At 43.8% G+C, this 54,373-nt stretch overlaps 2 protein-coding genes across 2 annotated transcripts; both read left to right on the top strand.

The window, feature by feature from the left end:
• Window positions 1-3,921: 3,921 nt before the first annotated feature.
• Window positions 3,922-30,690, top strand: ALDH4A1 (aldehyde dehydrogenase 4 family member A1). The gene is made up of 15 exons (XM_070759399.1): window positions 3,922-4,236; window positions 10,053-10,146; window positions 11,721-11,813; window positions 13,178-13,225; window positions 18,187-18,342; window positions 18,948-19,097; window positions 20,451-20,525; window positions 20,758-20,945; window positions 23,057-23,130; window positions 24,188-24,384; window positions 26,311-26,358; window positions 27,875-28,027; window positions 28,383-28,504; window positions 29,331-29,449; window positions 29,879-30,690. Exons 1-15 carry the CDS (start codon window positions 4,184-4,186, stop codon window positions 29,989-29,991), a joined length of 1,683 nt encoding a protein of 560 aa, XP_070615500.1. The 5' UTR covers window positions 3,922-4,183; the 3' UTR covers window positions 29,992-30,690.
• A 4,295-nt stretch (window positions 30,691-34,985) lies between these two features.
• Window positions 34,986-42,609, top strand: TAS1R2 (taste 1 receptor member 2). Its single transcript, XM_070759726.1, is given in 11 exon segments — window positions 34,986-35,404; window positions 36,823-37,031; window positions 37,034-37,133; window positions 38,040-38,051; window positions 38,053-38,208; window positions 38,210-38,471; window positions 38,524-38,784; window positions 39,452-39,502; window positions 39,504-39,576; window positions 41,089-41,299; window positions 41,301-42,609. Coding segments are annotated over 11 exon segments (1,983 nt in total). The 5' UTR covers window positions 34,986-35,123; the 3' UTR covers window positions 41,668-42,609.
• Window positions 42,610-54,373: the final 11,764 nt, after the last annotated feature.

Here is a 54,373-nt window from a genome sequence, read left to right as displayed (position 1 = left end):
AAATTACCAAAAACCTGGTCAGAAACTTTAATAACCTTAATACATAAGGCGGATACCAAGAAAAAAAAAATTGAAAATTATAGACCTATCTCATTGTTGAACGTAGACTATAAAATTTTTATATCAATATTTGCCAATAGACTTAAAAGTATTATAAACAACATGATACATAGTGACCAAAATGGATTTTTACCAGGAAGACAAATTAAAAATAATTTAAGAATAATTGTTAATACTTTGGAATACTACGAACAGCACCCTGAAAAGCAAATGGCACTTGTATTTCTAGATGCTCAAAAAGCATTTGACAACGTGGACTGGAATTTTATGAAAATACAATTAAATAAGATGGAAGTAGGAACAAAGTTTTTTAACATAATAGACGCTATATATTCTGAACAAACTGCTAAAATTATAATAAATAGTGAACAAACAGAAAAAGTAGTTATACAAAGAGGAGTAAGACAAGGTTGCCCAATATCACCATTGTTGTCTATTTTGACTTTAGAAGTATTGCTGATAAAAATAAGAGCAGATCAGAAAATAAAAGGATTGAAAATCAGAAAAGAAGTTTATAAAACACAAGCATTCGCAGATGACGTAGTCTTTATTTTAGATGACCCAACAGAATCTATCCTAAATGTGATTGAAGAATATGGGAAAGTTGCAGGATTGAAAATAAATAAGGAAAAGACACAGATACTAACAAAAAACATGACTGAAATACAGAGAAAACACTTAGGAGACTTATCAAACATGAAGATCACGAAAAAAGTGAAATACTTAGGGATATGGATGACCTCCAAAGCCCTATCTTTAAAAAACGACAATTATTTAAAATTATTAAGTCAGATTAAAAAAGATTTAGAAATATGGAGTAATTTACAATTATCATTCGTAGGAAGAATCTCCACAGTTAAAATGAATATCCTTCCAAAAATATTATTCCTTTTTCAAGTGATTCCAATAAATCCAGGAGCAAAATTCTTTGCCGAATTGAATAAGATAATAAGAAAATTTATTTGGCAAGGTAAAAAATCAAGAATAAAACAAAATTCATTAGAAGACCGTAAGGAGAGAGGGGGCCTGGGGCTCCCAAATTGGAAACTATACTATCATGCCACGGCTCTGACATGGATAAAAGAATGGCTTACACTAGAAAATCAAAGATTGCTTAACCTAGAAGGCCACGACTTGATGGTTGGGTGGCATGCATTTGTATGGTATGATAAGTTAAGAACCCACTCATATTTTAAAAATAATGTTATTAGAAAGGCATTGATAGAAGTGTGGAATGAAATAAAGAAAAATCATTTTTTAGTAATGCCAGAATGGGTTTCACCCCTCGAAGCCATAGTACACCCAAATCTTAAAGGAAAAGGTAAGATTTGGAAATATAGTGATCTGTTAAATAATCAATTAAAATTAAGAACAAAACAAGAGTTATACGAGCTAGGTATAGATTTAGATTGGTGGCATTATATGCAGATTAGTTCTAGATATCAAAAAGACGTAAAGACTTACATTTTAAAAAAAGAAAATGTATTGGGCAAATTATTATTCCAAAATCAAACAAAGACAATTGGAAATGTTTATAAATATTTACTAAATCATAGAACGATAGGTTGGATATTGAAAGATAATATGATCAGTTGGTGCAAAAATTTTGGCAAAGAGATTGATTTAGATACTTGGGAAAAGATATGGACCTATAATTGGAAAATAACAAAATCAATCTCTTTCAAAGAAAATCAAATTAAGATGTTTTATAGATGGCACCTTCCACCATATAGAATTTCTAAAATGTTTCCTTCGGTATCGCCCATTTGTTGGAAATGCAAAAAAGAAGTTGGTACATATTACCATGCATGGTGGACCTGTCCGGAGACAAAAATATTTTGGAATAAAGTAGAGAATTGGATAAATGAAATAACAAAGGAGAAGATTAAAAAATCTCCTGAATTTTTTCTATTGGGTATTTCAAATATAAAGTATAAAAAAGAAATTTACTATTTAATAATACATATATTGACCGCGGCACGAATAACATTCGCGCAGAAATGGAAAGAAAAGACGATACCGAAAGACTCTGAGGTGTTTAAAAAAATCATAAGAGTGTGCAGAACTAGATATGATGACTAAAAGGTTGAACAATCAAACTGAAACAGAATTTTATAAAATTTGGGATAAAGTATATGATTGGTGGAATGTTAAAAATAGTATTAAAAATTAAACATATAAGAATAAATGATTACTTAAAAATTATAACATAGAATTATATAGTTTATATAGTTCATATTATAACTAACCCAGAAGTGTTTATATTATTTCCTTTTTGTATTACTAATAATTTGTTTATTGCTTTTTGATATATATATACATATAAGTACCGTATATTATTATTATTATTTGTTCAAATATATATATATATATAAAGAAACTCAATCAATAATCTTAATTTTAAAAAAAATCTATAATTAAATTTAATGATAATGTAATCTTCAAGTGTGGCTTTTCTGCTTAGATCTTGTAACAGTTAGAGCTTTTTATATTTTGTATTAGTTAGACTTCTATGATAAGCGGAGCAACAGTAGCTCCTTAAATGTTCAATGTTGTATGTCTTTGTTCGTTTTACTTTGAAAATAATAAAAAATATTTAAAAAAAAAAGAGAATATTCATTCAGATCTAGGATGTGTTCTTTGAGTGCTCCCTTTATTTTTTTTTGAGCAAGTATATATAGAATGATCAAGGAAATGGAGCCCCTCCCTTATGAATCCAGGTTGCAACGCCTTGGTCTCTTCAGCCTTGAGAGACGGCGTTTGAGAGGTGACTTGATCAAAGTGTATAAAATCATGCATGGGAGAGAAAAGGTGGATAGAGAAAAATTCTTTTCTCCATCACACAATACTAGGGCACGCCCCAAAGCTCATAGGTAAGAAAGGACAAATCAAGGGAAATATTTCTTCACCCAGAGGGTCGTTGGTTTATGGAATTCCCTTCCAGAAGAGGTGACAGCTGTCAGCCTGGATAGATTCAAGGCAGGATTAGACAGATTCATGGATTCCAAGAGTATCGGTGGTTATTGAAACATGTCCAAGTGTCACCTCTATGCTGGTTGAGGCAGGCAGGATTCTCTTGGGTGCCATTTGTTGGGTGCCAAGGGAAAGGGAGGGTTTTGCCTTCTCTTTCTGCTCAAGATTCCCATGTACAATTGGGCCACTGTATGACACAGAATGCTGTTATGTTCTTACATAAGTCTAAATGCTAAGAGTTGTCTTCACATTTCCCTCCCCCATTGCAAATCAGCGCACAACTTCCTTGTAGGGTAGGACACCCTGTGCCAAAGCAGGCAGAAACCTGGGCACCACCTGGGTTTTTGTGCCAGCCTATCGGGCTTTTACAGTGCCCAGCATCAGGGCCTTGGGGGCAGATGGTACTCATGGCTACCAGCTGAAAGAGTCTTCCTGCAGCCGCTTCCTGTGAGGTAGGCTGGCACAAATGGGCATCAGTCGCCTCCCCCTTCAAGTTGTGCTCGGGCACCTCCTTGGGGGCAATGTCCACAGGGCAAGGTTACCAAAGAGCCACCTGAGAGGCCCAGGACTACAACTCCCATCGCTCTCCAAACTTGGCAACTTTTAAGACTTGTGGACTTCAACTCCCTTCAATTTTGGGACCCCAAGTCTTAAAAATGGCCAACTTTGGAGACCTCTGGTTAAGAGTGATGGGAGTTGTAGTCCTGGGCCTCTTCTCTTGTCTCTTTCTCCCCTCCACTTCCCCCGCCCGTTCAAATTGCGCAACTTTTCTCTCGGAGGGGGGGAGGAGAAGCGCCAGCGCAGCTTCTGATTGGCGCTCCCGAGAGCGCCTTCGGATTGGCTGCCTTGCTTTCCCGCCCCTTTCCCTGGAACGCGAGGGATTCGTCCATTCGCGGCACCCGAGAGGGGGTGGCAGTTGTTCGTTGCCTGCCCTGTCCCTGAAATCTTTCGACAGTTTACAAATATCTATATATGTATATATAAATCATGTCCTTTCCCGCGGAAGTCGCGTTCTGGATAAAGCCGAAACAAAAACCAAAAAACCCGCCCCCCCTTTCCTCGCCCGAGGAATGGTTCGGCCCGGCCTGAGGCACTCTTCGCCCGGCATCGCCGCCTTCCACCTCTTCCTTCAGGATCGCGCTGGGATAGGATGGCGCTGCGGCTGCCTCTCCTTCGCCGACCGGGCTCCCTGCGCGGGCTGAGGTGAGTCTCTTCCCCACTCTCGGGGTGGGAGGGGCGTCCCTTCACCGGGGACTCCCACTCCCATCCTCCCCAGCCGGACCTCCTGGGGCGCTTCGGGGAGGGAGATTGGGGTGTCAGGTGCTTCTTGGAAGCGGAGGGGGGGATCCCTCCTGCAGGGGCAATGACGTCATTGGTCCTCTTGGGGAGAGGGGAGAGTACCCCCCCCAAATAAGGGGCGCCTCAGTGGAGGGACTCCCCCCAATTCTCCCCCCTATTTTTGGAAAATAATTCATATTAAGTATAGGAAATAATCCCCCCCCCCTTTGGAAGTCTCCACATGCCAGCATTTTATGCTGTTTGCTATTATGATTATTCTAATGATTATGGTCGTGCCATGTTCACTGTCGTTGCTGTATTAATATTATTTAATAATAACAGAAATAATAGCAATAATAAAAATAACAATAGTCATAAAGTAATAAAATACATACTCATGATAATAAAGACAATTGATAATAATAATCAATAATAACAGTAATATCAATTTAGTAATAATAGTAATAATAGTCATACTAATAAAGACAATTGAGAATAATGAAGAATAATAGTATTCTTTGTATTTGTTTATATATGTAAATAAAATTTATTAATTTTTTAAAAAAATGAAGAATAATAGTAATAACTAATAATAATAATGAATAAATAAAAATAGTAATAGTAATACATTGGCATCCTTTAATCTTGAAAAACATGGTATCATGCTCTGGATTTCCCAGAGCATGAAGCCTGGGTAGCTTAATATGGAGGAGAGACTGTTACCCAAGCAGCAGATACTATTATTATAATAGTAATACAGTAATAGTCATCGTAATAAATACAATTGATAATAATAACAATCAAGAATAATAATAGTAACAACAATGAATAATGATGATGATGTGCTCAACCATGTGCTTGGCTGCTACAAGAAAACCGCCCAGACTAATTACAAATTACGGCACAACTCTGTTGCACAATGGATCCATTGGAATTTATGCAAAAACTATAACAACATCCATACGGCTAGAATAGAATGAGAATAGAATAGAATTATTTATTGGCCAAGTGTGATTGGACACACAAGAATTTGTCTTGGTGCAGATGCTCTCAGTGTACATAAAAGAAAATATAGATTTGTCAAGAAACATGTGGTACAACACTTAATGATTGTCATAGGGGTCAAATAAGCAATGAAGAATCTACAAAAAAGAAGCTACAAATAAGCTACAAACAAGCTGGAAAAAGTTGCTGAAAATCAGTTGGTCAAGATCTTGTGGGATTTCCGCATTCAAATGGATAAGGTACTGGAGTAATAATACACCTAGATGTCGTGCTGTGAAAAAAACAAGGTGGTTATCATCGACATTGCAATATTAGGGGATAGCAAGGTCGATGAAAAGGAACATGAAAAAATGGCAAAATACCAGGACTTAAAAACCTAAATTCAGCAATTATGGCACAGACCTGCAGTGGTAATTCCAGTGGTGATTGGAACACTGGGTGCTGTCCCAAAAGCCCTGGAATTACATTTAAAACAGCTCAAAATTGACAAAATCACCGCTCAGTTCCACACATATACTTTGAAAATCTATTACTTCCTAGGCCCTTGGGTGGGGCTCGACTAGTAATTAATCCCAAATGCCATGAAACAACTGCCCACTTTGATACAATTGCAGATAGTAATGATGATTTGCATTTTCTACCTTTCACCTTTTCTTTATTTGCAGTTTGCCTTATCTTCCTCCTAAGCCTAAGGAAATCTGTCAGGTGTGCCTTATGCATCAGTTATTAGCAAACCTTAGGGTTTCAGCCATTACAACTGCCCTATAAATAAAATATACCAGTAAATAAACACAAATATGTATGTCCATACACACACACACACACACTATACACTGAGTTCCGCATTCCCCTTTGTAAGCGAGGCAGTTAAGCGAGTTTTTGTCCCATTTTACAACCTTTGTTAAGTGAATACCTGCAGTTGTTCAGTGGCGAAGGGAATCCGGCTTCCCCCGTTGACTTTGCTTGCCAGGCGGTCATAAAAGAGGATCACAAAAGTGTCCCTTGGGATGTTGCAACCCATCGTAAATAAGAGATGGTTGCCAAGCGTCTGAATTTTGATCATGGGGAAGCTGCAACAGCTGTAAGTGTGAAAAGGGATCCTGTGTTACTTTGTATCAGTGCCGTTGTTCACTTCAAATGGTCCCTGAATGGACTACCTTGAGAACTACCTATGCATAGACATTGGGGAGGGGGATAAAACTCTTTCACTTGGGTTGCCCAGAAAGCCTTCAATATCCCTTTCCCCCAGTGTCAAGTTCAGCTCCTTTGGAGGGAAAAAAACACTAACCCTTTTTCTTTTCTTTTTTTAAAATTGCTTCTAGCCTGGGGCTTTAAAAAGAGGGACAGGTTAGTCATGGTGTTGAAATAATTCTTGCTCTGTCCGAAGGGTAGTGGAATTTTTTTCTATCTCTCTCTCTCTTTTTGCTTGGTGAGTAGAAATAGGTCTGACAGGTCTGGAAGATCAAACTTTCCAATTTAAAAACAATGGCCTTTGCTGTCAGTATTGGCCTTTTTTAGGGCTACTTGCAATGCAGGAAGAATTCCGACTTAAAAAGACCTCCAGAATGCAATAAAATGCAGGAGCCAAATAAAACTATAAAAATAAAAAAATGTATAAAAAATAGAAAGCCAAATTAAAAAACCCAAACAATTGCTACCAACCTGCCTTCCATTGAGGACCTGTATACAGCACGAGTCAAAAAGAGGGCTGTGAAAATATCGACATAAATATGGACATAAATTATTTCAACTCCTACCCTCAAAACACCGCTATAGAGCACTGCACACCAGAACAATTAGACACAAGGACATTTTTCCCTGCATGATGCCATCATTCTGCTAAATAACTAATTCCCACAACACTTTCAAGCTATTTACTCTGTTACTATTCTTCTCAATCTTCCTATTACTGCCTCCACCCACTTATGACTATAACTACGTTTATATTGTTTTATTTAGTTTCCTAGTATGATTTTGATTGCTCATTTAGTGTCCTATGACTATCACTAAGTGTTGCATCTTATGATGAATGTATTTTTTTTAATGTACACAGAGCTTATGCACCAAAGACAAATTCCGTGTGTGTCCAATCACACTTGGTCAAGAAAAGAATTCTACTCACAAAGCTGCTAAAACGACCATATGGTCCTGCAATTGAAGGGCCCTTGTCAACTGACACGTATTTGTTGACAGTTGTCCTGTGCTGGGATAATGTGATCACCGTTTGTAAACCTTCCCAATCAGTTTCAAGCAAGATGGGAAGTCACTTTCTTTTAACGACTGCATGACTCACTTAAGAACTGCAGTGGTTCCCTTAACAACCTTGGCCAAAAAAAGAGTAAAATCAGGCATGGCTCCCTTCGCCACCCCCTTGCTTAGTGATGGAAATTCTGATCCCAACTGTCGGCGTAGATTGAGACCTACCTGTAAATTCCTAAGCAATTTGGTAAAGGAAGGCCCAATCAAATTGGAAGCGTTAAATTTGGGGCCTAGAAGTTTCAGTCTCCTCCCACATTTCAGGTTTTACCTCTGAATGTCACTCTCTTTATCTGCAGGCACTTTCCTTTCAGGTCTTTATCAGAATTAGTAGGGCTTTGGCCTTATCAGCATCGCTTGAGATAAAGCCAAGCTCGGAAGCAAGAGAATTTAACAGCTGTCCTTTTTTTCCACCCGGACCTTTTACTTTTAACTTGGGCTCCAGGCCTTCAAAATCAAGGTTATTCCCTGCTGAGGCAGAGAAGATCAAACTTTGCCCTGAGGTACAAAACTCCAGCTCCTCAAGCATGCATTCTGCTGATCACAAAATTCCTGCTTGGAATGTGGAAAGCAAGAAAGACTGGGAGAGGAAAGGTTTTAAAAGAAGAGACCTTTCTCAGAAAGTTGTCTTTCAGGCTAAACATTCTCCATTCTTTTTAAAAAATAAAATAAAAGTTTATTATTATTATTTTCCTCCACAATTTCCATATATAAATCCCTGCATATACCATAAGTCACATCTATATATTCATAATTATACATTTCTATCCAATCTGTCATAAATCAATATCCTATTTTCCCCCCATTATATTGTTATCAGTGTGTTTTTTCCTCATTTCTTTATACTCCCCTCCTATCTCTCTCTCCTCCTACCTTCTTTCTCCTTCTCTCCCCTTTCCTACTTCTCTCATTTCTTTCTCTCCTCCTTTCCCTTTCTACTTCCTCTTTCTCCCTCTCTTTCCCTGAGTGATTCTAATCACAATTCACCTTATATTTAACAGACTGATAGCATATACTTCTACATCTTTTAATTCCTGGTGTGCCTTTTGGATTCGTATGCTTTCTATATCATAACTATACATATAACTTATTTATTCTAGGTATATACTACTGTTCTAATGCTGCCTCCTCCATATCTAATTTTGTCACCTGGGTTTCAGGGTAAAACATTTTCCATGCTTCATAGTGTCTCTCTGCTATATAAAATACACACTCACTTCATGTGAGCTTTAGACTCGGATTGGGGAAGCTGACTAGTTCACCTCAAACTTACAAAGGGATTTTCAGTAAATGACTGTTTTGCGCAATCTTGAGTCCCAGAGGAGAAACCACATATTAAAACTTCGTTTAACCTTATTTTATTTACAACATTTAAACTCCATTTCAGATAGAAAATTAGTTGCTGGCAAGCCTGTAAATACCAATAGCACACCTCTGTCTTTGGACTGACAGTGTAAAAAGTATGACACGCAAGGAAAAGGAAATGGGGAGGGAAGAGGAATTGAGCCGTCATTGGAGCAAGAAATAGATAGTCGGTGTGGTTATTTATAGCTTAGGAAGGCAATGAAGCCTCCCAAAAGATAAGAGGAGCAAACATATACTTCTACGTACCTGCAAAGCTGTATCAATGCCTATGAGGGAATCTTTATTTTATTCCTATGCCTCTTTTGTTAAAAGACCTGTGTTGCAAAATATGTAACAGAAAACAGCACCATTTTGTACTCCCTAAAACAAATAACGCAAGGTTCAAGTTTTAAACTTCCCTCTCCTTTTTTAGTCCTGATTTAATGCTTACTTGGGTGGTTATTAATGTACGGTACTTGTTCATCTGCATTTCTTTCTTCCCTCTTTCTCCTAGAACAGTGATGGCGAACCTATAGCACGGGTGCCACAGGTGGCACACGGAGCCATATCTGTTGACAAGCAAGCTGTTGCCCTAGCTCAACTCCAACGTACATGTGTGTGCTGGCCAGATGATTTTTGGCTCACACAGAGGCCCTGGAAGAGGGGTTTTGGCTTCCAGAGAGCCTCTGGGAGGATGGGGGAGGGCGTTTTTATCCTCCCTTGGTTCCAGGGAAGCCTTTGGAGCCAGGGGAAGGTGTACTGGGCTCACCAGAAGTTGGGAAACAGGCCATTTCTGGACTCCAGAGGGCCTCTGAGGGATGGGGGAAACTGTTTTCGCCCTCCCCAGGCATTGAATTATGGGTGTGGGCACTCGCACATGCACGATAGCACGCACGCATGCTCTTTTGGCACTTGAGGGGGAAAAGGTTCTCCATCATTGTCCTAGAATTTCAAAGCAGTATACGTGGCTTTTCCCGTTCATTCGCCTTCCTCTTTTAACAGCGCAGTCCTCTTTGGAACTGAAGAAACAAAGTGTTAGTACATCAGGTCTGCAGATTTCTCAGGGATCCCTTGTGATTCTCACATAAAGCGAAATAACCTGCTGTTGTTGTCTTTTTGCTTTCCCCATTCCCCAGCCTGCGGTGGCAGCACCGTGCTTCAGTCAAGGTGGTCAATGAACATGTTTTGGCCTTCAAACCTGGGAGCCCTGAGCGAGCCGCTCTCCAGCAGGTAAGAAAGAGCTCCTGTCCTCATTGTGGGACAGGAGCTAGAGGAGGGGTGTCAAACCTGATTTCATTGAGTGCCACATCAGGGCTGTGTTTGACATTGGGGGGTGGAGTTGGGGCAGGGCATGTGTGGGCAGATTGATGTCACTCATGATGAGGTACCTGTGGTGGCCAAGTGCTCTGCCAATGAAAACAGGCTCCGTTTCTGGCTGCGACGGCCTCCTGCAACTGTCAAGGTTCCAGGTAGCATCAAAACTAAATCAGAGTCCAAGTCAAAGTGCTCCTCAAAGTTCCAATTTATTGCCGGAGCCATGCTGGCACCTACACAGAGAAACCTGAATCTGAGTTTCCCACCCAGTTGACAAAGTTCACATCCCCTGTCCCCCCACCCACAAACTTGTCACATTGCCCACTCAGATTGTGCCAGCTTGGCAAGTCCTTCCGCTTCCGCCCAGGTGGGTGGGCATAGGATGGCCTTGAACCATTCAAAATAATGCTTTGTGGCTACATCTGTTCCCTCGTGAAAACCCCCCCTTCCAAGTTCCCATCTACATCAGGCCTTCTATAGATTGTGTGGCAAGCCATTAATTTATCACCAACGTCTGCACTGGCTTGACAGCAATCTTCTGCAGCAAAAATGGAGCTCACCCTGGCGAAAGCACCGTAGCCGACCTAAGAATCATGCGGGCTGTGTGATCCTTGAGTTTGACACCCCTGAGCTAGAGCATCCAGTCAAGTGCAGCAAACATGCATGGAACACGAGTCTGCTTGATTTCCAAGCTCTTGTTGCCACCTTTTAATTACAGGACCTGCTTGCTCAGGGGTACAGGAGCAAGTGTGGCTGCAGTTTAGTGGCCCTGCCTTGCCAGTAATGGGCAGATAAAAATTCCAAGATTGAGGGTTTTGGAGAAAATAAGATTTGGGGGTGAGATTTGAAGTGAGGGAGGAAGATGTGCTCTTTTCAAGGTGCAAAGGATTGCCGGGAAGGTTGGAAGGACAGCAAGCTTTTGGTTGTGGGGATCACCCTGGGACACTGTGACTCTTGTAAATGTGAATCAGAGTGGCTCAGCGTCTGCATTTTGATCGCAAGACCCTGGGGATGCTGCAATTGTAATTTTGGGAAATGGGCATACGTCACATTTTTCATTGCTGTTGTAGCTTTGTTGTTGTTGGTTGCGAAATCATATCTGACCATTGTGACTGCATGGACAACGTTCCTCCAGGCCTTCCTGTCCTCTACCATCCTCTGAAGTCCATGTAAGCTCACGCCGACGGCTTCAGTGACTCCATCCAGCCACCTGATTCCCTGTCGTCCCCTTCCTCTTCTGTCCTCAGTCTTTTTCAGCATTAGGCTCTTCTCCAGTGAAGAGCTTTGAACGATCACTAAATGAACTGTTGTAAATTGAGGACTAACTGTATCCCATTTTGGGACTGAAGAGAAGGGGGCACAAGGAGCTCACCAGAATAGACATGGTGTGAGCAGTGCAAGGATCAGAGAAATAATTTGTTGTGATCTGGGGAGCAGAATAAATGAGACAACAGCTAACCTGTTTACAAAGTCTTTACTTCCTTTCACAGGCTTTAAATGACTTGAGAGGCAAGACTGAAGATATTCCATGTGTCGTTGGGGGCGAGAAAGTATGGACAGCTGATGTGAGATATCAAGTGTCGGTGAGTTCCACCAGCAAGGGCCTGCTTCATTTGGTACTCTGACATAACATAAAATGAGCCGGGGTGGTGCAGCAGGTAGAGTGCTGTACTGCAGGCCACTGAAGCTGACTTGTAGATCTGAAGGTCAGCGGTTCAAATCTCATCAGCGGCTCAAGGTTGACTCAGCCTTCCATCCTTCCGAGGTGGGTAAAATGAGGACCTGGATTGTGGGGGCAATAGCCTAGCTCTGTTAAAAAAGTGCTATTGCTAACATGTTGTAAGCCGCCCTGAGTCTAAGGAGAAGGGCGGCATAAAAATCGAATAAATAAATAAATAAATAAATAAATAACAGCTGTGTTGTGGCCTCTTGGTCACTGGCCCTTCCAGCAGCCAAATTATGGGAGGGGGAGGAGGCATGGGAGGCAGAGTCAGCATCAGGGCAACCTGAGAGCTCCGAGGGGGAAGAGGGAATGGAGCTGGCACAGAGAGACGGGGTGGAGGAAGGGAGAGAGCTGGGCCGTCCGTCAGCCCTCAGATGGAGAGTCCACAGCCCCCAGGTCTGGAGGTGGCTGATGAGGAAGAAGAGGAACAGCTGGGTCCTGTGCCTGATGTACAGAAGGCAGAGGAGAGCAGGTGAAATCTATGGGCCGGTCCTTGAGAGAGAAGAGCCACCGCTGCTAGCAAAGCCCCACCCTAGCTCTGGGGATAAAAGGCAGGAGGTGGAGATGAATGGGTGTGTCAGACAACTATTCATCTCCCTGTCGGTCTGCCATAGCCTGCACTTCTCAATTATGTCTGAAAATTATCAGAATTCAAAATATCACACCTTCTGAGCCTGTGTGTGTGTATGTGCACCCTGTGGGGAAAAAGCGAGCGCACCTTCTTTTGCAAGTGTGTGAAGACTCTGGGTGTGTTAGGCTAGTTCAGGGGGGAAAAGGGTGCAAGGGTCACTTTCCACAGGACTTAGAGACTTCCTAGCCTGCTGTGAGAGAGCAGCGGCTGGGACTCCTAATAAAAGGAACATTTTGTTAACCACAAAGGGCTTGTCGTGTTTGGGAGCCGGGTCAGAACAAGCTGTCATCTTGTTCTGAACAATTCCCCCGTCTTTCCCAAAACAGCAGGCTCTAGTTTTAACTTGTAAAAAAGAAGCACGATTCATCAATGTTTGACCCAAGGCCTGAAAGTCTCTTTTTGATGATAACACTCAGTCCCGGCCGTAAGTAATTTTACTCACTGTATTTCTTTTGGGGAATCTTATCACAGTTGTACTTTTAAATAATCGGATGCATTTCTGTTTAAAACAAGCACAGGCGATTTTTGAGTCTAACTTGGAAGATTGTGGGTCAAAAGCACTCAAAGTTTTTCTTCCTCTTCTTTTTCCCCAGCCCTTTAAGCATTTACACCGAGTGGCCAAGTACTGTTACGCTGATAAGGTGAGCAAAGCATCCTGCAGTATGACTTTTGGGGGGGGGGGATTTTCACAGGTAGAAATCATTTCCAATTGAGGCTGTGCTCAATTTAAAGCATATTTTTTGATAATCTTGTAAGTTCCTAAGAGCCGTCCACAAAGGAGGGTATCTGTTGTTTGTCTGAGAGAGTCAATGTTCTGTCCCTGAATCCAAGCATTGAGCCGCACTCTGTTTCTGCTTTTGAGATGAATGTCTACCTGAGGCAGCAGAATTTAACCTTCTTTTGGGAAGTTTCCTGACCAAATTATTCTTCCACACCCCCAATTAGGAGCTGTGCCCACAACACAGCCTCTAGATCAGTTTTTCTCTACCTTGGCTTCTTTAAGACGTGTGGACTTCAACTCCCAGAATTCCACAGCCAGCCATGCTCATTAAGGAATTCTGGGAGTTGAAGTCCACATGACTTAAAGCAGCCAAGGTTGAGAAACACTGCTCTAGATAAAGGTGTGCCGGTGAAGGCAGGGTTATACAAAAACTAACAAACTCAAACCTGATTAGCAGAAGTTTTAGTCACCTCTGCTCCTTTGTGAATAATTGGATTATTTGAAATAAGACAGGAAATGTTTAGCCCTCGATGGAGTCATTAAGGATTACCATATTTTTCATAGTATAAGACGCACCTTAGTTTTGAGGGGAGAAAAACAAGGGGAAAAAAATTCTGCCTCTGCCTCCCAGCAAACAGTACTGATGATATGCACTGTTTGCTGTGTATTTCTGTGTATGTGTGCCTGACCTATAGAAATAGTAGCAAAGATTTGGAGAAATGTACATTGTGGCAGTATATTAATGGCAGAAAGTTTTCTTAAATATAGTCACACTCACTCCTCCCAATTATTTAAATTGATCAAACATGACTAAGTTAGGGTTTAACTCAGCTGCCCTTATCCTAATACTAAATAGGACATTATTCTCTGCTATTTAAAAGTAGATATGAAAGCACTGGGCCTCTTCAGATCAAACATTTAAAGAGATTCTTCATTTCATTGAGTTGTCTAGAACAATAATAAAGCAGTCCTTAAAAAATAAGTCTAATAATTTGAATATTCTACAGACATTTATAGTTAGAGGTTTGACTACTGCAACACACTCTACATGGGGCTACCTTTGAAAAGTGTTCAAAAACTTCAGATCGTAAGAATGCAGCTGCAAGAGCAATCATGGGCTTTCCTAGATATGCTCATGTCTCGTCAACACTCCGCAGCCTGCACTGGCTGCCGATCAGTTTCTGGTCTCAATTCAAAGTGTTGGTTAGAACCTATAAAGCCCTAAACAATGTCGTCTGCGGGGCCCAGGGGAAGAGCCTTCTTTGTGGTGGCCCCGGCCCTCTGGAACCAACTCCCCCCAGAGATTAGGACTGCCTTTCGTAAACTTCTGAAAACTCATCTATGTCGCCAGGCATGGGAAAATTAATATGCCCCTTAGCTATTATAATTTATTTATGGTCTGTTTGAGCTGTATTTATTTATTTATTTATTTATTTATTTATTCATTCTATTTTTATGCCGCCCTTCTCCTTAGACTCAGGGCGGCTTACAACATGCTAGCAATAGCACTTTTTAACAGAGCCAGCATATTGACCCCACAATCTGGGTCCTCATTTTACCCACCTCGGAAGGATGGAAGGCTGAGTCAACCTTGAGCCGGTGATGAGATTTGAACCACTGACCTTCAGATCTACAGTCAGCTTCAGTGGCCTGCAGTACAGCACTCTACCTGTTGCGCCACCCCGGCTCATTATTATTATTATTATTATTATTATTATTATTACTATTATTATTATTATTATTATTTATTAGATTTGTATGCCGCCCCTCTCCGAAGACTCGGGGCGGCTCACAACAATAATAGAAACAATATAACAGTGAAACAAATCTAATATTAAAAATAAAACATATATAAAACCCCAGCAATTAAAACCATACAACACATACATACCAAACATAAAATATAAAAGCCTGGGGGAAGGATGTCTCAGTTCCCCCATGCCTGGCGATAAAGATGGATCTTGGGTAATTTGCGAAAGACAAGGAGGTTGAGGGCCGTTCTAATCTCTGGGGGGAGTTGATTCCAGAGGGCCGGGGCCACCACAGAGAAGGCTCTACCCCTGGGGCCCGCCAAACGACATTGTTTGGTCGACAGGACCCGGAGAAGGCCAACTCTGTGGGACCTTATCGGCCGCTGGGATTCATGCGGTAGAAGGCGGTTCCGGAGGTATTCTGGTCCAATGCCATGTAGGGCTTTAAAAGTCATTACTAACACTTTGAATTGTGACCGGAAACTGATCGACAGCCAATGCAGGCCACGGAGTATTGCAGAAATGTGGGCGAATCTAGGGAGCCCCACGATGGCTCTCGCGGCCGCATTCTGCACGATCTGAAGTTTCCGAACACTTTTCAAAGGTAGCCCCATGTAGAGAGTAGTAGTAATCGAACCTCGAGGTGATGAGGGCATGAGTGACTGTGAGCAATGACTCCCTGTCCAGGTAGGGTGCACCAGGCGAACGCCCTCCTCGCCACAGCCGAAAGATGGTGTTCCAATGTTGGCTGTGAATCGAGGAGGACGCCCAAGTTGCAAACACTCTCTGAGGGTGTCAATAATTCCCCCCCCCCCCCAGGGTAATGGATGGACAGATGGAATTGTCCTTGAGAGGCAAAACCCACAGCCACTCTGTCTTGTCTGGGTTGAGTTTGAGCTTATTGACACCGATCCAGACCCCCCCAGCCTCCAGGCACCGGCACATCCATTGCTTCATTGACTGGACATGGGGTGGAGATGTATAACTGGATATCATCGGCATATTGATGATACCTCACCCCATGCTCTTGGATGATCTCACCCAGTGGTTTCATGTAGATATTAAATGGCAGGGGGGAGAGGACCAACCCCTGAGGCACCCCACAAGGGAGCAACCTAGAGGTTGACCTCTGACCCCCCGCTAACACCGACTGTGACCGACCGGAGAGGTAGGAGGAGAACCACTGAAGAACAGTGCCTCCCACTCCCAACCCCTCCAGCCGGCGCAGAAGGATACCATGGTCGATGGTATCGAAAGCCACTGAGAGGTCAAGAAGCACCAGGACAGAGGACAAACCCCTATCCCGGGCCTGCCAGAGATCATCCATCAATGCGACCAAACCAGTTTCCGTGCTGTAGCCGGGCCTGAATCCAGACTGCTGAGGGCCTAGATAATCGGCTTCTTCCAAGAACCGCTGGAGTTGGAGCGCCACCCCCTTCTCAACAACCTTCCCCATAAAGGGAAGTTTGGAGACTGGATGGTAGTTATTAAGCATGGCTGGGTCCAGGGAGAGTTTCTTGAGGAGGGGGCGCATAAGTGCCTCCTTATAAGGAGCCGGAAAGGACCCCCTCCCCAAGGAGGCGTTGACAATCTCCTGGACCCAGCTCCGTGTCACCTCTCGGCTGGCCGAAATCAACCAAGAGGGACACGGATCCAGTAAACAGGTGGCAGAACTCACAGCTCCAATGGCCTTGTCCACTTCATCAGGTATCACCAACTCCTCCCAGACAGATGGACAAAGACGTTTAGCCCCAGTCACCTCGACTGACTCGTTGTCAGCCGATACTGCTATACAATTGACTGTATGACTGTTTTATAAGGGTTTTTTAAATAGTTTTTAACTATTAGATTTGTATATTGTGTATTGTCTTGTTGTGAGCCGCCCCAAGTCCTCAGAGAGGGGCGGCATACAAATCTAATAGATGATGATGATGGTGATTATTATTATTATTATTATTATTATTGACTTAAACTCCTTGCATCCAGTTTCTGTAGTCTAATTAGCAAAAGAAAAGAAAATTCTGCCTCTATCTCCCAACAATTTGCCTCCTTGAAGCATAGGTTTCACTTTCAGTTCTACCACTTGGCTGCAGCCTCAATCGGCTGACGGTCAGGAAGTTTCTTGGCTTAACAGACTCTATTCCAGTGATGGCAAACCTATGGCATGGGTGCCACAGGTGGCACGCGGAACCATATCTGCTGGCATATGAGCTGTTGTCCTAGCTCATCTTCAACGTGTATGTGTGTGCTGGCCAGCTGATTTTTGGCTCGCACAGAGGCTCTGGGAGGGCATTTTTAGCTTCCAGAGAGCCTCCGGGGGGAGAAGGGGGGGAGAGGGCGATTTTACCCTCTCCTGGCTCCAGGGAAGCATTTAGAGCCGGGGGAAGATGAAACATGGCTACTGGGCCCATAAAAAGTTGGAAAACAGTCGGTTTCCGGCCTCCAGAAGGCCTCCGGGTGGCAGGGGAAGCTGTTTTTGTCCTCCCCAGGCATTGAATTATGGGTGTGGGCACTCATGCATGTGCGATAGCGCGCGTGCATGCTCCTTTGGCATCCGAGGAAAAAAAGGTTCGCCATCACAGCTCTATTCTGTTTGCTTGAATCTCTTTTAGATTCAGATCAACACCCCTGTCTTGTTAATATGTTTTTGGTCTGTATTCATGTTTCTATTTCTCACTCCCCACCCCACTCTCTCCATCTCTCCCACCTACTTTCTGTCCCCTCTCTCCCTGCTACCTTCTTTCTTCTCACCACCCCACCTCTACTTTCTCAAAACCTCCTTCCTCTCTCATCCTCTTATCCTTCCTCTGAATGACTTCAATTCCATTTAAATTTTATTTTTAACAGACTGTTAATATACTGCTCAAAAAAATAAAGGGAACCCTCAAAGAACACATCCTAGATCTGAATGAATGAAATATTCTCACTGAATACTTTGTTCTGTACAAAGTTGAATGTGCACAACAGCATGTGAAATTGATTGTCAATCGGTGTTGCTTCCTAAGTGGACAGTTTGATTTCACAGAAGTTTGATTGACTTGGAGTTATATTGTGTTATTTAAGTGTTCTCTTTATTTTTTTGAGCAGTGTATATTGTTAAAGAAACTATATTCTCTTGGTGCCCATCTAGGACTTGTTGAATAAGGCCATTATCTCTGCTTTGGGTGCCCGGAAAGAATGGGATCTCCGACCCATCCAGGACCGCGCGGAAGTCTTCTTCAAAGCTGCCGACATCCTGAGTGGGCCCAAAAGGGCTGAGATCTTAGCTAAGACCATGGTCGGACAGGTAAGTAGGTGCGTGGCTGGCTCGGATCACATCTGGGGTCCCAGCCCTGCTGAGGGATGGAAACCAGTACATGGAGAAAGGGGGCCAGATGAAATTAAGAAGTGCACGGCGATAGCATTAGAAGAGTGGTTCCCAAGCTGGGGGTCTGCAAAGACCCCTTTGGGGATCGAATGACCATTCAATAGGGGTTGCCTAAGATCATGGGGAAAAGACAAATTTCCCATGGTATTAGGAACTAAAGCTTCTATTCTGGCGCCTTGGGACATATTTTCACAATCTGACCAATCAGGTGTTTGCAGTGGGAGTGTCCCTCTGACCTTCCTGTCAATCAGTTTAAAGCTCTTTTGGGAGAATTGGGGCTAGACTTATGGCTGGGGTTACCACAACACGAGGAACTGTATTAAAGGGCCGCGGCATTAGAAAGGTTGAGAACCACTGCATTAGAAGCTTCTTTAGGTGGGATTGGATTTAGCAGCTGTCTATTGTTAACCCTGGGGTGTCGCTAGCTTTGTCCAAAGTCATCTCTGGCACCCCAGCCCGAAAAAAACTTCTGCAGCCTTGCCCTGATTCGCTTCTTCTTTCCCCCTCCCTCTTTTTATCTCCAGGCTAAAACGGTCATCCAAGCAGAAATCGATGCGGCCGCAGAGCTGGCGGACTTTTTCCGTTTCAACGCTAAATACGCCCTGGAGTTGGAAGGGGAGCAGCCCATCAGTGCCCCGCCCAGCACCAACAGCCTGGTGTATCGGGGGCTGGAGGTAGGGTCAACATTCAGTCCTGGTTTTTGTGGCATTTGGGCCTAACCCAGCTCCGTCTGGTTTTGGGGAGGGGGGGGGGCTGTGAAGGCAGCTCCAGAGAATTAGTTCTGTCTGTCTGTCTGTCCTTCTTGGCTGAGCTGCTGAGGGCTGTCCCTTCCCTTTCCCCAAGCAGAGGGCTTTCCAATGAGCAGGGAGAGACAACGTCTGCCTATTATGACACCTGGCAAAGATGGTATAATTGAATAGGGGGAAAAATAATTAAACTGTGATATAATGTAAAAGTACCTATAAATACAGGAACTATGTAAATATGAACAATATGTATAAATAATGAAAACTTCAATAATGATTGTAAGCAATATGAGATGAGGTGGCGCATTGGGTAGAGTGCAGTACTGCAGGCCACTAAAGTTGACTGCTAGATCTGCAGGTCAGTGGTTCAAATGTCATCACCGGCTCAAGGTTGACTCAGCCTTCCATCCTTCCGAGGTGGGTCAAATGAGGACCCAGATTGTGGGGGCAATAGGCTGGCTCTGTTAAAAAGTGCTATTGCTAACATGTTGTAAGCTGCCCTGAGTCTAAGGAGAAGGGCGGCATAAAAAAATCAATCAATCAAACAAATAAACAAATAAATAAAACAGATATAATCTAAGCCAGAGGTCCCCAACCGCCGGTCCCCCACCCCTGCTCCTTAACAGACAGCAAAATAGAAATGGTCTATTTCCCACCATCCCCACCCTTCCTAATTTTTTCCTTTTCCACCCACCTTTTGCAGCACAAGGATTAGAATCTTGAAATGGAGGAAGCCAGGCTTAAAAGGTCATGCTTAGGGTCTCTTAGACCCTAGCTCAGTGATGGCAAACCTATGGCACGGAAGCCACAGGTGTCACGTGGAGCCATATCTGCTGGCACATGAGCCACTGCCCTAACTCAGCTCCAACGTGCATGTGTGTGCTGGCCAGCTGATTTTCGGCTCACAAGGAGGCTATGGAAGGGCATTTTTGGCTTATAGAGAGCCTCTGGGGGAATCGGGGAGGGCATTTTTGCCTTCTCCATGCTCCAAGGAAACCTCTGGAGCCTGGGGAGGGCAAAAAAACGGGCCTACCAGGCCCCCCAGAAGTTGGGAAATGGGCCATTTCTGGCCTCCAGAGGGCCTCCAGGGGTATGGGGAGACCAATTTCACCTCCCCAGGCATTGAATTGTTAGTGTGGGCAGTTGTGCATGCGTGATAGCACTTTCGGCACCAATGGGGAAAAAAGGTTTGCCATCACTGCCCTAGCTGCAGTTGGTCAGAGGCTGAGGGCTCCCCAAGCGCATCTCTTATCCTGCCCGTTCCCTCCCCTCTTTCCGCAGGGCTTCGTGGCGGCGATCTCCCCCTTCAACTTCACCGCCATTGGAGGGAACCTGGCGGGAGCTCCAGCACTGATGGTGAGTTCTGCTGGATCTGTTCTGCGCCATTAGTTGCAGCCTTTGAAAGCATCTTCCCTCCGTCTTTTTCCTGCTTCTGGCCCGTAGAGACGGAATATTCTCTGCTTCTTCCTCACACAGCTGATGTGTTTTTGAGAATCCAGAAATTCCTTCATCCCCTTGAGGACTAGATCCTTCTTGGGGCTGTATCCCAAAGAAGCTGAAGAATTTTTTTTCTTCCTCCCCCTGCCAGGGCAACGTGGTCCTTTGGAAACCCAGCGACTCAGCCATGCTGTCCAGTTACAGCGTCTACCAGATCCTCCTGGAAGCCGGCCTGCCTCCCGGTGTCATCCAGTTTGTCCCAGCAGAGGGCACCACATTCGGGGACACCGTGACCGGCTCAGAGCACTTGGCCGGCATCAACTTCACCGGCAGCGTCCCGTAAGCAGGCCCGGTTTGCCCAGGAGTAGGGTGGGAAGGATGTCTCTGAGGCCCCCTCCTCAGTTCAACCCCTCAGTCCAAGCCCTGTGTATCCTCTCTAACTTTGCTTCCCTCCCCTCTTACAAATACTGGGCCTTTTGAAAACATCATAATCTCTTGCAGCATTCCTAATCTACAACACCCCCCTCCCCAGTGGGATAGAAAGCTGGATTGCCTGTCATCTATATCAACAATGCCACTTGAGGCCTCACAACGTGGCTTGGATCCTGGGCTCCCAAACTCCACCCTTATCACTCAAAACAGCTAAAAGATAGAAGTAGGAAAGAACAGAACAGAATAGAATAGAATAGGAGTTCTTCATTGGCCAAGTGGGATTGGACACACAAAGAATTTGTCTTTGGTGCAGATGCTCTTAATATACATAAAAGAAAAAATACATTTGTCAAGAATCATAGGGGTCAAATAAACAATGAGGAAACAATATTAATAAAAAGGATACAAGCAACAAGTTACACCCATACAGTCATAACTGGGAGGAAATGGATGATAGGGATGATGAGGAAAAACTAGTAGTAATAGTAGTGCAGACTTAGTAAATATTTTGACAGTGTTGAGGGAATTATTTGTTTAGGAGATAGCATTTGGGGAAAAAGACTTCTTTTGTCTAGTTGTCTTGGTGTGCAGTGCTCTGTAGCGACATTTTGAGGGTAGGAGCTGAAACAGTTTGGGTCCAGGATGCGAGGGGTCAGCAAATATTTTCCCTGCCCTCTTTTTGACTCGTGCAGTATACAGGTCCTCAATGAAAGGCAGGTTGGCAGCAATTTTTTTTTCTGCAGTTCTGATTCTCCTCTGAAATCTGTGTCAGTCTTGTTGGGTTGCAGAACCAAACCAGACAGTTATAGAGGTGCAGATGATAGACTCAATGATTCTTCTGTAGAACTGTATCAGCAGCTCCTTGGGCAGTTTGAGCTTCCTGAGTTGGCATAGAAAGAACATTCTTTGGTGTGCTCTTTTGATGAAGGGGAGAGAAGGTATAAGAAAGTAGATAATAGAAGGGAGTGGAAATAGAAAAGATTGAGACAGACTGAATAATAGAAAGTAAGACTTGAATGTAAATTAGGTTATTGTATTTATGAGACAATGCATATTTATTGATGCATATTGAAGGTATATGTGGTGTTAATGTGGAGGAAAAACTTTTTTAAAAAAAAATCCAGCCTAGAGTTAAAAAGGAAGAAGTCCAGTCACTGTTGACTTCAACTCCATCACTTCTCAATCCTTTTTGCCCCCCCCCCCCAAAAGAAGATCCAATTGAGATCAGTCAGAACAAAACAAATATTTTGAGAAAGCTTGTTATTATGCTTTCACTGCCCGTACTCTGTTTCAGAAACCTGTCAGGTCCTGGGGATTGCAATCCTGAAAGAAAATAGTTCAGCTTTCTTAGCTGTTCTTCTCCCCCCCCCCTTCCCTTTCTTGATTTCAAGTGTGACCAAGCCTTGCTTTTCAAAACAATAAAAATGCTAATAGCTTCACCCCAGGAGTTCCACACTCTTGCCTTTTAATTTATGAGCCTTCCCCCTCATTCGCTTAAGGAGCAGGGAGCAGCCAAGCATGGCTTCTTTCTCTTCTTCGCATAGTGCCCGGGCGCTTTTAATAGTCATACCCACAGTCTTTTAGAGAGACAGAGATTACAAACATCGGAGGGGGGTTTGGGGGTTCTCGCTCTCCCACTCCAAGATCGTTTGACACAGGGATGGGTGGGTGGGTGGGTGGGTTGAGGAATGCTAAATAGCTGGCCCTCTTCTTGCAAAGGTTTTTTTCTCCTGTTTTGGTTTTTTTAAAGTTTTGTGTTGTTTTTTTTAAGTTTCGAGGTTCAGTGGTTGTGTCATAGGAGTATAGGAAGGGCTAGGAGAACAAGAGGTGCTTCCCGCTAACCCCAGTCGGCCTTGGAGTGTCTGTGGAGGGAGGGGGCGGCTGAGTGGGAGGATGTGAGTTTGAAAAGATGGGTCCTTGCCTTTGGGTGCCTCCAGACCTTGTCCTTGGCTGAGGGCCAGGAGAAGAGAGGAGAAAAAGTGAACAATTAGATCTTTTCTCTCTCTTTTTCTTTTAAGGACTTTTAAGCGTCTCTGGAAACAGGTGTCTGAAAACCTCGACCGATATCGCACCTTCCCTCGGCTGGCTGGGGGTAAGAACTGGGCATGCATTTGGTTTGGTTTTATTCATTTTCTTCCCCCCACTCCCACTCCCACCCCAAAGAAACAACCAAACGAACAACCCTGGTAGTGTGAAGCGGAATGGGACTTTTTACCTCCTCCTGTTGGCTATACCTGTTTGGTCTCCAGGCTTTAGCCTCTGACTATTGGGCGCTGCCTTTTCTCCTTTGCTGAAAGGGCCCCACCTGTTCAACCTAGTCCTTCTGTCACAGCCCTTCGTGTCGCAGCCAATTAGTCACCGGCCTTTCTCTGAACGGGCACAAAACCCCATTTACCCCGGACTTTTGGGCGCACGGGATACTTTGCCGCCAGCCAATCAGCGGAACAAGCAATGCCTTCCCTTCCATTCCCCTCCCCATATCAAGTTTGAACGGAGTTCCATTCCTCTTCTCTCTCTCTCTGTTTGCATCAATTACTCTCTGAGTGTTTGCAGTAGCAATGCCTATAAGCTCTACAAGCCAGGAGACCCAACAGGCATGGCCAACAGGAGGAAGCGAAAAGTCCTAGACCCTTGAGAAAAGGTCCTCTTGATTGTGAATCCAAGGAACCTTTTGGGTAGCTTTCTAATCCCTTGCGTTGTTGACGGTCACTTGCATATATTGTCGGCAAACTCTTTTAAAACCAAACTGCCAGTGGCATCCGAGATGCCACGTTGCTGATAAGCAGAAAGACCTCAATGATCTCTGTAAAAAGCACGGGCATCTGCCAGCATGGTGGGGAAGGATTTTCCCCAGTGCCAATCTCACAGGAACAAGCCACGCACCCAGCCTCTTGAATTTCTTCCCAAGTTTCCAGCCTATTAATGGAGGAAGAACTTTTCCCTCTCTCCCCCTTCCCTCTCCCCAAATATTTTGCAAGGTACTTTGGGTAATTCCACACAGGCAGGGGTTTCCTCGATAATTTTTGAAACAGACTTAAAAGTGAAGGAAGTTTTTCAATTGTGAAAGGGGTCAAGCCCTCCCCAAGGGGGCAGATGCCTAGAATTGGATCCTTCCTCTGTCACACCTGTCAAGTGTCTCCCTTTCTCAGAATGTGGAGGGAAGAATTTCCACTTTGTCCACGCCTCGGCTGATGTGGCCAGTGTGGTGAGTGGGACGGTCCGCTCGGCCTTTGAGTACGGCGGCCAGAAGTGCTCGGCCTGTTCCCGCCTCTATGTGCCGGATTCTCTGTGGCCTCACGTCAAAACCGGGCTGTTGGAGGAGCATCAGAAGATCAAAGTGGGAGATGTGAGTTGTGACTTGGCAGTTGGGATCCCTCATTGGTTGGGTGCTTCCTCTCCCTTAAGGCCCTTATTTAATTTCAACTGGAGGTCTTGTGTTGGGGCGACTTAAGAATTACTGTATTTTTTTGGAGTATAAGACACATCTTTCCCCCCCTAAAAGAGGCTGAAAATTTGGGTGTGCCTTATACTCTGAATGTAGCTTTTACTAAGCTTTTTTTCCAGCCCTAACAAGGTGCTGTCACAGTGTTTCTCTATTGTTTTCTGTTATGCCCCCCCCAGGAAGAAGTAAACATTTCGGGGGAGGGCAAACTCTCCACCAGGATGATTGTTTGCAATATTCAGCACGGTTTATCAGCGTGATTGGGGTGTAATGTATTTAAGTGACGCCTTAATTTATTTGGCTTCATGCTGTCCACTGCCAACATTACTGCCAACAGTAAACATATTGGTCTTTCCTCGTCTCCCACCATAGTCACAGTGAAGCCAAGCGCTACATATGCTTCGTCATATTTCCTCATCTTAGCTTTCGGGAGAGTTATGTTTGTCTCATGATCTCCGTCTCTCTCCTCCTTTCTTTTCATCTCTGTTCAATATTTCTCTTAAGGGTTTATTATATGAAGTTCATATCTCCTACTCTGTGCTGTGTGCTATTATTTGGTGCAACCCCCCCCCTCCCTGCGGTTAAAAAAGCACATTTCCCAGAGTCATGCGCCCCCCTGGCATCGCTCCCCGCCCCCCCAGGAGGCCCTGCCTCACTATTTGAGAAACACTGTGCTAACGCAATCTTCCCTGCTTTGCTAGCTAAGATCTCTTCCCTTTGCCTGCTTTTTTTCATTGCTGCTCCCTCCAACAATCAGCTGAGCCTTTTTTCAGCTCTAACAAGGTCCTAACACTGAAGTGCATTGCTAGCAAGCAATCTTCCGCCTTTTTTTTTAGCCCTAACCAAGCGCTGAAGCGATCTTCTTGTGCTTTGCTACCAGAATGATCTTCCCTTTGCCTGCTTTTCTCATTGTTTCTCTTTCTGAAAGAGAGAGACAACTGAAGTGTTTTGGAAACTGTTTTTTATCCCCAACCAAGGGATAAAAAGGAAGAAAGCGAGCTCAAAACCAGCAACTAATGTGTTGAAGCTGACCAGACTAAGGACTAGCCAGATGAATACCTGGTAGAAGAATTATTTTTTCCCCTATTTTCCTCCCCCAAAACTAAAGTGTGTCTTATACTCTGAAAAATATGGTAATTTTCAAGGCATGGCTATAGAAGGACAGTCTTTTGTATGTGTTTAGTCTAAGGCAGGGGTGTCGAATTCGATTTCACTGAGGGTTGCATCAGGGTTGTGTTTGACCTCAGGGGTCGTGGCCAGGGTGGGTGTGGCCAGCTTGACGTCACTCTTGTCGGGGGTGCCTGGGGTGGCCTGAGCGCTCTGCCAGCAAAAACAGGCTCCCGAGCTCCATTTTTGGCTGCAACGGTCTCCTGCAACCCTTTTTCATGGCCCTCCCGGACTCCGTTGGCAGCGGCACTGCAGGCTAGTTCTTCCCTGTTTCCAGGGTGGCCGCACTGGCCAGATCTAAGCACCGTGTGGGCTGGATCTTGGCCTGCAGGCCTTCAGTTTGACACCCCTAGTCTAAATGATAAAGGTACAACGTGAAAGGAAGGAGGGAGATGGAGGGAGGAGAAAAAAAGCAAGCTCAGGGGTCCTTTTTCTAACAACCACCGGGGAGACCATTTGAAATTTTGAGGAATGCTAGTTGTTCATCGTTAGTTAATGGAGAGTTTTACAGGATGAAAATCGGAGATCTTTCCATCTGCAGAACCAATGGGGAACCTCGTGCACACTGGAAGGGATTCATTTCTCTATATAATAGGCAGTTCGCTGGAGTCATGTTCAAGTTTCTCTCAAATTACTTTTTTTTTTGTCGGGCTTTTTCTGCAGCCAACTGAAGATTTTGGAACATTCTTCTCTGCCGTGATTGATAACAAGGTCAGATTGCATTATTTTTTTAACCAGCTTTCATTATTTCCACAGGCAGAATGTTTATGCTTTGACATTTGCACATGCAAACAAGCACCTATAATAGGCTTGTGTGTGTATAATGCTGAAGTAGTGTTTTGCAGAAGCTAGCCTACCCAGATAGCTAGACCAGGATATCAGGAACTATAGTCTTGAAGATAATTGAAGACAAGAACAGTGGTACCTCTACCTAAGAACGCCTCTACTTATGAACTTTTCTAGATAAGAACCTGGTGTTCAAGATTTTTTTGCCTCTTCTCAAGAACCATTTTCCACTTACAAACCCGAGCCTCCAAAACTGTAACTGGAAAAGGCAGGAAGAAGCCTCCATAGGGGCTCTCTAGGAATCTCCTGGGAAGAAACGGCCGGAAAAGGCAGGGAGAAGCCTTCGTGGGGGCTCTCTAGGAATCTCCTGAGAGGAAACAGGGCCTCCACCCTTCCTGTGGTTTCCCCAATCGCACACATTATTTGCTTTTACATTGATTCCTATGGGAAAAATTGCTTCTCCTTACAAACTCCTTACAAACTTTTCTACTTAAGAACCTGGTCACGAAATGAATTAAGTTCATAAGTAGAGGTACCACTGTACTGCAGAGTTTCTTAAGAAAATATTTACTTCCTTTGTAGCAAACCGATTTACACTGTAGCTATCTCTCTCTAGAAGATACTATACAAAATACTCATGAATCTATCTACTATTCTCAGTTAAAATACTCATCTACAAGTCTTCAGCCACGATATTCTTCCACAATAATCAGACACCACAAGCCATAAACCGTACATCATAAACCACTCTAATTCAAAAGCCACACCTATGCAAAGTTGCATCATGATACATACATTTGTCAACCAATCAGATTACATTATAATCTGTAGATTCACCATGACTAAGCAGTTTTACATTGTTAAAGTCATTACATTGATTACAGTTCTTCTCTCTGGAGTTTGGAATATTACGTCAGGTATGGCCCTGATCCTGAAACATGTAATTTACACTCTTAAACAATAGTTTCAATATTGAGGTAACATGCTTCCTCCTCATTTCACAAACTCCTTTCAAGGTTTAGTAGTCAAGAGGAAGATGTCCTGAGATGTTTGCTTTATGTGTTCGTGTTCTGAGTTTCTTGCCTGCTTATTGTGCTAGGCACACCTAGAACTTAGTTCTTTGTCACACGGATGTAACCAGAGTTGCCTTCGGATTTTCCCTGTTCAGTTGTTACTTGCTTGGAGGGGACTGGGGGGCGGTTACCGGCAACTCTGGTTACATCCATGTGACAAAGAACTCAGTTCTAGAGCAAGATGCCAAAATAGCCTCAGGACTGGCCGGGTGGGGCAAGGAGCAGCTGGGAGGGGCAGACCTGGTGATTCAGCCAATTCACCAAATTGCACACAAAGTTAGCAACCGGTTTGACTAAACCAGTGCAAACCGTTTGAATCCCACCACTGGATGATGTAACTGTATTGTTTCTGCCGCTATGTCTTTCAGGCGTTCGCCCGCATCCAGAAATGGCTCAAGCATGCCAAAACCTCACCCAACCTGAACATCCTGGCTGGAGGCGGCTGCGATGATGCGGTGGGCTATTTCATCCAGCCATGCATTGTTGAGACAAAAGACCCCAAGGATCCCATTATGCAAGAGGCGAGTCTTTGTGATGGGGTGCGGGCACCAAGAGGCGATCCTTCCTCCCACGGTCTTTCTTTGTTCCCTTCATGCACCTTTTTGCAAGAGTTTAAAATATCTCTGCATTGTTGCAAAAACAATGCATTCCTTAAGAACTTGGCAGACACACTCTAGGACTTTGAACATACATTGGGAAGTATAGTTTAGGCATCTCCACAGCGATACTTTGCCCCTGATTTCAGACAAGTTAATTTTCCTAGTGGAAGTATTCCCACTAAGTTTTACAGAAATGTAGACAATGATTTTCCTCGGATGCACCAGTCTTTAATTTCAGTTTGTTTTCTCATTTTTTTTCTCCTTCCTACACGAGCAGGAAATATTTGGGCCAGTTCTGTCGGTGTACGTCTATCCAGAGAAACAGTACAAAGATATTCTCCACCTGATTGACAGCACTTCTCCGTACGGCCTCACAGGGGCGGTGTTTGCCCGGGATAAGTAAGAACCAGGGTGTCTTTGCTGGATGTCCTGGTGGGGGGGGGGGGGCGAGGGGTGTTAACCCTCTACTTAGATTGAATGTTACAATTCAGGGGAATTGGGAAATAATGGTCAGGTTTAAGAAGGAGGTAGGCCTAGACCCAAATAATCTCCCAGCTCAATTGCAGCGGGCCAGAAGACAGTCCTCCCTAATTCTAAGGGACTGCCTTCAGTCGTCCTTCTCCAGGTCTCGTCAGTTAGATAGTGTCGCCTGGTGGGGTCTATGGGAAGAGCCTTCTCTGTGGGGGCCCCGGTCCTCTGGAACCAGCTCCCCCCAGAGATTTGCACTGCCCCCAGAGCCTAAAGACTCATCTCTGCCGACAGGCTTGGGGCCATTAAGGTATTCACCCTCGGCCGATGAATGGAATATACGTCTGACTTTTTAAGTGGGAGTGATTGGGTTTTAATGTTACTTTTGAGTTTTAAGGATTTGGGTTTTTTTAGATTAGTTAAATTAAATTTGGACTTAGGATGCTTTTATTGTTTTTATATGTTGTAAGCCGGCCTGAGTCTTCGGAGAGGGGCAGCATATAAGTCAGATGGATGGATGGATGGATGGATGGATGGATGGATGGATAGATAGATAGATAGATAGATAGATAGATAGATAGATAGATAGATAGATAGATGGATCCTCAAATTTTGCCATTGCCACAATATCCCAGCCTTAATGAAACCCTTTTCATCAGGAGCAGTCTATCTTGGGACTCTGGGGAAGGGGCTAAAACCCTTATGCTCTCTTGCTGCAAGTTCTGAACTCTTTCCCCCTCTTGATATCTTGGCTCAGGGCCGTCATCGATGAAGCCACCAAACTCCTAAGGAACGCGGCCGGGAATTTCTACATCAACGACAAGTCCACCGGTGCAGTGGTGGCCCAACAGCCGTTTGGGGGCTCTCGTGCCTCAGGTACATGGGGATCGGATTTTGGGGGAGACGGGAGTGTTTCTCGCCTGGCCTGGCCTGAGAATTCTTTGCATCACTTTCGGATCAATTGTGGTTGGCGCTGTTGTTACCACCATTATCATCCCTGTCACTATTGTGCGTCTCCCCATTCCTGCCAATGGCTCCCAAGACAAAACAAACATTTATTAACCGCTAAACACAATTGCGGTTTGTTGACACAAACAAAGGAGCCACAACCTCCTTTTGCCTGTCGTCTAAATCTTGCAAGTTGCAAAAACAAGCCCAGCAATCAGGTTCTCACAACCGCATAACCAACCCGAAAAGATATGGGAAGCGAGCATGTGGTTTTTCATGGGACAGTGAGGTCTAGCCGCTTGGCATGTTTGCATTCGCAGAGGATGCCAATGCATTCCTTTCTTCTTTTGGACGTAGGAACCAATGACAAGCCGGGCAGTGCTCATTACATCCTGCGGTGGACGTCCCCCCAGGCAATCAAGGAGACCCACGAGCCCTTGGGGGACTGGAAGTACCCTTACATGCAGTGACGTGGCTTGTGGGGCCTTTGCAGACTTGGACGGCGATCGGCTGTGTTTCTCTTCAGCGGCCTTCCTTGACAATCTCCCCTAAGGCACAAATTAACAAGGAGTGAATTGATTTCCTTCTCTATCACTTTGGACATCTTTGAAGAATTAACAAAATAATGATAATATCCTACTGAAAATCAAAATTTATCCCTCCAGCACTGCCGCATTTGTTAATTTCTCCAGAGAGGCTTTGCTGCTGAACCCTCTTAAATCCGCATTCTTCAACTTTTGTGTCTGTTTCTGATAAATTTTTGCCGCCTCCACTGGAGGAGAGGAGAAGTGACTTGTGCTAAAAGCAGCCCAGTGAATCTCTTTCGTTAAAGAAACACAGGAAGAAAGCACATCCGGAGAAATTGCGAGCATCGATCGGCATGTACATAGGAAAAGCTAAATTAAACTCCTGTGAATTTCCTTCTTGTGCAACCTAGGGAACGTGGGCTGAGATTTGTGGCTGAAAAGTTTTGCTTGTGTATTGACAGTCACCCTCTAGATGAGACGCTGGTTCTTTTTTTTTAAAAAAAGATCTATTTTTGTAAAATTTTGAACACTCAAATCAGGGACAAAACATTTTGGTAGCTTGCCGATGAAGCCAGGCTAATTCTCTGCACATGCTCTTAAATTGAGGGAGAGTGGAATAAAAATTGAATGTATGAAACTTGATTGATTGCGGAAAGACTGACAGCTAATTTGCAGTACCTTAAAGGGCATAAAACTTATTTTTTTTTAAAATCTCCACAACTGTGTACATCAAAAGGCTACATGATTTGCTTATTCCTACTTTGCTGAATAACACTTTCAGCCCTTGTAGCTTTGGAAAATTGATTTATATAACAAATCACGTAAGCAGATGTAAGCCAGCTTGGTTCTACTCCATTAATTCTTAACTCCAATCTTACTCATCGTTTTTTGTTCCTAGATAATTGTTTTGATTCCTGGTCCAGATATTTAGACTCATGTTGTCATAATTTTCGTGCCAAGCTGAATTTACATTTCTGGTTTTCTTGGCTTGCGCACATCACATTTCCATTGCTCAAAGCAAATTGTACCATTACAGGCTCAAATGCTCCAAAATCTGCTCTTAATTTTTCTTGCACAAAAAAACCCCAACGACCCTTGCTTTCCTTCCTTGCTTTGTTTTTACTAAAGTGCGATTAACACACCAAGAACTTCAACAGCTGATGACAGTTACCGCTTGAGAAAGGTTCTCAACACTGGATGTGCTTCCAAAACAAAGAAAAATGCCCAGCTTGGTAGCTAAATAAATACCTCCCAATTTCATGATGGCTACCCATCTTTTCCACAGGGAAAAAACCCTCCAACATAGGAAACTACCAAGTCTGAGGTCAGCTGATGAGGGAGGAAAACCTGTGGCTTAGAGGGTAAAAGCACTGCCTAATAAGGCAGGTAGCCCAAATTCAAATCCCAGAAGGGTATGGCTAATTGATAAGAGTTTATTGAGTTTTAAGGTAAAATAAGATACAAAATACGACAGTAAATAGGAAAGCAGTAGAGACGAAGAGCAGGAAGATAAGTGAGTAAGGATTAGGAAAAAACAAAGCATTGACTTCCTAACTCTTTCTGTTGCAGGAAAATAAGGCATTTTAACACCAAATAATAACCTTTTGGGTTTTTTTTTCATAATCATAAAAACTACCCATTTCTACAAGGATCTATCTATCGGTAAAACCCCAAATCAAAATTTCATTCTTTTCCACTTCAAGCACAAAGCTCAGAAGGGGTCTCAGTGTGGAAACAAAAGTGCCTACAATATATTCTTTTATTAAAATATTCAGCCATTTCAGCCAACTCTTTTATCAACTTCTGCAACTATTCGTCCATGGTAGGAATCAAAGTAGCCTTCCATTTTCAGGGGGCATGCAGTAAGTCTTGCTGCCATCGACCTACAAAGTGTCAAAAGTTCCAAATTTTGGAATAGGGTTCATATTTTAATACAGAACAATTTTGAAAACTAAGGAGCTTGAACAATAGGAGCAGGCCAGTTACAATCAGCCTCACAATTCCTGGCTTGGTGATGCACGGAGAACCAGTATCTGCATGGTCGTCAGAATTTAAACAAGCCAACTGGGTTGATTGATAATGCGTCAGGTGAAGACTTATTAATAAAGTTTCTGCCCAAAATTAAAAAAATCCCGCAGTCTGGAGTGCATTTTTTCCAGTTAAGGAGGTGGCTGGATTTTCTTGGAAAGAGTAAAGTGGACAGGAATGAAATGTTATTTATTGGAAATGGATCAGAGACATTCTGGGTCTTTTTAAGCAACCAGGTGCATTCAGGTCATAGCATCTCAGACTGGTGAACGTTTAATTTGGGATTAGGGAAAAATAACCCTCCGATATTTAGGAAGTCAAAAACAAAAAATTACCCATCACTAACAGCATGGAAGCTTTCAAGCTGGCAGTCTGCCAAAGACAGCACGGACAGTCTAAATGGCTTTTTTTGGGGGGGCACACCAGTCCCAAACTTGTCTCGTGTACCTGAGACAGCAGCTCAGTGGAGGACATACCCAGCTGGATGCAAAGCAGATTCAAAAGATGGAAACTTGAGGCTAAACCATCATTTGGCTGGGGGAGAAAAAACCCAGTGCTTTCCATAGAAAAACAAATCAGAACTGGGAGATGAAATCCTTGTGGTTTCATTGAGTTGTTATTTTGGCCCGGCGGTTTTATTTATTTATTTTAATTGGTTGAGATGGCATGGTCCCCATTTGCAGGGTTCAGGTTAATTTTTTTTTTAAAGAACAGCTGTCAAGGTTCCAAATAGTATCCGATAATTAAATCAGAGTCCAAGGCATGGTCTTCCTGAGAAGTTCCAATTTATTAACAGAGCCATGTTCATTCTCAGTTTTCACATCCACAAGTTCATTACGTGGTCTACTCTGGTTTTGCCAACATGTCCGATCTTCCCATCGACTTCTGGGCAGGTGCTGAACAAAGAGTGACCTTGAGTATCTAGAAAGAATTTGTTATGGCTACTATTCTACCCCCTCATACAATCGCCCTCCCCCCAAATTCCCACAGTCCTAACATTCTATTATGTGCAATAATAATATTGCACAATACAGTGGTACTTCAACCTACAAACGCCTTAACTTACAAAAATTTCTAGATAAGAACTGGGTGTTCAAGATTTTTTTGCCTCTTCTCAAGAACCATTTTCCACTTACAAACCTGAACCTCCAAAACTGTCACCGGAAAAGGCAGGGAGAAGCCTCTGTGGGGCCTCTAGGAATCTCCTGGGAGGAAACGGGGCCGGAAAAGGCAAGGAGAAGCCTCCGTGGGGCCTCTCTAGGAATCTCCTGAGAGGAAACAGGGCCGGAAAGGGCGGAGAGAAGCCTCTGTGGGGCCTCTAGGAATCTCCTGGGAGGAAACAGGGCCTCCACCCTCCCTGTGGTTTCCCGGATCGCATGCATTAATTGCTTTTATGTTGATTCCTATGGGAAAAATTGCTTCTTCTTACCAACTTTTCTACTTAAGAACCTGGTCACGGAACAAATTAAGTTCGTAAGCAGAGTACCACTGTATTATTTTTATTGCTGTACGTTGCCCAGAGTCCGCAAGGAGTTGGACGTCTTAGAAGTTTGATAAATTAAATAAAATTCTACATTCTGTTATGCAGCAGTCCAAAGTCTCCAACTCAAATGATGGCTTCGGCCTGACGCTAGCCTTAGTACAGCAGCGGTACTGAGAGTGGGGACGGCCATGTTGACAATTGACCCGTTTCTAAGCTCAGCTAATTTGGGGGGACTTTAAGGAAACCCCAGGAGTCCAGTGCCAATTCTTCCCGCAGGGTGTCCAGCAAACCTGAAAAACAAGGAAATTGGAATTATCAGAGAAATCGGCGGTTTGGGAATTGTCAGGGAATTCGTGAAAAAAATGGACTAAATCAGGGGGGGGAAACCAAACTGCATTAAAATATTTAAAAATCAGAGAAAATCATATTTAAAAAAAAACCCGGACCACGCTGCCTGACAGAGTCCAGCAAAAATGAGCATAACTATGGCAACAACACAAGAACAAGGGGACACAAGACCACAAGAACAAGGGGACACAATCTGAAGTTAGTTGGGGGAAAGATCAAAAGTAACATGAGAAAATATTATTTTACTGAAAGAGTAGTAGATCCTTGGAACAAACTTCCAGCAGACGTGGTAACTGAATTTTAACATGCCTGGGATAAACATATATCCATCCTAAGATAAAATACAGAAAATAGTATAAGGGCAAACTAGATGGACCATGAGGTCTTTTTCTGCCGTCAGACTTCTATGTTTCTATGTAACACCTTGCTTCCTCAGTTGCCGATATTTCTGCACGGCTTCGCCATTTGGTATGTCATCACCTACGACCGCGCCTTTAGACAGCAAGTTACAGGGAAATGTCAGGGAATTTCAAATGCTTTCCCTGGACACCCTGTACCTGTGTTATTGCCAACAAAACCACATTCCTACAACAAGCCCACCTTTGTTTTTTGCCCACTGGATTACAGCGGATCCCTGGTGTCTTGGGCAGCAGGCTGGCAAATTTAGGACAATGTGATACAGTGTTCCCTCGATTTTCACAGGGGATGCGTTCTGAGACCACCCGCGAAAGTTGAATTTCCGCGAAGTAGAGATGCGGAAGTAAATACACTATTTTTGCCTATGAACAGTATCACAAGACTTCCCTTAACACTTTAAACCCCTAAACTGCAATTTCTCATTCCCTTAGCAACCATTTAGATTATTACTCACAATGTTTATTTATTAAAGTTTATTAAAAAAAATATTTATTAACGGCGGACGAAAGTTTGGTGATGACGTATGACACCATCGGGTGGGAAAAATCGTGGTATAGGGGGAAAAAACGCAAAGTATTTTTTAATTAATATTTTTGAAAAACCGTGGTATAGCCGTTTCGCGAAGTTTGAACCCGCGAAAATCGAGGGACCACTGTATATCCTAAGCTCAATGTTATTTCCAACCCGCTTTGCATTCTGAACAACCATTTTTAAAGATGCAGAGTTTGTAGGCCTCAGAAATTCCGCAGAGCCCAGTGGCTGTTTGGCCCTCGAGGGCTCTGGAGCAACTAAAAGAGACATGGAAATGTATGCAAAAGAGACGGTTTTGCCCGCTTATGCAAAGGAGCAGGCGAAAGAGGCCTCAAGTGAAGCGCAGGAGAACGTTTTCATAGCCATTGGTTACCTGGGGAAGACCATGTTGCTTGCAACAGGCACTGTTTTCCTCTTTTCGGTCGCCCTGGCCAGCACCTCTCCTTTCCGTCTGGCAGGAGATTATATCCTGGGGGGTCTTTTCTCCCTACACGCAGAAGTGGAGGGCATCTCTTCCCCACGGTACCCCCGGGTGCCCGTCTGTAAACAGTAAGTAGCAGAGGGAAGAAACGTTGAAGATGGATGGATGAATGGATGGAGAGAGAGAGAGAGAGAGAGAGAGAGAGAGATAGATAGATAGATAGATAGATATTGATAGAAAGACAGATAGACAGACAGACAAATAGACAGATAGACAGACAGACGGATAGATTAGATGGATAGATAGATGATAGAGATAGATAGATAGATAGATAGATAGATAGATAGATAGATAGATAGATGGATGATAAATAAGAGAGATTGATGGTGATGATAGATGGATGATAAATAAGAGCTGGATGGTTGATGATAGATAATTTAATGTAGATTTAATGTATGTATGTATGTATGTATGTATGTATGTATGTATGTATGTATGTATGTATGTACATGTATTCCATATCTAAGAACAATGTGTTGTGTGGGTATAATTAGTTTTGAGTAAGAATACAACAATAATCATAATCATAATATACATATCCATAATGATCACAGAGTAATAGTACAATTAGGTTTTCCATCTGTATATAATTACTTATCCTTTTAATCTTTTCAGTTTCTAGCCTCTGTTTATGTTAGTTAGCCACTAGTAAAATAATCGTGTTTAATTCCGCTACTTCATTTTCTTTTATTTTAAGTGTTAATCTATCCATCTCAGCACGTTCTATTTTTTTAAAATAACAATTTAATCTACAGGGATCTCTTCATTTTCCATTGCTGTGCAAATGCAATTCTTGCTGCCGTTAAGACATGTATAATTGAATATGTATTCCCTTTATTATACTCTCCCAAGGCTGATTTTATTTTTATTTTATTTTTAATTTCTTCATTGATTTTTCAAACTTTAAAAATCACAATACAGTAATTCTTTAAGTAATTCTACATCTTCTTATGTACATTGATTTCATATTAATAAAATATAGTGATGGCGAACCTTTTTTTCTCATGTGCGAGTGCCCACACCCATAATTGATTGGCTGGAGAGGGCAAAAACAGCTTCCCCCACCTCCCGGAGGCCCTCTGGAGGCTGGAAACAGACTGTTTCCTAACTTCTAGTGGGTCCAGTAGGCTCAGGCTCCAAAGGCTTCACTGCAGCCAGGAGAGGGTAAAACGCCCTTTCCCATCCTGGAGGCTCTCTGGAAGCCAAAAACGCCCTCCCAGAGCCCTGTGCGAGCTAAAAATCAGCTAGCTGGTATACACATGCACGCTGCCCTGAGCTAGGGCAACGGCTCGCGTGCCAGCAGATATGGCTCCGCGTGCCACCTGTGGCACCTGTGCTGTAGGTTCGCCATCACTGATATAGACTATTTACAATATTTGCAATATTCTACGTTCCAAGGCTGATTTTAGAGTGGCCGAGGCCGAGGCCAGAAACTTTGAGGTGACCTTCCACCTTCCTTTTTTTCTGTCTCTCCCACCTTTTACAGATACCCGCTGAGGATGGCCAGCTACAGCTACTTCCAAGCTATGAGGTTTGTGGTGGAGGAGATAAATAACTCCACCAGCCTCTTGCCTGGGGTTCTGCTGGGCTACGAAATGATGGACATCTGCTATCTCACCAACACCGTCCACCCCATCCTGCATTTCCTCACTGACAACCGCTCGACGATCCAAATCAGCAGGAATTACACTTCGTACTGCCCAGAGTCATCACCACCATCGGTCCTGATTCATCCCCGGCGGCTATCACGGTGGCTTATATTCTGAGTCACTTTCTTATCCCGCAGGTGAGCGCATGGTTCTCTCCGGGAAAAGCAGGAGAGAGGCCTGCCAGGTGTTTTTTAACAGGATAAAATAATCACTGTGTCATATTAATCCCCAAATGAAAATTGGAAGCACAATATGGCACAAATTAAGTGGCTTAAGCTAACAGGCTAATAACATAAAAGCTGGACAGGGAAGGAAAGGAAGGAAGGAACAGAGGAGAGAAGGGAAAGGGAGGAGAAGCAGGGAAGATGAGGCAAGGAAAGGAAGAAAGGGGAAGGAGGGAAGAAGAAGCAGGGGAGAAAAGGGAAGGAAGGAAAAAGCAGGGGAGGAAATAGGAAGGAAGGAAGGAGAGGAAGAAAAGGGGAGGAAATAGGAAGGAAGGAAGAAGCAGGGGAGGTGGGGAGGAAAGGGAAAGAGGAAGGAAGGAGAAGTGGGGGAAGAGGGGAAGGAAGGAATATTAGTTATCAACATTTACATCAGGAGGACTGGAAAGAAGGAAAGGGGAAGGAAGGAAAGCAAAGCAGGTGAGGAGAGGGGAGGAAAGAAAGGAAAAGAAGGAAGAAGAAGCAGGTGAAGGAAGGGAAAGGAAGGAAGGAAAAGGGAAGGAAGAAAAAGGTGAAAGAAGAAGTAGGGAAGGATAGGAGGAAAGGGGAAGGAAGGAAGGAAGCAGGTGAGAGAAGGGGAAGGAAGGAAGGAAAAACGAAAGGAAGGTAATTTATTTAATATATTACATCAGGAGGGGGAGAGAGGGATAAATGGAAGGAAGGAATGGGAAGGATAAGGGATGGATGCAAGGAAAGAAGGGAGAGAGGAATAGTTTCCCACCTGTGTTTTTGCCTGATAGCAACCTTTGAATAGACCCATCAGCAATTCATAAACGATTTCCTCCTCAACCTGGAATTCCAACTTCCTCTCCTCCACTTCACATCGCCTACAGCGCGACCACGGAAGCTCAGCAACCCCCGGGTATTCCTCGTCGTTTTCCGTACCATCCCGAGCGCTGAGCAACAGATCGCGGTTGTGCTCCGGCTGTTGTGTCACTTCGGGTGGAACTGGTTCATCGTCCTGGCTAGTGTTGATGAGTACGGCTACCGGAACCTCCAGCTGCCCCCCCCGAGCCTGTGTCGCCCCCCAGGAGACCCTCCCATTTCAGCGAAGGGCTCCCCCTTCTTAGAATGGCACCATCGAGGAGAGGATCAAGGGTACGGTGGCCAGGATCCACAGAAGCACGGCCCAAGTGGTGGTAGTCCTCAGCCTAGAACTTCCTCTCTGGGCCTTCTTCGAAGAAGCCCTATGTCAGAATCTCATTGGTCAGCTGTGAATCGCCGCCGAAGCCTGGGCCACTGACCTGTCCATCCACAAAATCGAATGAATGAATGAATGAATGAATGAATGAATAAATAAATAAATAAATGGTTCAAATAATAAGGAACTATTCCTTTGGCCTCTTTTCTCTCTCTCAGCTTCTAAATGAGATCGGCCGGGTGAATTTCACTCTGCTCAACACCACCGTTAACTTTGACAAGAAAGGAGACACCCCCCCACCCAATGGATTTGAGGTGGTCCAGTGGCAGTGGGACCTTCCTGGGAAGCCGTTCCAGAGAGTGGTGACGTATGACTCGCTGGAAGACAAACTCAGCATTCTTGCAGGAAGCATCACCTGGCAGACACCCAACGGCACAGTGGGTTGGGCTTGTAAGGACCTCCTGAAGTCCTCTGGGTCAACGGCTGTGGCTGGAGAAAGCTTGGTGGGTCCACAGGAGGGGGTTAGGGCTGGGGGGAGTCATTGGCGTCCCCCCTAGCATTCTCTTCAAGTTTCCTGAACTCAGCTCCCCTCGTCCTCAGCCACTGGCATGGAGAAAACCAGACCATCTAAATAGCCAGTTACCAAAATATATCCCTTGCTTGACTCCGTTCAGTTTGTCTTTGGTCTCCTGAAATACAGGGGGTTCTCAACTTACAACCACAATAATCATCATGGTTTAACGACCCCATGATCGCTTGCGGGGTGGAATCTGGGCAACTGAATGGAGCCAGCAGAGTGTTTTAAATTGGTCCACTGCCCTTCCCTGTTGCCAATGAGGAGTTTTGTTGGGCAGATATATTCTCATGGTGCCCAGAGAGAGAAATATCTGCCTCTACCTAGGAACAAACTCGCAACCTCTAGGCCACTGCACCCACTCCAACTTACGGTCACAATGGAGCCTAAAATTGATGTCGCCGTTCAGTGGGTTTTGTCCCATTTTATGGCTTTTCTTGCTCCTTGTTTTTGTGATGTGAAATCGCTGCAGTTCTACTAGAGCTCAGAAAGAGTTTGTGATTTCACCTGGTCTGTTTTTCCTTTTCCAGGGCCCCCCTAGGTCTGTCTGCTCTGAGCAGTGCAGTCCAGGACAGAAAAAACCACACGATTGGATCCATTTCCTGTTGCTTTGAATGTGTCACGTGCGAATCAGGCACGTTCCTCAACGTCAGTGGTGAGTTTCTTCCTTTAAAGCCTGTGTTCTGACCCAGCTCCCCAAACACAATAGACCTTCTGCAGTTGAAGCAATTGATTCCTTTATGAGGAGCACCAGCAGGCTCAGACTAGCTAGCCCATCTAGCAGAGAAGAGGAATAGTTGTGTGCCACACCTATTCATCTCCTCCCCCTGCCTTTTATCCCCAGAGCTAGGGTGGGGCCTCGCTAGCAGCGGTGACTCTTCCGTCCCAAGGACTGGCCCATAGATTTCCACTCCTCTCCTCTGCCTTCTGTGCATCTGTGCATCAGGCACAGGACCCAGCTGTTCTTCCTCTTCCTCATCAGCCACCTCCAGACCTGGAGGCTGTTGACTCTCCATCTGGGGGCTGACAAATGGCCCAGGTTCTGCCTCTCTCTCCCCTATGCCCCCCTCTCTCTTTCTCTCTTTCTCTCTCTCTCTGATAGCTCCATTCCCTCTTCCCCCTCGGAGCTCCCAGGTTGCCCTGATGCTGACCCTGACTCCCACACCACCTCCTCTGATTCAGATGCTGGACGACAGGCCACAATAGCCTGCTGGCGTTTCCCTCACCACAAAACCCACCGCCCACCAGCCCCACAGAGGGTGGAAAGCTCCACTTCATTTGAAGCCTGCAGAAATGTTAATAAAGGACCAGGGACCAAACCCTCGACGCCCCACAAATGCCGTTTTCATTCTTTGAACCCATTTTTGAAGAGACTGAAAATGACAGCAGTCTCCTGGCCAAATTGTCCAGAGTGTCACGCCAGAGCAGAAGTTGGTGATAAATTAATGGCTTGCCACACTATCTATAGAAGGCCTGATGTTTATGGGAACTTGGGAGAAGTGGTTTTCATGAGGGAACAGATGCACCCGCAAAGCATTCTTTCAAGTGGTTCAAGGCCATCCTACGCCCAACAACCTGGGTGGAAGTGGAAGGAAGACTTGCCATGCTGGCACAATTTTTGTTGGCAACGTGACAAGTTTGTGGGTGGGGGACAAAGGATGTGAACTTTCAACTGAGTGGTGAAAGGTTATATGCTGAGTAGAATCTGTGACGCAAATGTGAAAAATAAACTCCAATCACTCTTTCAATAATAACAAATGCAAAGGAAATATATATATATAAACTAGTAAATATTTGAACCCTCCGCAATTGGTGGTGGTGGTGATGGTTATTGTCAGTCCGGTGATGGGCACATGCACTGTTTTATGTAACCATATCTACAAAATCAATAAAAATATATTTAAAAAAAACAAAAAACTTTCAACTGAGTGGGAAACTCAGATCCAGGTTTCCCAGTATAGATGCCAGGATGGCTCCGGCAAGGAATTGGAACTTTGACTTGGACTCTGATTTAGTTCGGATGCTACCTGGAACCTTGACCCAGAGAGAGGCAAATTGAAACCCTAGATTTTCTCTTCCTTTGAGTTTCCCCCCCCAAAAAAATCCCAGATATTTCGGCCTCCCAACAGAATCGAAAGACCCATCTCTGTGTTTCTCTTTTCGTTAGACAGGTTTACTTGCCAGAAATGCCCATCAGATACCTGTTCCCATCCTGGCCAAGAAGCATGCTTCCCAAAGCTTGTGGTGTACCTAGAGTGGGATCATCCCATCTACATCGCGCTGCTCCTCTTCTCCGCCCTTGGCCTCTCAGTCAACTTGGGCATCCTTGCCACCTTTGCCCATCACGCCAACACCCTGGTGGTGCGATTGGCCGGTGGGAGTCTGTTTCCTCATGTTGTCTTCCCTCATCTTGGGCTTCTGCTGTGTCTTCTCCTACGTCAGCATCCCCACCAAGCTGAGATGTCTCTTCCGTCTGGCAGGGTACAGCCTCTGTTACACCGTCTGCCTCGCCTGTGCTACCGTCTGTTCCTTCCAGATCCTCTGCGCTTTCAAGATGGTGGCCTGGCTGCCCATCACCTTCACTGCCTGGTCCATGTCCAAAGGGCAGTGGGTCTTCATCGCCGCCATTTCCGCTGTCATGACAGCCATCGTCATACTCCACCTCCATTACCGATACCCAGAGCCCGTCAAGGCTGCCCTAATCGGCAACCCGGCTGAGCTTTTCCTGACTACCTCTTCTTACTAGTTGTCTTTGTCTATGAACAGTAAATAAAGATACCAAGCTTAAACACAGTTTAGCTACAACAGAGAACAGAATATCAGAGAGAATGCAGATCAGAGAATGCAGATCAGAGAGAGAGAATACATTGGTACCTCTTCTTACGAACTTAATTCATTCCGTGACCAGGTTCTTAAGTAGAAAAGTTTGTAAGAAGAAGCAATTTTTCCCATAGGAATCAATGTAAATGCAAATAATGTGTGCGATTAGGGAAACCACAGGGAGGGTGGAGACCCTGTTTGAAACCTGTTTCCTCCCAGGGGATTCCTAGAGAGGCTCCATGGAGGCTTCTCCCCACCTTTTCCAGCTCTGTTTCAGGAGATTCCTAGAGAAGCCCCACAGAGGCTTCTCCCCGCCTTTTCCGGCCCTATTTCCTCCCAGGAGATTCCTAGAGAGGCCTCACGGAGGCTTCTCCCCGCCTTTTCTGGCCCTGTTTCTTCCCAGGAGATTCCTAGAGAGGCCCCACGGAGGCTTCTCCCTGCCTTTTCCAGTTACAGTTTCAGAGGCTCGGGTTTGTAAGTGGAAAATGGTTCTTGATGAAGAGGCAAAAAAATATTGAAGTTCTTATGTAGAGGTGTTCTTAGGGAGAGGTACCACTGTATATCAGAGAGATCAAACACTCTAGCTCCCTCTTATGGCAATCACACACAACTCGGTTAAAGCTACATGTATTAACACAGTTAAACCTTCATACATACATTATTGGTTTATATATTGCCAATCCAACTGTTTGACAGAGTCCTAACAAGATCTATCTTGGTTAGCCAGTCACAGAGCAGACCCCTGATTTGTAATTCACATCAGTGTTTCTATTAGGCTTCTCCTCCAGACACATGTGGCTCCTGTCACAGGTAGGCCTCGGCCTACAACCACAATTGAGCCTAGCCATTTCTGTGACTTGAGCGGGACAGTTAATAATAATAATAATAATAATAATAATAATAATAATAATAATAATAATTTATTAGATTTGTATGCCGCCCCTCTCCGAGTTTCGCCCCATTTTCTGACTTTTCTTGCCACATTTTTTAAGTGAGTCGCTGCGGTTGTTAACACAGTTAAGTGAACTTGGTTTCCCCATTGACGTTTTTGTCAGAAGGCCGTAAAAGTGGATGCTGCAACCGTCATAAATATGAGTCGGTTGCCAAGCGTCTGAATTTTGATCACAAGACCACGAGGATGCTGCAACAGTCGTAAGTGTGAAAAGGAGTCATAAGTCAATGTTTTCAGACCCACTGTAAGTTTGAATGGTCACTGAAGGGAACTGTTGAAATTCGAGGACCACCACTAACACCGTCGTTGATGCTTGTTTTGGATTTTCTTCAAATTTGTATTATGGATGTAATAAAAAGCTGTTTTATTGTTATCCCCCCCCCCACTGTAATTTATATCTCCCCCCTAGTATGTCAACTTTCACATCATTTTTTTTACTTCCACTGTACTTGCTTGTGGGTTCTTCTCCATGTAATTTTTCTGCTCACTCTAATTTGACTAGTTTTTTGACTTTTAACTTATATTGTGGGTTGCCGCACAGATAATGGCAGATGCCAATCTCGAGTTTAAAATGCTGTCTTTCTCCCGACTTTTAAAAACCCAGAACTGGTGGTGGTTTTATTTCTTATTTGTTTGTTTGTTTGTTTACTTTTATTTGCATTCCTTCCTTCCTTCCTTCCTTCCTTCCTTCCTTCCTTCCTTCCTTCCTTCCTTCCTTCTTTCTTTCTTTCTTTCTTTCTTTCTTTCTTTCTTTTAGGTGGTGGCATACTTTCCCCCTGCCTCCTTAAATCTTGCATTGTGTTGCTTTATCCTTTTATATGCCCTGTATTTGAACAAGTCAAAAAGAGGGCTGTAAAAATATATACTGACCCCTTGCATCCTGGATATAAACTGTTTCAACTCCTACCCTCAAAATGTCGCTACAGAACACAGCATTGCACACCAAGACAACTAGACACAAGAACAGGTTTTCTCCAAACGCCATCACTCTGCTAAACAAATAATTCCCTCAACACTGTTCTATCTCCTAAGTCTGCATTTATTTATTTATTTATTTATTTATTTATTTGTTAGATTTGTATGCCCCCCCTCTCCAAAGAATATTACTATTAGTCTTCTCATCGTTCCTATCACCCATCTACCTCCCACTTATGACAGCATGACTGTATCTTGTTGCTTGTATCCTTACGATTTATATTGACTCCCAATTATGATTTGATTGCTTATTTCTACCTGGATTATCATTAAGTGTTGTACCTCATGATTCTTGACAAATGTATCTTTTCTTTTATATACACTGAGAGCATCTGCACCACACTTGGCCAATAAAGAATTTTCTTCTCTTCTGTTCCGTTCTTTACTTTCTTATTTTCTTATTCTATTCTATACTGCTCTGCTCTATTCTATTCTATTTCTATTCTATTCCATTCCATTCTTTACTTTCTTATTCTATTCTATTCTATCCAAATGCCCAAATAATATGTTTTTAAAAATTAAAACAATGCCTGTCCCCTTTAAGGCTCTAATCCCTTAATTGCCCCCACCTGGGCCCTGGAGGAACCTGCTGAGGGAAGACCTGGCATTAAGGCCTTCCCAGGAACCTGAGGAGAAATTGGGGGCCCCAATTAGGCCTAGAGACTCCCAAGTCTTGTGGCCTTGGGCCCTCCCAGGACTGAGCTTCAGCTGAGGAGCCCCCTGGGCCAGGTGAGCCCCTTCAAAGACCCTGGGGAGGGGGCACATTGGGCAAGGCTGCTGGGGAGGATGGGGAAGGTAGTCCTAAACCTTTGGTAAGGTGGGGGAAGCAGTATGGCCCTTCAGCTGTTCTTGGGGCCTGCCTTTTGCTGTGGGGGGGGTTGAGTCTAGTAGGTTTCCCCCCATATTGGGAGTTTTGAGGGGGGGCTGTGGGGCTGGGGGGGCAACAATTTATATTGATTGATAGATTGATAGATTTTAATTGCAGGAAATGCAAACATACAGCAGAGATTTGTCTGCAAGGAATGGTAAGTAGAAATATCCCCTCTTCAAAGCTCCTAAATTGTAATTCAGGAATAAAAGAAGTTGGGGGTTCCCCCTCTTTTCATGGAATAAAACCAAATTTGGTTTTTAATAATTTTAATGCATTCATATCCACAGGTGACTCTGCATACAACAGTGCTGGAAACAATAAATGCATAAATGATAGCGTTTGCTTTTTAAAAAAAATGGATGCCAGTCATTTGATAAAAAAATGGCAGCCTGTTTGTCCATTTGTTCATTCATTCATTCATTCATTTATGCCCCCACAATCCGGGTCCTCATTTTACCCACCTTGGAAGGATGGAAGGCTGAGTCAACCTTGAGCCGGTGATGAGATTTGAACCGTTGATCTACAGATCTACCGTCAGCTTCAGTGGCCTGCAGTACAGCACTGTACCTGTTGCGCCACCCTGGCTCTAACTTATCTAATTTTTTTATTTAATTATATTTATAGGCCAATAAACTCTTTCCGGACTCTGGGCTGTGTACAACAACTAAAAACAAATATAAAAACAGTTAAAAGCCCATTAAAAAATTTTAAAATTGTTGGCAGGCTTTGAATATTTTCATACTTTTTTTTTTTTTGCTCGGTGTGTGTGAAAATGTTTAGACAAAATTATTTTCTTTCAAGCCTTTCAGACCCCTGAACCTTTTCCCCTCTCCTTATCTGCTCAAAATGTGATCCAGTTTTTAAAAACTTTTTTTTGTGTGCAAAAATAAAGCAGAGGGAATGGTTGCTGTATATTGATGTGTGAATTGCTATGATTTTATTTGGTTTGAATGGGGATTATGTGCTCTTTTAAAGTGCGTAATTTGGGACCATGTGGAGGATTTGGATTACTTGTTTTCCAAAAGAAAAGAGAGTAATACTGTATGTGCAAAGTTTAAATATTATCCTGAAAACCTGAGCTTTATTACACACATAATTTGGCCTTTAACCTTTTTGTGTTGTTTTTTCCTCAGTATAATAATAATTTAAAAAATAGTTTTAAAAGGAGAAATGCGCGTGCCACACAGCTGTGGCTAATTCTGCCCAATGGAATGCTGGGAAATGTAGTTCAGTCCCATCCGGAGGGACTACAATTTCCCCAGTGGTCTCCATTATTTTCCGACTGGGGAATTCTGGGAGTTGTAGTCCCCACCTTTTTAAAGCTGCCCAGGTTTAGACACCTTTCTTTAATCTAGGGGTTCCTTCACAGTTTAGAATGGAGCTTGGCCACTGAGGATCAGCAGAGCCTCTTTATTTAGGAGCAGTCTATCATTTAAGATCCTGAGCATATGCACCAATGACAAATCTCTTGTGTGTCCAATCACACATGGTCAATAGAGAAGTCTAGTTTGGTCTAGTCTAGTCTATTCTTCATTATTCTATTTTATTTTTTATTATTTTATTCTTCATTATTCTATTCTATTCTTCATTATTCTATTCTATCCTATTCGATTCCATTCGATTCCATTCCATTCTAATTTCATTCCATTCATTATTCCATTCTATTTTACAATATTTTATTCCATTCCATTCTATTCTGTTCTGTGAAGGTGGGTTTTCCTTACTGACCATCTTTAATTGCACTCTGGAAAACAGGAATGCCAGCCCAGAAATACTTTGGTGCTTCCTGGAGGGTTTCTCAGAAGCTAAGCGGAGCAGTCAGTAGAACCTCCATGTTCAGGAGTAGTCTACCTTAAACCTTCTCACATGATCTGATTTTATTTTATTTTCTTTGTTCGGCCATTTTACTTAACAACATGGGAATTCTGCCTGTGGTTGGGAAGGGTCTCTGGCTGGGGTGGACAACCTGGCAGGCTTGATGTTCTGTAGTTTTTCGGCCCACTTTATGTGATTTTGTGTGTTTTCCCTTCTTTAAGAATCCCACCCCCCACCCCCCTCAATGCATGGCTTTCTCGCAGTAAATGCTCCCCCCCCACCCCAGAATAGGCCTTTAACCTTCTCTTTGAGGGTTTCTGTTGCCCCCCCCCCCAATATTTTGCAAATAAATCTTAATTTGAGGAACCTCAGCTGGTTGAGTTTACAATAGGCCATTACCAGAAATGACCAGCAGATGGCGGTGTTTCACTCAGCCTGCAATAATTCCGATACAAACAGGTTTATTTAGTGGAAAACATTACCCAATTCTTTTAAAAAAAATATTTTTATAGATTTTTTAAAATATAAGACAAAACAAAACAGACAACATTTAAAGGAGCTACTATTGCTCCACTAAGTATAGAAGTCTTCTTAATACAGAAAAAAAAGACTAATTCTAGTTTAGATCAATACAGAAAAGTGAACTTGTCAATGAAATATCTTTCTATACAATAATAACATAAACATCTAAACTTTCGAATACTTTCTAATCATTATATAGTTATAGTTAAAATAATTAAGATCAATTAGTAAAAATAAACTTTATCAAGTATCACTATATAATATATTCAACCTAGTAAATTTAACTATTCCATGCTTTATTTTAATATTGTTAATAATCCTTTTTTACATTCCACCAATTATGAAATTTTTCCCAAGTTTTATAAAATTCTGTTTCCACTTGGTTATTTAACCGTCTCGTCATCATATCCAATTCTGCACATTCCATAATCTTCCTAAAGACCTCTTCGTCTTTTGGAATTTCCTTTTTCTTTCCATTTTTGTGCCGCCCTGAGTCCGCGGAGAGGGGCGGCATACAAATCTAAATAATCAATAAATACAATTCTTGCTGCTACTAATATATGAATTATTAAATATATACCAAATTCTTTAGGATTGGTATAGATTGGCTCGCTAAAAACCACGCGGCCATTACAATAACCCTGTTAGGTGGCACCAGAGGGCCTTTAAGCTGTGCTTCGGGCCATTACATTCTCCTTTTCCTTACCTCCAACATTAACAAATCCTAGTTTGCTGTCTTTGGAAACAACAGTAATTTTAGCACCCAGTTGCCATGTTTGGCAGATGAGTCTTTTCTATATCTTGTTAACAAAAAACAATTGGGGGTTTCCTTCCTTCCTTCCTCTCTCTTCTCTCTGTTCTCCCTCCCTTTCTCCCTATCTTCCTCTTCCCCCCTTACTTCTGTCCATCCAACACTCATATCCTTCCTTCCTTCCTCCTTCCTTCCTTCCTCCTCCCTCCCTCCCTCCCTTCCTCCCTCCCTCCCTCCATCCATCATATCTCCATATCACCCTTCCTTCTGCCCTTCCTCCCTGACTTTCCCTCCTTCCTTCCTTCCTTTCTTCCTCCCTCCCTCTCTCCCATCCTTCCTTCCTTCCCTGCCCTTCCTTTCTTTTCTCTCTTCAAATCCTTGCAGGTAGAAAAACCAGAAGTTGAGGAAGTAAATTACATTTCCTTTTGATGTACAGTACTGTGCTTTACTTACCAAATTATTTCTGAGCAATATTTGTGGCTGAGAAGGGGATCCAAAACCGACTTAATTTTATCATATCTAAACAAGGTAAAGAATTTGCTCTTAAGGCAGTTGTTCTGTTTGTCTTCTTAATCGCAGGATCCCTGGGAAAAAAAACAGAACAGCAGCTGGAATGTTTTGGACAATTGCAACAATACTTTATCAAGACACTTTTTCAGGTATTTCTCTCTCTCTCTCCTTGTTCTTGTTTGCCAGAATTATATTTAAGCCTTTACTGATAGGATTTAAATACAGAAGCATTTAAAGGAAAGCCATTGGACTATAGAAGCATCTCCTGCCTGCAAACACGTTTCTTGTGAGATAGATTAGCAGATGTTATCCAGAAATAATTTTTCCGCCAGCCATTCGGGTGAACAAAACAGATCCAACTATGTGGAATAAAATATTTTGCCTGACAGACAATTTCGTAGAAGCGGGTATGTAAAATCTCCTTGTGTGGGGAAGCAGGAAAAAAAAGGAAAACCAAGGGTGCAAATGTTTTGACAAGGGATGGATTTGTGTGCAGTGCTGTCTTTAGGGAGTGCATTTTACCAAATTTCTCTAAGGGAGAGAGGGGGGGGGATTGTGTTAGCTGTTGCAAAACAAAGAAATTATTGGGAGATAATTGACTGAGGGTGCCAAAGAGGGGGAGGTTTTTTTTCACCCAAATTTGCTCATAATCGCCCACTTCCTGTCAAGTTCAGGATGGGATCAACTGTATTCTCCAACATTAAAATAAATGAAAACAGGAGGCAGGTGGTTTTATGGGTTGGAGGGGGGGCATCTTCACCCTCAGCCCCCCACCGCCCAAGTTCAATCTGAGATTTCTCCGAATGTCTCCAAGCCTGGCTGGGGGGGGTGGGGGGGCTGACGGAATCGAGAGGTGGGGGCAGAGGAGATCCTGCCCCCTCAATTCTCATAATACTCCAAGGAGACCTTGTCTAAACACTCCAAATCTGGAGCCAGGAAAATTTGAAGGGGAAGAACAGGTGAAATGAGTTGGCGCCATTCTACCCTCCTATATCCCCCCTTCTCTCTCTCTCTCTCTCTCTCTCTGGGGGGTTAGCAGTGCCTCTCGAGATAAATTATTTGCAATTGTCCAAGAGCCTTTAAGCTGGTTCACATGGCATTATATATATATTTTTAACAGTGCTCTTTAAAAAAAAAAAAGAAATAGAAAGAAAAATCCAGAGTGCCAAAAGAAGCAAAAGAGAGATTTTTCATGGTTGCAATCAACCCTCGAAAAGCGGGGGGTGGAGATTTTAAGCCAAGAAAATGGCCTTCACACATGTGAAGGAGTGTGTATGTGTGTGTGTGTGTGTACGTTCCAGAGGTTTTGCATGGCTCAAAGTCTCAAAATACAAGTTTCGGAGCTGAGATAACAAGAAGGGGTCCAAAATACAGTTGCTGGTGCCCAGGAAAAACCGCTGCATCAGTGTTTACATCAGGAGGCGAATTATAATTTATTTTGCTCTGCTTGATCAAGCCCTCTTTGGCTTTAGGGCCAAATCTCCTCACCTGGATAGGGCCCACGATATTTTGATCCACACCAGACAATTCCCACCAGTGATTTTTGCCACCTGAGGGTGCCTGGTTTTGCTTTGTCTCTTCCCTTCACAATAGCACCCAGCAAATGGGGGGTAAACAGGAAAAACACATAATGCCCTTGGGTGTATCTACCTATATGCAAAAGATAAAAGGCACTGCACTCCTTCCTTGGAGTCGCTGGGTGTCTTGTTTAATTTCCTACTAGAAATAAAAACAAGTCAGATTTCTTTAAGCCTCAGCCAGATAAGGATTGGGCTTTTGCCTCTTGATCACTGTTGGATAGATAGATAGATATGATAGGTAGGCAAGCAGGTAGGTGGGGTAGGTAGGTAGGTAGGTAGGTACAATAGAGATAGATAGATATAGAAATATTTTGCATATATAAATTAAATGTACTGCTCAAAGAAAAAAATAAAGGGAACACTTAAACAACACAATATAACTCCAAGTAAATCAAACTTCTGTGAAATCAAACTGTCCACTTAGGAAGCAGCATTGATTGACAATCAATTTCCCATGTTGTCAGCACATTCAACTTTGTACAGAACAAAGTACAGTATTCAATGAGAATATTTCATTCATTCAGATCTAGGATGTGCTCTTTGAGTGTTCCCTTTATTTTTTTTGAGCAGTGTATATTGCAATATATACTGTATACATATGACACACACACACATACTTATATGTATATGTATGTATACATGTGTGTGTGTGTGTGTGTATGTTTGTATGTATATATATGTATGTATATCTATGTATGTGTATATATACGAGGGTCGCCCAGAAAGTAATGCACCACATTTTTTTCTTCAACATTTATTTAATACAATGAAACTTACACACAAGAAAGAATGATGTTTCTTCTACACTCCCTATTTTTCCATGTAGTCTCCATCCCGTTCTATGGCCTTCCTCCAGTGAGACACAAGGGTGTGTATGCCCTGTCGGTACCACTCCTTGTTCTGGTCACAAAGCCATTTCCGCACTGTGCGAAACACCTCTTCATCATCCTCAAAATGTCTTCCATGACTAACCATACTTCTGTCAAACGTTTGTACTTCTGACAAATGTTTGTGAATGTTCCCAACAGTTTCTTTCTCCGCAGTGAGAAATTCAACGACGACACACTGCTTGTAACGTACATCCCTTACAGATGCCATTTTGAAACACTGCTGCAGCTACGCTCTCTGTCTGAATTACAGTAATGCTAAATTTACACACACATGCCTGACAATTCAAATAATGTATATCTAAAGTTTCGCATTCGTACCATTACTGTAGGCTGAGAGAAAAAAAATGGTGCATTACTTTCTGGGCGACCCTCATGTATGTATGTATTTATGTATGTGTGTGTGTGTGTGTGTGTATACGAAAACAAATATATATATGTGTGTGTGTGTGTGTGTGTGTTACTAGTTTTTTTGCAAATTTGAAAATTAAGGGAGACTAGGATACATCTATTTCGGCCTTATTTTGGCCTCATCAGCTAGCCATACCCACTGGGTCTTGAACCTGCAACCTTTGCCTTGTAAGGCAGAGAATTATGATCTAGGCTTCAGTATCCAATCCCTTCAGCTCTGCACCAGGGAAGGGTTACATATTTTTGTGTCGAATCATATATATATATATGTCACATGTTTTTTTGCTGAATTTGAAAATTAAGGGAGACTAGGATAGATCTATTTTGGCCTCATCAGCTAGCCATACCCACTGGGACTTGAAATATATATGTGTGTGTGTATGTATATCTATGTATGTGCATATATACAGTGATCCCCCGATCATTGCGGGGGTTCCGTTCCAGGACCCCCCGCAACGAGCGGGTTTTCGTGAAGTAGCGCTGCGGAAGTAAAAACACCATCTGCGCATGCGCAGATGGTGTTTTTACTTCCGCAGCCCTAGCGAGGAGCCGAAGATTGGGGGCGGCGCGGCTGTTTTAAAACGTCGCCGCCGGCATGGGGGGCTTGCCAGCACCCCCTGGACCCCCAACCCGGGTTTGGGGGGCTGCTAGGAAGCCCCCCATGCCAGCGGCGACGTTTTAAAACAGCCGCGCGGCTTCCCAACTGAGCCCCGAAGACAAACATCAAAGGCGAACTTCCGCGTTTGTCTTCGGGACTCATTGGGAAGCCGCGCGGCTGTTTTAAAAACGTCGCCGCCGGCATGGGGGGCTTCCTAGCAGTCCCCCAAACCCGGGTTGGGGGTCCGGGGGGTGCTGGCAAGCCCCCCATGCCGGCGGCGACGTTTTAAAACAGCCGCGCGGCTTCCCAATGAGTCGCTTCAGGACTCAGGTGGGAAGCGGCGAGAATGAACGGCGTGGGCAGGCGATGCGCGAGCGGGTGGCGGACAAGCTGTTTGCTCCGCTCGCTCTCGCCGCTTTCCAGCTGAGTCCTGAAGCGAATTCGCTTCAGGACTCAGGTGGGAAGCGGCGAGAATGAACGGTGTGGGCGGGCGATGCGCGAGCGGGCGGCGGACAAGCCGTTCGCTCGCGCTCGCTCTCGCCGCTTTCCAGCTGAGTCCTGAAGCGAATTCGCTTCAGGACTCAGGTGGGAAGCGGCGAGAATGAACGGCGTGGGCGGGAGAAGGGCGGGTGAGCCGCGGGCGCGCGGGCAGGCAGGCTGCGGACAAGCCGTTCGCTCGGGCCGCTTCCCAGCTGAGTACTCAGCTGGGAAGCGGCCCGAGCGAAGCGGCAGCAGCGAGGAGTTTGCGTGGGCGGTGGGGAAACTCCTCGCTGATGCCCGCCAAGAGGTGGAAGACCTAGGGAAGCCGCCCAGCAGCTGATCTGCCCGGCGCCATCTACGCATGTGTGCCCATAGAAAAAAAGGGCACGCATGCGCAGATGGTGTTTTGACTTCCGGGTTCAAAAATCGCAAATTAGCCTGTTCGCAATGGTCGGGAACGCAATAACCGGGGGATCACTGTATATATATATATATGTATATTAATTTCCAAATTCAGCAAAAACATGTCATATATACATATATGTAGATTGTTCTGAGTTTGTGTTTTGCCCTGTGTAATATTTTGAGTGTCTATGCGACGTTTCGGTGAAATCACATTCGGTGAAATCAGCCTGATGATGGTGAATGTGATTTCACCGAAACGTCGCATAGACACTCAAAATATTACACAGGGCAAAACCCAAACTCAGAACAATCTACATACATATACCCATGAAAATCTACGAAAACATATACATACATACATATATATATATATATATATATATATATATATATATATATATATACACACATACATACATACATACATACATACATACATACATACATACATATATTTTCCTGTCGAATCCCAATAAGGGTATGGCTAGCTGATGAGGGCAAAATAGCTTGAAATAGATCTATACAAGTCTCCCTTCCTTTTCATTATCAGCAAAAATACAGTATGTTACATACATACATACATACATACATACATACATACATACATACATACATACATATATACATACATACATGTGTTTTTTTCTATCAAAAATGTGTGTATGTGTGTAGGCACAAGCATAATATCCATATATTGCGTTTTTTTACCCCTGATGGGGACATTATGCAGTCCTTTCTCTTACATCTCAAAGATGCAGCAGTGACCCCCCCCCCCGAATAAATCTAAGAAATCAACTGAAATTTAGATGGATGTGGCAATGCTGGGGGCCCTTGGGGGATGAACCCCAGACTCGCCCCATGCATTATGTCCATATGCTTCCTGTCTCCTGCGCCTCCCCACATCTGAAGGCTTAATTTGGGCTTCTTTGCTGGTGTCAGGGCGCCTCTGAGAGTGCAGCAGGTACATCTGTTTTTCCAAATGTTTGGCTGATGTCTCTTTCCTGTCTTCTCTCTGAGCCTTTGCTTTGTTTTCATCTTTTAGTGTTTCATTGGAATGCCTTTTATTCTTCCTGAGCTGCCTTTCGGATTGCAGGGAGCCTTTTCCCCTGGCAAACCACCCTCTCCTTTGGAAAAGTGTCATTGGAGGGTCGGAGCTCAGCTAGACACCAAACTGCCCTGTTTAGATCCCTGATTCTCCTTCCCCAGGGGGAATTGGTGCATCTGAGCTATCAGATCATCCCTCTCCTCTTCCAGCCGTCCCTCCTCTTTTTCCCTTCCTTCTTTCCTTCTTTCTTCCTCCCTTTTCTTCTTTTCCCCTCCCTTCCTCCCTTCCTCTTTCTTTCCTTCCTTCCTTCCTTCTTGTCTTTTTTGTTGCCTTCCTCCTTTCCTTCCTTCTTTCCCTCTTTCCTTCCTTCCCTCCTTCTTTCCTTCCTTCTTTCTTTCTCTCCTTCATTCCTTCCTTCCTTCTTTCCCTCCTTCCTTCCTTCTTTCCCTCCCTCCCTCCTTCTTTCCTTCCTTCCTTCTTTCCCTCCTTCATCCTTCCTTCCTTCCTTCCTTCTTTCCCTCCTTCATCCTTCCTTCCTTCTTTCCCTCCTTCATCCTTCCTTCCTTCTTTCCCTCCCTCCTTCCTTCCTATCTTTCTTCTTTCCCTCCTTCATCCTTCCTTCCTTCTTTCCTTCCTTCCTTCCTTCCTTCTTTTCTCATTCACTCTAATCCTGGCTAAGGTCAGGGGGGAATTGGTACATATGAGTTATCAGATCCTCCCTCCCTCCCTCTATCCTTCCCTCCCTCCCTTGCACTAATCGTGGCTGAGGTCGTCTCCTTTTTAGTCCCAGATTCTTCACGCTTTGAAAAACTTCCATGGCTGTGTTTATC

This window comes from Erythrolamprus reginae, chromosome 8, assembly GCF_031021105.1.
Source record: "Erythrolamprus reginae isolate rEryReg1 chromosome 8, rEryReg1.hap1, whole genome shotgun sequence".
Lineage (NCBI taxonomy): Eukaryota > Metazoa > Chordata > Lepidosauria > Squamata > Dipsadidae > Erythrolamprus > Erythrolamprus reginae.
This window is presented reverse-complemented; position numbering and strand designations above follow the sequence as displayed.

Coding starts and splice junctions, on each gene's coding strand:
- ALDH4A1 (XM_070759399.1), top strand. CDS start 4,184: ATGGCGCTGCGGCTGCCTCTCCTTCGCCGACCGGGCTCCCTGCGCGGG. Junction 11,814..13,177: donor ATGTGAGATATCAAGTGTCG/GTGAGTTCCACC, acceptor CTTTTTCCCCAG/CCCTTTAAGCATTTACACCG. Junction 28,028..28,382: donor AGGATCCCATTATGCAAGAG/GCGAGTCTTTGT, acceptor CTACACGAGCAG/GAAATATTTGGGCCAGTTCT.